The 71,560-nt window shown below is 46.7% G+C and overlaps 1 protein-coding gene across 8 annotated transcripts; it reads right to left on the bottom strand.

The window, feature by feature from the left end:
• Positions 1-3,449: 3,449 nt before the first annotated feature.
• Positions 3,450-59,245, bottom strand: FGFR3 (fibroblast growth factor receptor 3). 8 transcript variants are annotated; one of them, XM_075092065.1, is made up of 18 exons: positions 59,039-59,245; positions 58,629-58,854; positions 36,556-36,819; positions 32,071-32,124; positions 25,844-26,013; positions 21,203-21,326; positions 20,585-20,775; positions 16,710-16,860; positions 12,564-12,751; positions 11,506-11,651; positions 11,293-11,414; positions 9,960-10,070; positions 9,613-9,803; positions 8,076-8,198; positions 6,431-6,501; positions 4,861-4,998; positions 4,301-4,406; positions 3,450-4,214 (listed from the first exon to the last, which is right to left on the bottom strand). In XM_075092065.1, the coding sequence occupies exons 2-18, from the start codon at positions 58,804-58,806 to the stop codon at positions 4,050-4,052; spliced, it is 2,493 nt and encodes an 830-aa protein (XP_074948166.1). In that variant the 5' UTR covers positions 58,807-58,854; positions 59,039-59,245; the 3' UTR covers positions 3,450-4,049. The 8 variants fall into 8 exon arrangements, with proteins under 8 accessions (XP_074948166.1, XP_074948164.1, XP_074948163.1 ...); XM_075092063.1 differs by having other exon boundaries at positions 11,506-11,654; XM_075092062.1 differs by having other exon boundaries at positions 11,506-11,650; positions 12,557-12,751.
• Between the last annotated feature and the right edge of the window lie 12,315 nt (positions 59,246-71,560).

Raw genomic sequence — 71,560 nt, forward strand, 5'->3', positions numbered from 1 at the left:
AAACAGAACCAGAGAATCACAGAATGGTAGGGGCTGGAAGGGACCTCTGGAGATCATCTTGTCCAACCCCCCTGCTTGAGCGGGGACACCCAGAGCAGGGGCACAGGACCACATCCAGGCAGGTTTTGGAAGTTTGCAGGGAAAAGAAGGTGTTTTTTTTCAAATGCTACTAGGCTGTAACAGTGGTGGTGCCAGTCCCAGCACCGCAGATGTAACCTGCTCAAGTGCATACACTCCCATGCCCAGCTACTTAAAACTACAAATGCCTGCTACTGTAGGCACACTATACGTAAGTAGATAAACTTGCATGCAAAAATTGAGGTGTCTGGGACGCAGTTCAACAGGATCACTTGTAGGAATCCATTAGTATTATATGGAGATGCTGGTAGAATTGGCCCGATGTTTCCCAAGCTGAAACATCCCCCTGCATTGTCTGCTACCAGCAAAGCAAGGATTTACTAAGCTCCCTTGCTCAACCCCGCCAAAGCAAAGCCGAACTTGGGCTTCCCTTGCTCCTTCAGAGCCAGGCAGAATCCAGACCCTTGTGCCCACCCCACCAGGCACTGGCTGCCGGCTTCGGATGCATCTACCTTCCCCCTTTCCCAGCGATGGGCTGCTCTTGTGGAGCTTGCACCGCCTCCAGCAGCTGCAGAGCTGAACGCAAGGCCATGAGCACCTCCACGATCACGCTGGGAGACATCCTGGTCTGGATGAAAGCCGTAACACAGGTTTAATGAGCAATCCCTGCCCTTGGGCTACTGCGATATGCTTAATCCTGTAGAACAGTGGGGGTTAAATACCCCCATACCTGCATGCACACAATGGCTTGTGTGGATATAAATATACCCACTAACAAAGAAGTAATACTGCCCTTGATCCAAAATGGTTACACTTTTATTATGAATATAAAACCTGTGCTGGCCAGGACTCACAAAGCAGCACTATAAAAAATAAACCCTCCTGGCACTACAAGTCCCAGAGCCTCGAAGACCTGGATTTGCAAAGGACCCTCACAACTGGGAATAAAACCCAAAATTAAACAACTTGTTTATTTTTTTTCTTTTTAAAAGTAAGTTTGCCATGTTAACAAAAGCAGAATAGTTTTATTTAGTGTTCATCTCACACCTTCGACAGCTGCAGCTGTCAGGCACAGAAATACAGTATTAAAATAAACTGAACAGAGTTGCTCATTGAAAAAATCACGCTATGCAAACCTGTGGATTGTAACATCAACAGTATAAAATGTAACAAAATTGGAATTTTTAATTTTTTTAAGCTTTTAAAGATAATAGTCCAGGCTATAAAACTATATAAGCATTGAATAAGAAATGTTAAAGTCAACAAGTCTACAACAGATACATCTTGTAAAAACTCAATAAATTATATATATATTTATAATATCTAGTAACATTTGAAATCATGCACAGTTTTGTACATTTTCTTTTTTTCAGTACAGGAAAACTCAACGCTTCGAGTACTTGGAATGTACACAATTAGCAGACATTTGTAAGAAAATACCAAAAAATTCTTTTTTTATTCCAACAAAACAGAACAAAAATCTATAGAAATCTACCTTCTCAAACTTCCATTGAAATAACCTCAAACTATAAATTATTTTAGGATAAGGATTTTGTGGCTCTAAGAAAAAGAAAAAATATCTTAAAATGAGATGCTGTCATCCTGTTATTCTGAAACATCGATATGTAATATGCACCAGAGAAAAATGGAAAGAAAGAATTCAGGCTGCAATTTGCCTTGCCTCTTTGTGGTAGGAGATAAATGTCTTCTGGACAAAAAAAAAAAACCCCAGCCCATAAAAATCCCCCAGCCTGACTCTCCCCTTGTCAGCTTGATCCACGCTGAAATTCCCCAGTTCACTTCTGTGCTTTTAAACGGCTATCCGACATCGAGGAACAAAACAGCACAGCATTTCAAACACAGAAAATCAGGCATCACTGGCATTTTCCAGTGAGTTAAACGCAAAACAAATACGCAGCTGTTGCACCTTTCCTGCAAACAGTGTCACTCTTCTTGCTATTTCGCTCATTTGGCATTTCTGAAGCCCAAAATACAACGGTGCTGGCAAAGGGGAAAAAAAAATTACCCCGCATCATCCAAAGTCAACATTTCGCTTTGCTGCATGCTTGTTATTAAATCGACCACAAAGAATACCTTCATTTGAAAATAGAAAAATAAACACCCACGCCCCCTTAATGCACAGTGGTTAAACTGATGGAAGAATTCTTGGCCCTGTTTTTCTGAAATATGTAAAAATCATCTCTCTGCTGCTATTTGTTTGGCTTTAACCACTGGTGATGTAGTGAAAAATAAACTTACTTTTGCTCACTGCAATCCAGGATAAACTAATATTTTTTTAATGAATACATATATATATATATATTTATAACATTAAATGTAATTTGTTAAAGGACTGTACACCTATACATTCTTTCAATATTTCCCATAAACACAAAAGAAAAACTTGATTAATATATTTTTTCTCCATTTTTAATAAGTTAAAAAAAAAAAAACCACCCATAAACTCGGTGAAATTTGAAGTTTACAGTAACACTACACTATTTAAACCGATGAACAGATATGTTAATGTCTATAAATAACTTTACAAATATACATGTTAAGGTACAATTTTTAAAACAAAACTGTGAAGATATAAAATAAACAAACAAACAATCTTTTCTTTCGCCCAGATCAGTGTATCCTAGATTGCAATGCTCAGATTTTGAGACTCTCTCTCAGTACTGCTTTCTGTTGCATTAGTTTTATACATTCTTTCTTTTAATATATTTATTTATATATATACAGGATATATTTATAGATATATACACAGATTCTCTGGAATAAACCTTTTTGATATAAGTTAAAGGCTCTTGCCTACAGGTACCCGTAACTTCTTTTTCCAAGTCACTGCACGTAGATGGAGCCAAACCGCTGGCATCAAGGGGTGGATGGAGGAGCTGCTCCTCTCCCCCTCACCCTTGGCAAGCAAAACCATGCAAACCCCCAAAAGCAAGACTCTTCCCCCCCCCCCCCCCCCCCCCCAACAGCTGTTCCCAAAGGTCGGATACAGCCTGAGACGCGTGTGGGCACCACACGCCGGGTCCCCCGGCGCTCTCGGATGGGCGATGCTCTCCTCCCCGGGCACACCCACGGCCACCGGCGGGTCTCTGCCCGTCCCTGGGGTCTGCGCCCGCCTTGGCACGGCCCCGTCGCTCCCAGCCCAGCGCAAGGGCCACCAGCCGCCGAGCCTGGCCAAAGCGCCGGCATTTCAGATGACTTGACTGTCTCTTTTTATCTTTTTTTTTTTCTTTTTCCTTTCTCCATGATGATTTGCATTTTACTTTTTTTTTCTTCTTCCAAAAAGGATTCCTTCTATGTAGCTGGGTAATACGCTCATGAAGCTATAAAAACGACGACAACAAAAATATAGATATTTTTATAAATATATGAATCCCTGCAGGCAACGTGGCTTTTCAGCTCCACCAAAAAGGTTCATGTACAGATTGCATAAGCAAAGAACTTCTACATTCTTTACACTTTGTTTGTTTGTTTTTAAAAGGAAAGGTTTTTTTCTTCCTCTTCTTCGTATTGCAGGCACAGAACGGCTACTCTGGCACTCAAAATGCAAGCATGGAGGCTGGGAGGTCTGCGCCCCCCCCAGGTTCAACATTCTCCTTAGTATTAAAAAAAAACCAACCATCCAAAACTTAAAAATAAACAAAAAATATCATATATGATAGGTCATCTTGGCAATAGATTAGTTCCTTGAGGCCAAACAGTGCTTCTTGACTTTTTATACAGCAAATGGGGGAAAAAAAAAACCAAACCAAAAAAAAACCCAAAACCCCCAAGAAAGTTAAATATTTTTTTTCACCCTGAACAGCTCAACACCACCACAAATCTCCAGGCACCACCACGCAGTTCCACTGGAAGATCCTTCACTACGGTTTCGTCCTTGGCGCCCCACCCTCGTGCCTCCGTGGGCACCCTGCCCACCTGTCCACCTGTCCGTCCATCTGCCCAGGGTGCCCTCACGTCCGGATGACGCCATTGCAGGGAGGGTGCTTGGGCAGGCAGGGCTCGTCGGGCAGCAGGTCATGTGCAAAGACCGAGTCATCCCCCGAGGAGCAGGTGCTGTGGGTGTCCTGGCCAGCCGGTGAGTACTGTTCGAAGGGCACCGAGAGGTCCAGGTACTCCTGCCAGGGTGACAGACCCATCAACGCTGCGTGCCCCCCACTGAGGCCCGAGCCACCCCTCCCCATGCCCACCCTACCACACTCACATCGGTGGACGTCACGGTGAGGACCCTGTCCAGGTCTTCCACCAGCTGCTTGAAGGTGGGCCGCTGCGAGGGGACGGCGTGCCAGCACTCCCGCATGATCATGTACCTGTGTGAGATGGCAGAGGAGACCATCACCCATGGTGGGGCTAAGCGGTGCCCACCTGCCCAGCCACTCACCCCCAAATTGCCTGAGAAAACAGCTATGGCCAACGTAACCTCAGCAATGGTGGCCCTGGCATATGGCCAGCTTGGGGGCGGAGGAGGAGGGGTCTGTGGAGCCATGCTCCTCACTATCGATCTCCTCATGTGTGTCTGTGCTCTTGACGCAGGAGGAGGAACCATCTTAAAGACGACACACCAGACCTGCACCCCCAACTGCGACCTGCCAAACGAGTCACGGGGCTGAGCCGAAATATGTTGGGGTGGGTAAACCCACCCGCTGCCAGCTCCACAGCCTCACGGTGGGGATGTCCCTCTGCCTGAACCATGGCCTGGGGTGGCATTTGGCGCAGAGGGAAGGGGGAGTGGGGCGAGGAGGTCACGCCCCACCACACACTCACAAATCATGGGTGCAGTTTGCGGGTTTGTCCATCCGATGGCCTTCCTTCAGGAGTTTGAAGAGTTCCTCAACAGGAATTCCCGGATATGGAGACCCTCCCAAAGTGAAGATCTCCCATAGTAGCACTCCAAAAGACCAGCTGGAAACCAAAGAAAGATCTTTAAAATTCAATGAGGTTTTTTTCCAAGTCCCCCCCATATCCCCTCCCCCCCCCGCTTGGCTTTATTTCTGTGCAGCCATGCATAGCTAACAAAGTCATCAATAGCATGACTAATTGCCTAGGCCATTTTTACTAGTTACTTGGAGATCTCTGCTGATCCAACTCAATAGCAAAGAAATCCCAGGCACCAAGTCTGAAATTGAAATGAGCATTTAATCAGATAGGTGACAGCCCATCTATTACCCCCAGCTCTTTGTTAGGTCTTCCACCAGCTCCAGTGAATGGAACAAATCAAATTATTCATGCACAGCTTCACTGAATTGCAGGCTTGGAACCACAGGCCACTAATTGTGCAAGCTGATACCAAAACTTGCTTGTTACAACACTCATTTCACTGGCCAAGCTGGGAGAAAAATACCCCAACAAAAATCAGCGGAGCACTAATGTTACACACTCCACTCTTGCAGCTGTGCTCTGGTTACAAGTCCTCGTTTTCAAAAATATCTTTTGCCTTCTTCATTTTCTTTTTAAAAACAGGGATTATCTGTCTGTTTCGCTTCCATACATGCTTGCTCTCCCATTCTCTAGCTTTGATTTATCTGTCATGCCCGCTGCTGCATTACCTAAGCATGGAAACTATGATTTAAGATCAATAAAAGCCAAAGTATGTGAAAAATACAGAAATAGAAAGATTCATTTGTCCAACTGCAAGCAGTGAGCCTTGAGGAACAGGCAGGCTGGCTGCTGAATTACTGTACAAATGCCATTATTGACCAAATATTGAAATAAAAAAGCCACGTACATGCTGAGCTACTTCAGTCCTTGCAAAGTTTAGATGTGATACCGATTTACATGTAAGGCAGGCTCTGCTGTTTGCTTACCGTACAGAGGCACCAGAACAGACAAGACAGGATTAAGAAAAATAAAGGCAAATAAATGAAGTGGCAAAATTAATCTGAGAATATATTTGTTGAATATTCTCTGTTCAACACTACTAACAGCAGACAGAGTATTTCAAGCTCATCCATGTACTCAAGCATAACTGTCTGGGGCAAAGTGTGGAGGAAGCTGAGGGTAATTTTTTTTGCACAGTTGTTTTTTGCACAAATTAGTTTGACTGCAGGCTGAATCTCCTCATCTATAAACTGGACAAGAAATACCTGCCTGCCTTCCAATAGTTTTCCAGCAGCTCACTACACATCCTTGGATGAAAGCAACTAGATAAGGGCAAAATAAAACCATGTGTGCAAAGCTGCAACTTGGAATCAATTCATTTGCTTTTGCATCCCCAGACTCCCCAGCAGTGAACGAGCCCTGCTGGTGCTCAGCAGCACGTTTGTCTCTAAAATACTATAGGTGTTGATTCCCCTGTCTTTTTATATATTTTTTTTAGAAGTGTGGGTATGCTTACACATCACTCTGGTGAGTATAGACCCGGTCAAACAGGGCTTCTGGAGCCATCCATTTCACAGGCAGCCGACCCTGTAATTAGGAAGACAATGGGAACATCCCATCAGCATATTCCCCCAGCCACAATGGCACCATCTGAATCTTCTTTTCTAATCCAGTTTGAAACATTTTCATTAACAACCGCATCTGCCTTCTCAGTCACTGGGCAAAGCAGTAGAGGCCACATACAAACAGATTAGAGCATCTGATCCCTGGATCTTCGCTGACAATCTTTGCAGTAAATGCTCTCTGTAGAGGACTGTATTTCACTGCCAAGGCAGGTTTAACAGATCAGAGCATCTAAATCTTTGCACGGGAACAGCATCCATTGCTCATAAATGCAGTGAGCTCTGCAGCGGAGCATGGGACAACACTTTCCATCTCTTTGGTTGGAAGAAGCAGTTTGACTCCAAGTTAGGCTGAACTTGAAGGGAAACTTCCAAGAATGAAGGCAAGGGCCAGATCCTCTAAGAATGAAATCCTAATCCCACTGGAGGCTGAAGGAGGAGGACTGATCCCAGGTTCCCAGGGGAACAGCCTACATCAGGGTCATAAACATGGTCTGTCACATGTAAGAAGACTAGATTAATTATAATTATTCTGGGCTTTCCTTGACCCCTGGAGGGAGTCAGAAAGGACTGTGTCATGTCTGAGGCATAATTTGGCTATGGGAGGGCTTTGTCCTCTTCTGACCCACTGTCTCACTGGGGGAGACAACTAGACATGGGACATAGGCAGGATGCACAAATGGGATTATGCTCTCAGCTCTCCAACAGAACTCAAACAGGGAAAATCCATCTGATCTAGGACCAAAATTCCTAAGAATTTTTATTAATGTATGATTAAGAAATACCAGCAATTAAGAAAGATTTCGGATATGACATTGGAAAGGATCAGTGGGCTTCATAGGACTGCTGGACATTTAGACCCCTTGCAGTTGCAAAGCCCTCAGGTTCTGCAGTAACCTCAACCTCTCCCACTGCCCTCTCTGCACTCTGTCGTAGTTGCAGTTTTTGGTCAGAGCTGAACATCTGCTGCAGGGCTCTGAACCAAGGCACAGGTCTTCTCTCCAGCCCTTCATTCATAAATTCATCTCTACAGAAAATACAAATGACCCTGGGACTCAGCCCTTGTCTGGGACCATCTTCTCTCTCAGCCTTGACAGTGGAGCCAAGGAGCTCAGCTGTAAAAAGGAGAGAGAAATGCATGAAAGCCAGGTAGCTCCAGGTATACAAAAAGTGACATTGCTCTGTCAAGGGCTCTGGTGGGACAGAAGTTGGCTCCTTGGGACCTTTATGAACAGTAGTGGAGCAGACTGGAAAGGGCTTAATTCCCCTTTGGTAAAAACCTTGGTTTCTCTTAGTCTAGAGCCTCCCGGCCAGAGCCAAGACCCCTCAACTGGATGCTAGCACCAGCAGTATCTGTCAGGAAGAAAATGGATGGTAAGTGGACTTCTGCAGCCATCCTATCTACAGCCCCTCCCATGGGTTGAGGTCACCAGCAGATTTCTTCCTCCTAAGCCTCTCTAGAAAGGGCCACTTGCTGCAGGGATGGCCAAATTCCCTGCCAGAAGGCGAACTGCACGTGTTTGGCAGCTCTGTACTTACATTGGTGGTTTTCTTGTAATAGTCGATGTTGTGAACGTCTCTAGCAAGGCCAAAATCAGCTATTTTCATCACATTGTCTTCAGTGACTAACACGTTCCTGGCTGCCAAGTCGCGATGAATGCACTGTGAAAGGTGAGCAAGTCAATAAATAAGGGCTTGTTAGCTGCCTGCGCCTGGAACCAACAGCACCGTGTGGTTTCTAAGCTGGTGTTTCATTGACTCCCAAGCTCATAAAGCTGTGGGCACTGCTTAACTCCTCGCTTTATGTGTCACTGCCCTATCATGCATACTTGGTGGGAGCCACCTCTTAGCAACACCTAATCGGCAGCCTCAGCGCTGACACAGCCACGTGTCTTTTCTCTCCAAAGGGGATGCTGAGATGAGAAAGCCAACCCTCCTCTTCTGTGGGTGCCTACTGGGACATGAAGCTTTATTTCTTCCCTGCTCTTCCTCCAGAAAGAGGAGTGAGGGCTGATGTTTGAAGGAAAAAAATCCTCAAATTACGATATCCCCAATACATCCAAAATACATAGAATCGTAGAATGGTTTGTGTTGGAAGGGACTTTTAAAGGTCATTTAGTCCAACCCCAACATCATAGTTGTTAGCTGAGGAAGACAACAAATTAGCCTGCACTGTGCAGAAAGGGAATTTAAAGCCACCATGAACCATCCACCCTGAACTGCAGTCACAGGACGAACACATCTGACAGCTGAAGCTGAACTTGCTCCTGCTGTAGTGCTCCCTGCCCACAAAAAGAGGTCGCGCCAGCTGGTGCACAGCTTCCTGAACCCAAAGCCTGATTCTCCACTTGCTGATGGCAGGGTAAAGCAGGACTAATCCCAGGCTATGATGCAAGCAAATGCAGCAACAGGCTCAACACGCAAAGTGCTCCTCAGGGAGCATCCTGGGCATGGCCATGCATCCAGCCAAATCCACCGCCAGCTCCGCGCCTCACCAAGCTGGTGACAGCCACAAACATTCAAGCTACACCCAGGACCTCAGCTTCCTTGTAGGTGCTCTGCATCTTTAGCAATCTCAGAAAGGACGTGAGGGGGACAGGGAAGCATGCAGCTCCTGACTGTTGTCTGAAGTACTGTATTCTGCACTTCTACAGCGGAAACTCACAACTTGGTGTGACGCTCACCCTGACCACTGCTGCCCGAGCCTCAGGATCACATCTGAAAGCCAGTCACCTCTCTGAGTGGTAGAGGTTGAATTGCTGAGGAACTGCACCAAGGTCTGGATGGCTTGTGCTTTTGTAGGTGTTTTGGGGATGCTAACAGGCCTGCAGGTGACAGCGAGGGCTGTGCAGCTGCATGGCTCATGGATGCAGCTGGCATGTGGGAACTTCTGCATATGGGGTGAAGCCTTCTGCAAAAAACCCAAGATACTTTATACTGAAAAATCTGGTCTCTAAAGGGAAAAGCCTGTAATGCTTTGCCTGAGCTGCCTTACACATGGACACACAGATCACTGCATGCCTTTGAACACACGGGACTGACCAACACTCCTACCAAATGAGGTTTCTCAACTCACTTTCTGAGATGCCAAGTACTCCATGCCACGGGCCACCTGGTAGGCGCAGGAAACCAGGTCTTTAAATGTCAGCTGCTCCTCCGGCAGCTTGCAGGTGTCGAAGGAATAGTCCATGCCAGGTGGGCGACGTGCCCTGAGGTATTCCCGCAAGTTCCCCTTCGACGCGTATTCTACCAACACGTAGAGTGGCCCTGCAAGCAAGAGCACATCAGCATCCAGCGGAGGAACAGCTAACCACCGAAATTTTATCTGGGACCTTCTGGGCAGCCACTGAGCAATTACACAGAAGGGATGTCAAACCTAAGCCTCCCACGGCCCTGCGAGCACCGGGCTGCTTTGCTACGTACCGTCCTGCGTGCAGGCACCGAGGAGGTTAATAATGTTTTTGTGCTTCCCAATCATCTTCATCATTTCCATTTCAGAGACCAGGTCAGACAGGTCCTTGTCTGTGGCATCGTCTGGAGAAAGCAAGAGACGAAAGCAAAAGAATGTCAGGAAGAAAATAAGTGTTTTGTGAAGTAGTTAATGCAACTGCTGTGTAGCCATGCGGGGCTTTGATAGGGAAACGGTACTCAAAATATGGCAGTGTTTGTTTTTATTCTACTTTGGGAAGCAGAATCAAAACAAAAAAATACTATCTCAAAAAAAGGAGAATATTTGCTCAAGAGAAAAAACAAACAGATCAAGAGAAATCTTCGTATGGAAATCGATAAAACCTTTCCTCTTCTGTTTCATCCTGCTACGTATTAAAGAAAAAAATCAGTTTTGGTACCTGGCACCAGTTTCCTTTTCTAATTGTCTCCCTCCCTTATCTCCAGGGGCCAAGACTGAAGGGTGGGGGACAGTCAGAGCTGGGAGAGGGACTAGCAAAAGAACATATTTTTTACATGGAAAGCTGTAATTTTTCTACTAAAGTAGAAAAATGGGGGAAAACCTCCCCAAATCAATGCTTTGGTTTGGAAAGATGGAAATGTTCCTGCTTCCAAAAACAACTTCAGAACGGACTGAAGGAAATATAAATTAAAAGAATCCCTTTCTGATAAGAAATACTATTTTGTTAAAGATGTCATCCCATGTAACTGCAAACCCGTGCTGCTCGCTGTTGGGAGCATCCACTCTGCTTGCTCCAGCTGAACTCCTCAGGGTGATTTTGTCTGTGTTGTCTGTGGTTACTCTGTGTGTGGGAACGATGGGAAACAGACTCATCCGAAGGTGCCCAGTGACTCCCCCATTTTTGGCCTCCCTTTAACCTCTCAGCAGTTTGGTATCAAGTTTCTTCAATGAAGAAACTCCTCAAGAAGGAGTTTGTCAACCGAATTTCTGCAAACTCCACCTGAGCTTGTTGCATAAGCTTTTGCTAGAACAGACAGTGCTGGTTACAGGAGTAAGGAGTGGGCTGATTTATGAAGCTGGCTAGAAGTGAAGGGGGTTCCCCCTTCTTCACAGGGATGCTATTTCCCCTTGGCAGAGAACTGGGTTAATTCCCATTCCCTCTTCCTGATGGGATTTGCACTTTTACATACTATCCAAGGAGAGAACCCTTGCCCCCAGGCTATGTGGGTGAAGGGAAAGAAAGGCTGTTCTTGCTTTCTTCTGTTGTATCTGTTTGTATCAAAGACTCTTTTGAGAAGGAACAAGAGGAAAACCCAGTGCAATCTGCCCTTTGTAGACTCCCCATACCTTTTAACATCTTGACAGCAACTGTGATGGCCTTGTTTGGCTTGTCCTTATCAATGCCAATCGCTTCTGCCATCACCACTTGGCCAAAACACCCCTCGCCGAGCGGCTTCCCCAAGGTCAGGCTGGAGGGAGGAACAAGCAGGTGCGTCAGTGGGTACCGGGGTGGTGACACTCCCGGGAGGCAAGGGGACCCTGACCCGTGGGTTGACTGACCGGGAGCGTGCCAATTCCCACTTGGGATCAGGAGGCAGTTCCAGCTCAGATACATTGGCTAGCATCGGCCCGTCACTGGAGGAGAGGCGTGTGATCCGGACCAGGGGCGTGTTGGAATTCATGGAAGAGTTGGACTCCAACGACACCTGCTTGGGTAGAGCAAATGAAGTGTTATTGCCAACTGTATTCCTAGGGAAAGCAGTGCCTGAGATGGGTCACTGAGGGGGTTTGAGCCATCTTTGGCCACTGTCACCTTTCTGGTCATTTCTAAATGGGAAATCCCCCCACGCTCTACTTCTCCCCTCACCCTTGCAGAAATGCACTGACGTAGGCACTTGTGGTCAGGTTTTTAGCTGGTGGAAAGGAGAGACAGGTCAGCGAGTGCCCTCCAGCAGGCAGGAGGTATAATCTGTTCCGTTACTCTGTTTGCATCCCTTTAGCACATACAGGCTATGGCGGGATTTCTCCTGTTCTGGCTCTGTAAATGTCCACCACGAGCTTGCACCCAGAGCTGTGAAATCTGTAGCCTTCACTATGTGGTTTTACATAGTGCCTTTTGCTCCTGCCCCTCTGCAGTTACACAGGGCAGAGCGTCTCTAACTGCATGGAGAGAGAGGACCCCCTCCCACCTCCATGAGAATTGGTTCAAGTCACCAGTGACCTCTGTGAAAGCAGAACTGAGCACAATTAAACATGCTCTTACTCCCCAAATCCCCACTCCACCAGGGTGCCTAGACTAAACTGTTTCCCTGCAAGGTGTGCTATCTGTGGCACCCACAGCTGCACTGCCAGCCTCTCTTGCACAAGGGCGACAGAAACGCAGCTGCTTGAGGGCTGCTCATGAACCAGAGTCATCTGCCACCAGCTACTGCTCCGCCGGGACAAATCACTAAAAGGGGTTTAACTCCTAGACTGCAGCCAACTTATGTCCCTCTTGAGCAATGTTTTTCTGGCAGAGCTTCTCACCTAGAGAGAAAATTTCAAGGAGGGGAAGAAAAAAATAAAAAAGAGGGATGACCATAGCGGGGAATAGGAATCTTGTATCTACTTTCTGTTACCTGTCTCTTGAGTGGAAATTTGGAGACTTTCTGTACAGTGGGGGTGTTCATGGCTTTTTTGTTTGGCATTTTCATCCTGCAGATAATCACAATGACCAGCACGAGGATGAAGAGAACAAAGCCAGTGCCATAACTGAGAATGCCAGCGTACACTGAGCCTGAATCATCCATTTCCATGAGCTCCTCTGCTGCGGGGTGACAAGAGATGGTGGTCAGGACGGGGCGGGCAGCTGGCCGCATGCAACTACACACATGCAGCAAAAGGAATTTGGGAAGGACTTGCTCATCAGCCCCAATTTTCTGAGTGACTTCAGTGAGGGGACTCTCCTAGGCCAGTGGTTTTCCACCTGTGGCTGTAGCTAAAACACTAGTTCAGTTTGCCTTTTTTGCGGTTACTTTACTGCTCTTTGCTGCAACCCTGGGATTCTAAGAACCTTCAGCCCACAGGTTGAAAAGCACTGCTCTAGGCTGAACACCTCTTCACATGTCTGTGCTGTCCCTCTGACCCAGATCTTGCTTTCCCACATATCCACGTCACATAGCTGGATGCCTTGGATGTGCAAAGGCTGTAGGACTGGGGTTTGCTGCACTTTGCTCATTCAGCTTCTCCAGCAAAGATTTCCACCTGACCAGTGCCTGCCCTGAGGGACCAAGGGACTTGAAGGGCACCCAAGGATAAGGTATCACACAGGGAAAAGCCTCACAAGACCAACCTGCATCATTATTTCATAAAAACTTAGTTCTGCTGGGAAGAGGCTGGAAGGTCTGGCCCAGAGAGGTGGCTGAGCCAGGAGGGTGATGGCATGAGCCCATCAGCAGTGGTTACCTGCTAGCAAGACTTTTTTGGGACCAGCAAAGCTCAGCTATTGTTTCTCTCCTTGTTCCTTTCAGGACAGGCACATAGACCAGAGGAAGGAGCCACGGTGGGACTAGTTTTCTATCCCCCAAGGGCGTGCTGGAATCAGAGGAACAGTCAGCAGTAAGAAACTTTATAATGAAGTCATGGCGATGGGGTTAGCTCGCTAACGGCTTGCATACATCACTGCTGCTCCAAAGCAGCACCTTCGGCAAGCAGCGGGAGCCTTGCCCCTGGCAGCAGCAGGCTCCGAATCAGGTCTTCGGTGGCTGTGTCCAGGGGACATGGAAAAAGGGCTGTCAGTGACATTGCGGGCTGTGCCAGCCTGCGTGTCAGCTGTGCAAGGCCTAATGGTATCAAGCGGCCATCTCCTCCTGCGGGGAAGGGTTACCAGATCTCCCACGATCAGGCACTACGGCCGGTGCCACAGCTCGGCTGCCTTGGCTCACACCATCCCACCCTCTGCTCCACGTCTCCCTTCTCCCTTAGTGTGGACAGGGGTTTACAAGCAGAGGTTCCCCAGACGGGCTGTGTCCTCCACCTTCTCCGCGGGTAGTGCTTCGGGGCCTGCTGCTGCATGGACGGCTGCCCTTCACTGTGTCTGACTTCAGTATAAAGTTCCACTTCAGGTTTTTTGTGGGTTTTCTCCCGATTATTCTTTGCTTAAGTAAGAGGTGTGAGTTTATACATTGTAAAAACAGTGTAACAGTTGGATGAGACAGTATCAGGAGATTCTCAAAATAACAGAGACATTAGTCTTCTAAACAAAGGAAATGATTTCTCATCCAGCGGATGGCAGAAGCAGAAACAAGATCAGATCAGCTATTTTAGAGCTGGCAAATAAACAGAGAAAAGACCAGCAGATCCCTCCGGCAGCAGGGTTGGGCATGAAGGAAACCCTCTTGAGACCCAGTAAAAGTGGTAACATCCAAATCACTGCACAGATAAAGTGAGGATTAGAAATGCCTAAGTTTCCAGTTCCTAAGCACATCCTGAGATGGATGTGTTGCAAGATGGACCCAAGTGTGGTCTATGACTGGGTGAGCCAAAGTGGGGTGTATAGGATTTTGGGTGCCCTTTCAGTAAGGGTCTATTGAACATACTCCAGGTCTGTTCTTGCACTATCTGCAAGGCACAGCACCTACGAGATTCAATATGAATAGTGCTGGTGCTTTCTTGGACCATGCTCGTGCCTCCCCCATAGCTGAAGGGAGATTCTGCAGGTGAAGGGACAGCACAGCCTTGTCCCTTTCTCTGGGAGAGCAGATCCTTCTGTTGCATATTCTGTGCTGGCTTCATTGTCAATGAGAGCTTTGCACATGAAAAGCCCACAAAACTGAGGTCATTCTGGCCTCGGGTTTCAAGCCCACTGCAGCTTTCATCGGTCCCAGCTGGAGCAGGCAGCATGCAATGCCCCTGGGAGCCAGGACTCCTGGTCTCTCTCTGCAGATGACTCTCCTCGACCTTCTGTTTGAGATAGCTGTCTTGGTCTGTTCATCCGTGAAGCGGAAATAATGCTACAGGGAGGGAAGGGTGTACTCACACCAACCACTTATGCATCTAATTTTAGGTTAAGATATGAGGTTAGACAGAAAGGTTCCTTCGTAAGATGATCCACAGTCCATGTCCAATTTAGGTGCCCTGGATCATCTGACGGGGAGGTTTCCTCCTCCCACTGGCAGCGTAAGAAGACAAAGCTCCTAATTTTGGCACTTAACAGTCTCCTAACAAAGAGGCTGTGAATGCTTCTCCTTGTTATCCAGGTCAAAAAAAGATACTGGACATTTTGCATCATTACTGCAAACATAATTTAGATCTTGAGACGCAATGCAAAAAGTGTCAGCTGTGAATATGCAACAGAGGTCTTCTGCTGTGCGGATTTACCACCCGCACAGCAAATCCCAGAGGAGAGCCCTCCCTGGATAACGTGCCCTCTTCCAAGCAAGGGGCGGTCTGCAGGAACTTGGCATTTCTAAAGCAAAACATTAAGGCACCCTGGAGAGGGAAAGAGAGGCCAGCACAGAAGGAAATACCTGGTAGCACCGTCAGCCAAGCAGAGTGATGTGAGAACCCAATAGAATTCCCTGCGAGACAAGTATATTCCCCAGCATCCTCAAAAGTAACATTTCGCAAGTACAGAATCTCTAGCTCCTTATCCGTTGTGTTAACACCTGCCGTCTATGGGGAAAAAAAACACACACATATAGAAAGAGGGAAAACAGAGAACAAGCCACATTCCCAGCAAGTGTGAGGACACCACAGGCAAATTTTAAAAGCAGATTAAGGTGGGTTGGTTTTTTTTTTTTTCCAATGGCCCATCTTCCACATTTATTTATTCATTCCCCTCTGCAACCTGTAGTCAAAAGCAAAAAAAAAAGTTCCCTTCACCAGGTTCTTACTCTGTCCCACTAAAGAAGCATGCAAGCAAAAGCATCCAAATGAAAAATTGCCCCCACAATATGACTGACTTTGAGTTAGTAGGGTAAGTATGGGGGGGAGGGGGGAAGAAAGATGGTAAAATAGAGAGGAAAGACAGAAAGAAAGGACAAAGGAGGGGAGATGTAGTGGGGAAGACTCAAGTGCTGATCAGAGGAACATACATTTTGATTCATCAGTTCACTGGAAAATAACAGAATTTTACAATTTTTTAGATTTTGTTTCAGAGTGGGCATCTCACAGCCATACATTCATCACACAGCCCTTGATGCTGTAATATAACTCAGGTTGATTACAAGAAGGTGCTTGTAAGGAAATTTCCTGCAGTGGCACTGAGCAACACAGCAAGCCAAACCCTCCAGGCCAGAGTCAAACCCAGAGCCCATGGAGATTGCTGCTTCTCTCTGCTAACGTGTTTGCTTGCACGAGCCACCATTGATATTTATTTCTCCATTACTTCTCCAAGGGACAGAAATCTGTGTACTGATTAGATCAGTTTTACGGGTGAAAATCTGGAAACGGCTTGGTTTTCCAGAGCTTTGAACATCACATGTCATTAACATGCAATTCTGTTATCAGCACTCAACTGTAAGAAGGGAAAGGAATAAAAGCGTGAAGAGTTGATAGCAAAATTTGACAGTCATTTTATTGTGGGAATTTTTCCATGGCAATTGCTGTATAGGCGTAACATTCTTGTAAAAAAAAAAATTAGCAAGAAAACAAGATAAAGCCATTCAGCGTCAGTTGACAGGGTATAATACAAAATGAATAGTAATTTTAATCACTAGCTTCTTTAAAATGTTATAGCTCATTCTTGCAGTTGCCACGGCCTTGGGACAGAGTCTGTGGTTTACCTGGTTTTGGTTTGCGAATGTGGAGCCAAAATGGTTTTTCGGCTATGCCTACGAAATTGTTGGCTCTACACAGATATTCTCCTTCATCTTGTTCTGTCACATTGAACAGATTTAGGTTAGCATCGGCTTCAGCGTTTTTACTGATCCAAGACTGCAGGAATAGACAGAAACCTGAACTTCAGTAAACCAAACAATACCTCCATCGCACCTACATTAGCTAGGATTGACTGTTCACGGCTATTTTTTTTGGCTGTGGCAACATCCCCGGCTCACCCCGTGGTGAGAGACCTAACCCAGGACTTGGGTGAAGAAGAGAAGTTGCGTTTGGCCCCCAAACCACGTGCAAGTGAACTCCCTTCCCTTCACTAGCGGCATACATGTGATTTCTTTTTTTAAAACAGACCAATTTCCCACTTCTCCATCTGACAGCAGTCAAAGGCCCTACAGTTTCTTAATAGCTCTGCAGACAGGAGCACCAGAGAAAGGGCTTAAGTAGAGATTTGTGTTTGCAACCCAGCTCAGGCAAATACTGTTTCAATTATCAGATTCCAAAATAGAATTTGGAAACAAAATATAAGCAGTGGCGGTCTGAAACTCGCTGCTGACTTTGCCTTTCAGAAATTAGCTGTAATTTTTTCCACTGCTTATAGGAGCCTCTTCTTTACTAAATAAAGTGGTGCATATAAATCAAACAAACTTCAGACTCTTAAGCAAGGGTTTTATTTTTCTTCTTTCACGCTGCCACAACAGCACATCAGACTTTTCCCTAAACAGTTGTTTTTATTTTGGTTGAAAATGCACAACTGTTTTGGGAGGCCTCAGAAGCAGCCTAGGGAAAGTCTAGGAAAAAATATCAGCTTCAATTCTGGAAATTAAAATAAAACAACTGATCTTCTCATTTTTGGTCTTACGCTCCCTAGCCCAGTCTCAGTGCCTTTGATTTCAAGGCCTGATCCTGCCAATATGACTTGCAGCCCATTAAAATCAATAGGACTGCCAGATCTGATACGTTATTAGGGACTGAACCCAGAGGTAGCATCAGAGAGGGGCCCCCATGTCCATGTCTGATGACAAACATCACTGTTTTTGACCTGCTGTCATCTATAAAGCTTATGTGCTGGTAAGTTTGTCTGTCCTGACCAGTGGGGAAACGTGCCTGCCTGCTGTTGCTGCCTTGTTTATAATTAAACCGGGCATGTTTCAATGCAGAACATACAATTTAGCCTTTGACAAAGCTTGGGCACAGTGTTGCCAGCCCCCCCTCTGTCACTGGAATGCATTTAGTGCTCTTCTGCGAAGAAAAAGGGGTTTCCTTTGATCACAGATTAGCCCAGGCTTTCAGGAACTGACGCAGGTGATGGCTTGGTTTTGTCAGGCTGTTTGAAAAATAGGTTGAAAGTACAGCATTCTATTTATCCATCAGGACTGGGGAGGGTTTTGACACCCCACCCCACCCCACCCCACCCCCACCCCCACCCCCACCCCATTTAGATGTGAAGGGAGAATTTAATGTGCTGGGCACCTCTCCTTCCCCCTCACTCCAATGGAGACCGCAGCACTCCCCACATACAAACTGCCCCATAGCAGCTCCTACACTCCACAAAATCTCCTGAAGGCAGGAGGGAAGGGCAGGCTGATAAAAAGCCTTATCTCCCTGCAGGCATCACAGCACCAGGCAGGAGGGAGCCCCTTCTAAAGCAGCTGTGGGCAGGAAAGGGCTGTTAGCAGCATCCTGCTCCAGCAGCATGGCCAGGGTGCTGGGTGAGAGCAACAGCACTGTGTGGCATGAGGGGAATGAGCCCATAGAGCCAACTGACTGGCCCCAAGATGACAGTGAGATAGTTTTATCAGATCTTTATTTTTAAAAAACAGGCACACAACACTTTAAAAAAAAAAACAACCCTGCAAAGCTGGGCCTGATACAGCTCCACGGAGGCCCAGTACTGGCGCACAAAAGATGCATCCCAAAATGGAAATGCTCCGTGCCCCAGCGCTGATGCCGGCATTAATACAATTCAAAGCATTCCTGATTAACCAGAAGTAGTAAATAGACGTGTGCTGGTCCTATTCAGCAAAAAAATAAAACCAAACAAAACTTGTGCTTTCAAACGCCTGCCTGTGCTCCCCTTCGAGGAATGCAGAGCCTTTGCTGTCCACAGAAGAGAAGGTATTTGGCAATTCTAATTACCTAGCCACCCCGGTGCCGCTCCAACTTAATTTTAAAACACTATTTATACGGACTATTTATATATTCTTTGCCACAGCAAAATGGGAGCTTGTGCTTGTGACACAAGGCACTGTTCGCAGCAGCTCTGCAAACTTCCAAAAGGTAGCACTTTATCCCAAGGGGACCACACACGGAGCTCGGAGACTATACTAGATGGCATGTGACACAGCCAGCTATTCAGAGCTTGGTACCGGGCTGTGAAACCAGGGAGAAATTCAAATATGCATAATTCAAACACATTTGGAGAGACAGCAAGAAAATAAAACGTTTTATCAACTCGCGAGAAGCGCATGTTGCCAATCCTGAAGAACTGTCTCCAGCCATTTCTTCCAACCAATCTGTTATTTCAATCTGTGTAATTATTTCCAGGGTCTCTGGCTTTTATTATCATGTATCTGGCTGAGTTACAGTTTTGTAGATGCTGTCTGATAAGTGTTTTTTTTAAAAAAAAAAAAAACAAAAAACAAACTTCATACAAAGAGAAGGGTGCGTGCAGCAGGATGTGCATGGGGAACATCCATGCACAGGACAACCTCGGCTTGAAACTGCAGGGACAAAATCTGCTTTCAGCTGTAACTGCAGAGCCAGACAAAACGCATTTGGCCCTATATATTTTAATAAATACCAACACAGGATGCCTTTAACTATTAAAAGAAAAAAAATGGGGTTTAAAAAGTCCAATGTGCTTTTCACTCTCTACTTCTTATATCTGCATAGGCTGAGGAGAACCAGACCCGCTGATTCTGGATATAATCTGGAAGTTCCCTTTCAAGAAAGCATTTTACCAAGTAGTGTCTTACTAAGGGAGTTTTTGCTCAATAAAAAACAAGGCTTTCCTGAGCATGGATAATAGCAATGCTCACAAATGTTAGTGGCTGGAACAAGACTATCTTGGCTCCCAGGTGCTGGTAGTTCAGTATTATTTAGTATGTGCACGCTGCAGTGTGTTTACTTGGAAAAGGAAAGAATGTGTTTTAGTTGGGAGCCTTCTATTTTAATAAGCCCTGAAAATACCTCTATTGAAGCTGTAAAAAAAGGTTATTTTTACAATTTTATGTCAAATGCAATCTGTCAGCTTCTCTTTTACTATGCTGCATTTCTCACAGTTGCCTCAGCTCTTACAACTACTTTGCTTATCTGTGCCACTACAGTAGTTGTGTTATCTCTGGCAAACAGAGGAGTCTGGAAGACTGACTTTAGAACATTTTTGCTGTACCCCCTCCAAAAAGCAGAGTATTCCACTGTGCAGGCCTAAAGGAAAGAACAATCCCAACAGCTGCTCTTGGGTTATTCTCATTATATTTTCTTAGATATGAAACAATTACAGAAAATGAGACCTTGAGTTCCCAAAAATCTGATTTAAATAATTATTATCCTTCTAGGAACTGTGGCATTGAACATATTCTGTTGGGAGTTTCTGGTTTGCATTGCACTGTAAGTCTAAGGCTTATTTATAAACAAGTAAATAAAGTTTATGGTTTCCATTGATGGCAAGCACCTTTTACTCAGTGCTGGTCTCTCTTGCCATGAGTATGGCAGTGGGTTACTTTGAAGAGCATCCCCACAACGTAGCTACCATCTCTCTAACACAGAGACGAAGGGAGAGGAAGGCCTGCCCTGAGGGTGAGAAGAAGGAGCGTGTACCAACCTTCAGCACCGTGACATAGGGTGTCCCATCAGGTCCATATTTGCTACCATTGACTTCCACGTGTTTCAGCCACTGAATGTGAGGCTGGGCATCGCTGTAGACCTTGCAGTGAAACTCTACATTGCTCCCTACCACCACAGTCTGGTTGGCAGGGAGCCCTGCTTGTAGGATTGGTCGGTGGGGTGACCTTTCTGAAAAAAAGAGAAAAGAGGGAAATCCTCATTTGCCCATCCTTCCTCCGGGAAGGATTTTCCTCTGAACCCTTCATCTCCTGGCTTTTCAGCAGAAAGGCTGCAGACTGGGATTGTCTTCCCTAGGTGTCCTGGGCAGCGCTCTACCCAGTACTTCTCAAGCCAAACAGGGAAGAACCACCTGGGAATGTAGGAGGCATCTCAGCCCTGCCATTCCTTCTGACCCTTCAGCAGACCAGCTAAGTAATTTATTGATCACAGATCTGAGGCTGAATTGTTGGCCAAAAGTAAGCTTGATGTTGGTTTCAGAAGATGGGTTTCAGCCCTTTGGGAAAGAAACCAAGCTTCTGCTTCCCATATCCCATCATGCACCTGTTTAACAAACATCACCACACATCAGCTGTTGAGGGAAAACAGGGAATCTCACCTAATACATCAAGCTGGTACGTGTGCCTAATATTGCCGTATTTGTTCTCCACAACACAGGTGTAATTTCCTCGGTCTGACGGCACAACACTCTCCATCACCAAGCTCCACTGCTGGTGTCGCAACTAGAAGAAATCAAACCATCAAGCCTGTGGTCAAGTGCCATCGTCACCAGACCATTCAAACCAGCAAACAATCAGTAAACTTCTACACACTTGGCCAGCATAAACGGACCCCAGAGTAGGCCTGAACATCACAAGGACCCATTTCAAGGGTCGTTGAAGGCTTAATGTAATAGGGAACTATTACCAATGCATGAACAATGCAACACAATGTAACATGCTGAGATTGCAACAGGGACTTGTAGATGCTTCCACAATGATAACAACAATGAAACAGCTGACAGCTGAATGTGGCACCTCTCATCAGAATCATGACTTCAGAAGGCATCAGCTAAGATAACTCTGATCTGCTGGTCCCCTCTACCAGACTACTCTCTCCCAGAGACTCTGTCAGCTCAAAATATCATACTCCTGTCTGCAGACCTTTACCACCTGCTACATATAGGTGAGATGTCTAGAAACAATAAAGATCATACTTCTTTCCCCCATCTATAACGTATTTTAAAGATATGTACTATGGAGGCAACAGGGCATGGCATCTGTCTGAGCAGAAATGGGTGTCTAAAAGTTAGTCCCCTGAATTCCCTGTAAAAAACATAAGAAAACATGCCCAACCTCAAGTCTGGTCCCTAGGATGCCTGGTCATCCCTTCTCTTTTGGCACCGAGTTTTATACTAGCTGGTTTTCTGGGTGTGGCTGATGTCCATAGTTGTTGGTTGTTCAGTAGCAGAACAGAAAGCACAACCCATGTCTCCACCCTGACCTGCTGCCCTGTGCTCCCAGCTAGAATGTTTGTTTCTAATGAGTATGAAGGAAATTATGGATATGGAAAGCAAATCTTGAATTAATACAGAAAGCAACCAGCACTAATAAAGATGACTTCACGATGCATAGCGTACGAAAGCTCTCCAAATCTCTGTATATTAATTTGATGCCTTCTGCCGCCCAGAGCAGAACATTTAACTTTATTAAACATTTTGAAGGTGACTCCAAGGACACAGAAGCAGGAGATTACAATAACGCTACACTACAGAACGTCAAGGCTGATGGAAAAAACAAGGGCATAACTGCTCCTGGAGGTTTCTTGCTGCAGCAGGTGAACTCAAATATGAAGTCATTTAACCTCTTCTGCTACACATAAATTGCATCCACATGCTTTCCTTTAAAGGGCCAAGTTGCAATTAAAGCCAGAATTTTGCAAAGAGAGTGTTTAAAGCCATAGGACTAGACAGCTTAGTTGCAAGATAAGCAAGCAAAAGCCATTTTAACAAAGCCCCTTGCTTTGTAGACCTCTGCGTCCCTGGGAACAGCACTGTTGAGCACCCCACTTTCCAGAGGCCACTGAATACAGCATTTCCTTTCATTTCAGGTTATAGGTAACAGGAGGCTGTGGCTAAGCAGTCTGTACAGAAATCTCAGTTGTTGCAGATGTCTGGTCAGGTCTGACGGCACCCTCTGCCCACCCAGCACAGCGCAGATGCAGAACCAACACTACACCTTTTGTAAAGCAACATCCCACTCAGCGCACCTCTGTAACAGCGTAGCAATTACAGGGTAAGAGATGCTGTGAGAACAGAGAGCTTGGACCCTGAGCTCACAGCTGAACACACCAGACTGGCAAGGAAGTTTCCATGCAAATTTGTGGCTGCTCAGTGGCTCATTTCCATACTGGCTTGTCTCACAGTTGTGTATAAAGACTTCATTTAATCCACTTTTCAGCATTGCAAAGCACTTTCTTCCAGAACCCCTAGGAGCTACTCCAAGGAAATGGGGCTCCAGTTATATGGATGACTCCCTAGTCAGACCTGCATTATAAAATCAGGTCCAAATTAGGACTTAGCATGTACTTTCAAAGATGCTTTCATGACACTTTCAAAGAACTCTTCATCAGGTTTGTGATGGGGACTTTGGACTCCGAATGGAGAGGAGAACCTGGGGGGCACAGCCTCATGGGGCAGAGCTTGTTTGGAAACTCTTCTAGAAGCAATAATAATTTTTTTTTAAGGTTGAGACTGGTGTCTAGATTTAAAGGATAATAAAAAGGGAAGTTCCCAAGTTAGGATAGTTGCCATACTTGATAAAACACTAGAAACATGAAGTGACTTAGTGCAGGCATTAATCAAGTGGGTGAGATACTGGAAATCCCTCTGGTTTATTTGGTGTTGTCATTCTTGGCTCCTTGTGAAACAAACATTTGCAGACACACCTGGAACCTCAGTCCATGTTTGCCAGACTGGTATGCAAGTCAGTGCAATGGTCTGGGGAAGGGATAATCCTCTATCTCCCCTCCCCCTCCATCTTCCCTTCTAGGGTCATTTAACACACACAGGCTTACAATATTAGAGATTCCAACAAGGATTTAACCATTAATGCTCTTTGGGAAATTTCATATGATAAGTCATATGAATTTCTTTTCTTTACTAGTTAAGGATGAACTGTAACAAAACTAGGTTAGCCTGGACTTCATGTTTTCAACACTCACCCTTCCCTCTTGCAGACTTAACACCAGGCAATCACAGGATCTAAATGCTGTTTGCAAGAGGCAGAAGTGGAAGAGTGGTCAGCTTTCATCTGCTGACCACAGACCTTTCACAATCAACGTTTAAACTCTTCCACACGCTGAAAACAAATGAGAACATTCCCAGCTTAAGGATTTCTGGGTTAAGACCAGATCTCGAGATGAAGTAAGCCAACCAAACTCTGCCAGATCTGGATCTTGCCCATTCTTTTCAAGCTGCCTAATCCTGTTACGAAGCTAAGTTGTAACAGGGAATTTAAATCTTAAATACATGAGATACTGAGCAGGTTTTCAATCTCTTTTTCTGGTTCAAATCTCAGCTGATATCTATCAGTATATTTATACTGGATGAGATTTACATTAGACTACTTATATCTAACCGCAGCTCAAGAGCAAAAGCAAGCAAATAAGGGAAGGAAAATTACAGAAAGAAAGATGTCTTTATATCGAGAAAGGGACAAAGAACTACACCTAGACAGACAGAGAGCTTAAACCAATCTTGCTGTAATTGGCCTGACATTGCCTTCAATAGCTCTTTAAGCATTGGCTTGTTGCTGGAAGGTGCCCCTAGAGAAACAAAGCACAGCGATGCCAAAGACTCACTACCATGTTGCAGAGGATGAAACGTGTCAATTTAAACTCAAGGGTAGATTAAAACCACTGGGAAGTGGGATGGGGAATTGCTTTCAGCTTTAGATTTTATTCTGCAAGCATAATTTAGTGCAGCTGATGTCACATAGTTTTGTAAAAAGCCACTCGAACGGCGCACGCAAGCCTGGAAATACTTCATGATGATCCTTACAGCCTGCAATTAGTAAAATATGCTTGTGCTTTGTGAATGTTATCTCCCGAAAGGCTGTTTACCCACAGGAGTTGCTTCCCCACTTCTTTTTCCTCCTTAAGTTTTCAGTAGATCCAAACCTGAGCGTGTTCTCAGCCTCGTCCAGGCTGGAGCAGGGACAGGGCAGAGGAGGGAGCTTCAAAGGCTTCACTGGAGCAATCACAAAAGGCTCTTTCAGGAATGGGTCTGAGCTAACAGGAAAGCAACAGCCCAAAACTGCAGGGAGGAAAGACTTTTTTGAATCCTTTGCTGGTTTTCTGGAGCCCGGCACACTTTGCATGCCTGGCCCTGCTTTCAAAATGCTAGAGATGGGGTAGGCATCAGCACACTGCTATGCACAGTACTGATGAAAGTGCCTTCCTAAAAATCACCTTCTCTCCTTAGCAGTAGCCCAGGGATATGCTGGGGCTGGCAGACTGCAGGCAAAAATTGTTACTCAGGAGTCCTTCCTGCTATGCTGATTTTGTTATAATCAGCTGCTGCCAGTTTTATTCTCCCCAAGTAAAAGCCGAAAGGAGTCTGACTGTGACCTCAAGGGGACAATGGAATAACAACAACAACATCAGAGAAGAGCCGATTTTCCTGTTAAAATCCTGCCATAATTCGTAATACACAGTAGCTCCGAAGCTTCTGGCTAATTAAACCATTTTAGTGTAGTCCCTTAGCTCTATCTGTAAACACAAGCCAGAGCATTTTCCAGAACACCTTATGGTAAAAACGAAGGAGGGAGAAGAAACCAGCCAAGGAGCAGATGCTACTACTCTGGCTACAAGGGAATCCAACACTTGACCGAGGGTCAGTGATTTATACCACAAGAATGTTAATGACCACCAGCATGACGGTCCAGCTCTTTGGTGAGGTCCTTTCTATACCTTCAAAGGATGCAGAAGTGGTTTTCCTTGAAAGCTAGGAGTAGCTATGGCTTGGTCTAACACATCTCAACACACTGGGCTGATCTCCAGAAATCAGGACAGAAATTTCTGCTCCTGCTTTCCATCGCTGTCCACAATGCAACCATAAACCCCGCCTCATTTTTACGTAGTCCCTGAGTGACTACTATAGACAAACTCTGAGGGAATTAGCCCTCATTCCCAAGGGACAGCAGCCCTCTTTAACACTTTGGAAAAGTGATCAAAAGAGAGATTCAAACCAAGGCTGTACCTTGATGCCCCCAATTCTATGTTCTCCTTTGAACTCCTTGCCATTTTTCAGCCAGTAGATGGAAGGAGTTGGGTTTCCACCCGCTGGACATCGGAAGCGAACGGTGTTGGCGGCGGGAACTGCCAGCAGCTTCTTCTCCATCTTATCTGGCCGGGTCCAGAAGGGGACACCTGAGAAAGGAAAAAGCAAGTTGAGCAGGCCCATTTCTGCCGCAGAGGATATCAGCTGGTGAGCAGATGCATTTGAGGAGGCTTTGACGTGTGCGGAGTGACAGTTAAATTGCTACCTGCTGCAGTTAAGATAAATGACACAGAAATGCTTTCCAGCTAAATGACTCTCATAGACATAGACAGCATGTTTGCATTTTAGGTTTGTGATGAAAGGTTCATGACCAGGTTCTTGTCTCGGTAATGCCAGTATCAATCTAGAGTAGCTGCTTTTAAATCAACAGGGAGAGTTATCCCAGATCGGGATGAGAATCTGATGTCAGCATGTAAAAAGATACAGATGTACCTTCGGGACAATAGTAGCCAAGAAACATGAAAAGCAGAAAGATGTTGGAACTGTAAAAAAATGTTCATGGGCCAGAAAGGGAGCAGAGAGAAAGTGTTAGCTGAGTGTACTGGAAAATTTTGCTTCTCGGTGAGCACAAATGTAGTGTAGCGTCCTTAAGGGAAGGGAAAAAAAACCAACAGTGCCAAACTGGTTTATCATGTTTATGTTCTTTAAGTGCAAGTCATTTTAGTTTTAAAGATTCCTGTTACCTTTGAACAGGGATAAGTTTTAAAACACCAGTGTTAGCATGAGATACTTTTTATAATCTGCCTCAACTATAGCGATGTTTCTTGGCTGTGTTACAAACATTACATATTAACTCCAAATTAAGGCAGCAGCAGCACCAAACTCGTTATACTGGGAATAAAGAAAGTTTTTTTTTAAAAAGCCTCCCAAGCTTTCATTTCTGCTTAAGGAAACACTGCAGAGCTGCACGTGGGGTGTTTCCCCTGCCATGCTGGGGGCCATATCCAGCCCCCCAGCTCCATGCTCCACACCAAGGCCAAAGGGAGATGGGGGCAGACAGTGTTTGGGCTGCAAAATAGCAAAGAGGAGTCCAAGGAGTGTAACGGGCATCTTCTCCAGATGGGAAGGAAGCATCCACAAGACACAGAGTACCCAAACCCAGCGGTCGCAGGCACCTGTGTGCTTCCAGCCAAGACAAATTGATGGTGCTGGTCCTTCAAGCATTACCTTGGAGAACATGATGGCCACCAAAGCACCACTGCTGGCCTCTCCCACAGCAGTGACAATGCTCAGAAACACCACCCAGCATCACAGTCCCACCTCAGTGCTACTCTGAAGTCTCTGTAAGCCACTTCCCCTTAATGACAAGGGTGTACAAAGTTTTCCCTCTTGTTGCATCCCTCTGAGATGTACCAGAGCTGCTTCCTTTCTCCAGCACTCCCCGATGTACTTAGCCCTGACATGTTTGGCTCCACAAGGCCCATCCCATTGCAATTCCAGGTAAGTCAGTGATGACCCCACCTTGGTCTAAGCTGCCAGTATCCCCCATATAGGCTCCCTGCTGCATTTCAACTCCAGGGATTTTGCAGGCAAGGTCATATAGCTCAGCCAAGGCACTCCATGCACCCACCAATCTTTAGCACCTGCTAACGCACTCCACATGGTCCCCGCTTCCCAGGACTCCCTGCAAAGCCCACCTGGCCACAAGGAACTGGATGTCAGGAGCTGAATACAGGAAGCCCTCCATTTGCTGGAGACGGCCCCACTGGGTGCATCACTCCCACATCTCACCTGCTTTCACACCTCTGCAGCTGGACAGCTAGACACAGGTGCCTCAGAAATGCTGCTCCAGGTTGAAATCCAGTATTGAGGGCTACCATCTGTCCTCAGACTGCCTTGCACAACACGCCGTGATGCCTATCAGAGTCAGCTCCACATATCAGAGGGATCTGGTGTTCACCCATGCCAATATGCCTCATTTTTTTAAACAACGTAACTGCTTAAGGCCCTTTTCTTGCCAGGATGGCACCAGAGCAGGAGTACCACCAGCACAAACAAAAGCAAAAGGAGGAATCCCTGCAATTCCCGTGCTCCTGCAAAATCCCGGCTACAGGACACTTCACTGTGAACACACAGCACATCCAGAAAAGGCCTCACATGCTACACAGTAACATGGGCTAAAGCGGGGCACTATGTAACTTCTACCTTCTGCTTCTACCACGTAACAATCCACCTTCCAACGTCTAAGCTTAGAAAAATGGTGAAGAACTGCACAAAAAGGGGGGAATATTCCAGAAAATGTTAGAAGAGCAGGTCTTGATGGTAAAGGAAGATGCTGCTAATGCATGCATTGGGAAGGGCAGGGACCAAGCAAAGGCTGGGCAAAAGCCCAGGCAGCAGCAGGGGCGTGAATTTGGAGGAGGACAGTTGGGGTGGTGTTGGGAAGACTGAAGATGAAGGAGCTGCAGAAAACATGTTGGGAGACACCTGGTCCTTGGTTTCTAAAGCAAAGGCTATTTTCTGGCCAAACACTTCCTTTTGGCAAAGCACCCAGGTTTCCCAGGGACTTTACTGGAGGGTAAGGGGGCTGTAGGGGAGAGTTCAGGAAAAGGCCAGGCATGGATAGAAAAGTCCCCCTTTGCCACAGCTATGAAGGGCAGCCAAATAACCTGCTGGTTTTGTGTGATTAACGTATCTGCCTACAATAAACCCCATTTTACAGCATCGGTGACACTCACCCAGGCACGGGGGTGTAACTAGATTGCTTGGGCACCCTGCCAGCACTGGGCTCCTCCTTGGGCTGTGCTTTTGGGGTGCATTCCCCCTTCCACACTAGCTGTGTGGGCTGCGAGGCGATGTTTCACGTTTTCTCACTCAAAAGACAAGTTTGAATTTCATAGGAGACCCATCAATCCACTGGCTGCAAATTTTGCCACTGAAGCCAAGGGGGATTTTGCCATTGGACATCAGAGAGGCGCAAGATGGGGCCCAGGAAAGTTTCCACCCAGGGATAATCTCCACATGGAGCAAAGGCAGGATCCGCTCCTCTCTCCTGCAATTAGTCACAGCTTCTTCTCTGAGAGCCTCCCCTCTGTTTGGATGTTCTTCCGTGCAATTTGGGGTTTTTCAGGCCTGGGCACCCCTGGATCAATGTGCCAAAATTCGAACAACCAGAGCATCGCTCTCAAGTCGAACTGGAACTAAAGAAAGTGTCTACACATTGAAAACGGTGCCTTTGTTCTCACTCACAGGAACAGCAAACAAAACATCACTGCTTTCAGTTTGCTGTGCCCCCAGAGTCCTTTCATTGCTGCTTTTTAAGGGGGAGAAAATGTTGCTAACTCTTCTTTTCAAGCAAAGCTGCAAAGCTCCAGAGAGTTTCAGGAGTGAAGAAGGAGGAAGGATGAAAGACAGGAAAAATTTCTAGACCCGTTCTCTCTAAATTAATTACGAGCAATGATTTTGCATGTGCAGGTGTGAAAAAAAAGGGACCCGCAAACATTATCACCGGCCCTTTCCCATCATCAAACACTAAACCCGACTGCCCGTTTTTGTTCGTTAAAGACACCGGCCACCCATCCGACTTGAATGACCAATTAAAAAAAAAACCGAGAGCGATACTTGGAATAATTAATACAGCCGAGCGCTCATTTAGCAATTAGGAGCTGCCACAAAATTCTGCGGCAGGCAGAATCAACCCTAATTGTGTAATTTCCCCAGCTGACGCCTCTGAGTACACAGCCAGATTTAATTGGAGATTATAGGGGCTCTTTGAAGGTGCTGGGGCTACACAGCAGGGGCTCCAAACAAACAGATACAGAGGGGTAGGGAGCACTGGGGCAGAAGAGCCGTGTGTGAAAAGGGAGTTTTGTTTTTGTTTCAGGGCCAGGAAAAACAGCTGTAGAGAACAGCGGTATTGGAAAGCCTCTTTTTGCAAAGGCAGATCTTGGTTTGTGACAAGGCTGCAACAAACGGGCTGATGATTTGAAGCTGCTGAAGTTCTTTCTTCTTTTCTGCTGCCCATCCCTAAAGGATGCCCCATTTCTGTACTGTCCTTTGGAAAGGATGCTTAAAGGAGGGTGAGCAGAGCATGGCACTCTATGTGGAGGATCTGTCTCCGTGCTCTCCAAAGGTTTTTGCATGATATATTAATTTATTTTAGAACAGCTTTGCTCTTGTTCTCTTCCTTTGGTATTTCCAGCTCCTGTCATTCAACAGTTTTGGGTCAAAACCCTCAAATTAACGAAACTGGCTTCAAACTCATGACACTACTAGAATCAGCTCTCCAAGCTCTTCTCTATAAACATGAGGATAAGAAAGTCTTGAACACAAGTAAGCCAGAAAATTAGCTTATCATCACAAGGGGCCAGGAGGCAGTGGTTTTATTCAGTGATGTGCAATATAGCAACACGCAATGAGCCAGTCCTGCATGGATTACCTCCCCCTAAATGTGAGTAACTATCAGTTATTTTGCATGAAAGCGTGTTTATTGCCTTCACTCCTCTAACTACTGACCATGGCTACGTCTGATAGCCAAGCAGGGGCTCATACACCTCATTAGCACGGTATCTTATGGTCTCATGAGATGGAGGACACAGCTCTTTGGGCCGTCCATAGGACATGGCACTGGCTATACCCACATGTCCGCCTGCCCGGGATGGTCCTGCAGACCCTGTCCCCGGTGGGATGTCCCAGCAGTGGTGGTGCCAGGGTTAACAACATGGCTCCCCAGACTCAAGAGAAGATCTGTGAAGGTTAAATGGAAGGTCTGATGTCAAAGTAACATAAAGCACATCCATGTCACGATGTGCCATGAGGTTTCACCATGCTAGCACGTCACGCTAATCAACCGTTTTTTAAAGCAGAAGAGAATCCAACTTTTTATAACGAGACCTTTAAGCAAAGCCAGTCATTACCTTTGGGTCTATAAAAAGAGACAGCCTTGAAGTCAAGAAGACCCAGAATACAGGCTATAAATACATGTGGTGAAACGCGCATTTTCCTTTTCAGTGAAGAAAAAACCATGTCTTTCTGTACCATAAACTAACTGATGTTTTGTGATACCTGTTGCTAAGAGATGTAGTGTACTACAAACCACATTTTAAAAAGTACAGAACGATTAATTGTGCTCATCAGAAGCTGCTCTGCAGCAGGAACAAATCCTGACCAAACCTGACCCTCCCTATGCCTCTACCAGGCTTCAGCAGGCATCAGGAGCCCGCAGCACCTCTGCCAAGGTGCCTGTCACCTTGCAGGATCTCGCCCTTAATTAGAAGCTATCAAAAGCCACTAACTGCTGCTGACGGGTCGCCTGGCACCGTAACTCACCATTACTGTCCACATATTGCACGATAAAGTGGTATGAATTTATTACAGTGGGAGACCTGTTTTAAAGAGTCCTGCATGTCCAATGCTATGGGCAGGAGAAATTTTCCAGTCACGTTGAACTTCTGCCAATGTACATAGCTGATTGGGAGTTCAAATGCAAGACATTTATTTATTAAAAACACATACACACAGGCAGCTCGCTTTGCAGAAATATAAAGAGCATAATAAAACACAACACTAACGCCTCTGAAGCATGTAATGATCCTGATTAATGCTATTGCCCTTAAAGAAACAAGCACTGGGATTGAAAGAGATTCAGAGTAAAAGCACTGAGAGGCTCTGGCCTGGGGCTCCCTTCCCCATGTGAGGGAAAGAAAAAGCCAGTAAAGCCAAAGAGGTTGCTCCCACTTACGGCATCAGTACATTTGGCCCTTGGCTAGGGTAAATTTTATGCCCTGACTCCAGCCAAGATGCTGGTAAGGACCAGAACCAAACCAGCTAAAAATAAAGCAGGGCAAGGGTTGCAATGGTGTATAACTGGTGTAACGTCAGTGTAGTAAAAAAAAATATATAAGTGGGTTTGTCTGGATTTACATGCAAGGAGAATTTATAACTCTAAGTCATCAAGTCAGATTCACAGAATCAAATCTCAAAAAAAAGTTATGCTACTGCTGCTCTAGGATATTATAGCAACGATACTACTCTGGCAGCTATTTCTAAATTTTCAGATAAACATCACCACAGTACTATCCTGAGGTCACTGATTTGAACACAGAGGAAGAGCTGCTGTCCGAGCAGGCAAACATCTGGATGAGCTGCTCCACTTGGGAGCATCTCTTGGAAGGAAAAGCCCTCTGTATCCCAGAAAAACAAGTTACCTGTATCTTCTGACTCATCATCATCATCTTCATCATCACCTGATGAAGGGGAATCTAGGAAAAGAAGCAGAAAGAAGTGAAGCAGAAAGAAGATGGCACATGGGGACATCACGTTGGGCAAGGCTGTTGGTGCCACAGTGGGCTCCAGCGAGGGAGGACAGCCAAGTGATGGGTCACCCTTCCCTGCAGCTCCACAAGCCTGTCCCTCCCACACTGCTGGGCCAGGGACCAGTGGCCAGGACCTTTCAGAACTGGGAGAGAAGTGTCATGAGTTTGCCAGTGCCCTGCCACCAGAGATCGGGGTCCAATGCCAAATACTATTCCCTGTGTGAAGTGCTCTTCTCCTCATAAATACAAAAGCAATTCCAAAAGGGGAAGTTTCTTTTTGCAGAACAAGCTCTCCCCCATGTTTTTCCCCTCTAGCACTCACTCTGAAGACTTTTTATTTCACTGAGTCTCAAAATGACAGGTCAGCATTTCTAATTCACTGTCCCTGCATTTTTCTTTTAACTCAATATACCCCTGCCACGTCTCCCTTCGTTAACTCCTTGCTCAACCACTCAGACCAAAGTTTTTAAAACTTCCCCTTGCAATCAAACCTCTCTCTTGATGGACATTTTGATGGCTACTCCGTGAACCAGTTCCCTTTGATTATATTCCTCCTACAGAGGCACCTCAAGGCTGTAACTGAATACAGGTTAACAGGTGGAAATTTTCCATCTGTATCTCTCCAAAACATCCTGAACAGTTTCAGTTAATATGGTCTAACACCTCACCTTCTCCAAGCTGTCCACAATGAAGTCTCAGTCCCTGTACCCCCACCAAATGTCTACTGTAAATGTAAATCCCATTATAAAATACCAGCTTAGTAGATTTAGTTTACACAATTTAATACAATTCAGTGTCTGGAAGATCTAGCATCACTGACTTCGTATAACCTCCATGAATTTCTTTTTTAAATAAAGGCAAAATGCTAACAACCCAGCAGCCTTTATATTCTGAGACAGGGGTAAAAGAACTTGGCCTTAAACACTAGAAAATATGAAACTTTATGAGTGTTCAACATGCGGCCAGAAATGTAAAGCACTGCTTTAAGTCAAGCCAGGCAGAACCTCCTTCATGTCAAGATGCACTTGAGTTTTCTGCTGTTCTCTGACCAGCTCAGTGGAAGTAAAAAGGGGGTGTAGGGGGGGTGTGGGGTGTGGTTTTTTTTTGGGGGGGGGGGGGGGGGGGGGGGAAGAGGTAAGGGAAAGGTAACAACAACTGCTACTTCTCTGCACAATTGGGAAGGACTTTCCAGATATATTCACCATCTACAGGTGCAAGTAACACAGGAATCATCTCCCTGCTTTGGACTGCAGTGGCATATCATGCTTTGCACCTTTCTCTTCGGCAAAGTCTCAAGGAAGACTTGAAGCACATATCTAGCTGCAAATCCACAGTTGAGGTCCTGCTGGCAGCAGAACTAGGGAAAAGCCACAGGGGTTGCTGAAAGTGAAGTGGATGTTTAGGTGTTTTGGCTGAACCAGTAGGTTTACTCAAGTCCTGGCGAAGGCAGAAACCGAGCCAAATCCCCACCAGCATTGACAGAGGAACCAGCACATTCTCAGCCCTGCACTCTCAGATTTGGTTACCCATATATTAGCATTTGATTATAGATTACTTCTGATTTCCAATGAACCAACCGTGACCAGAGGAGCAGAATCAATTTTTAAACCAATTCAAAAACATTTCCACAAGATTAAGGGATGAGTCTTTGACCCTGCTTGTGGTTCAGATGAGAGATACAGCTTAGGTTTTAAGACCAAACATCTCATGTTCAGAGCTGCTGTCCTATTCAGGTTACCAAAACATCACCTTTTTCAATAGGTGACTAAAAATTTGTAAGCTATTTGTTAATCATTTAGTAAAATAGTAATCCTTTTCAGAAGTTGACGAGTACTGGTGTCAGCAAGAACTGCTAGATGCTATTCTCAAAAGGGTTTTAATTATGAATGGAAAGGGGTTTAATTTTTTTAGTCACCTGTTTTGAAGAGCTTAGTCTTGGGTATTTTGAAAGCTCTTTTCACTGGTACCAGCCTGCAGTATGTGCTCACCACGGGGGTGCTGAGGCTACTAAATCCAAAGGCTGTTCTGTGCGTGAAATGGTTGCAGAAATGGAGCTTCTGCCAACAGGGCTGGAGATCAGTTTGGGCATGCAGCCTCCATTTGTGATCCTCTTCAAGTGCTCAAGCTTTAAGAGGACAGTATGTTTCTTTTTGTAAACTAGCAAAACACTCAAGCCCATTCTGTCAAAGGAGGCATTTTAAAGAGATCAAACCCTGCCATTAATCAGCCTTCGTCTCAACCCTGTAATGCCAGCATCTCCTTGCTCTACCCTCAGCATAAAGCATCTCACAGTGTACAATGACAGTCGCTGCAGAAGAGCCAATCTGACTCAAAACTCATGGCCCCACATAGAAAAATCCTGATATGCACCTGGAATCTGGAAGCGTCTCTCAAAATGGGACTTAAGTGTATATCAGCTATTCTGAATATACCTAGCCTAGTTTTGCTCATTTAAGAATACAGATCAGAGCAATTCCACTTTGTTAGCACAGATTTAAACCAATTTAACGCAAAGAACAACTCCAGCCCCAAACAACACAGATATCCACATAAACACCTGACCAGATACCCAAACTAATTGCTGACGTTACCTTTAAGAAGTGGGAACACAAACCACAAATCTCCGATAACAATCTCATCTCCGCAGTGCCACGCTGAGCAATCAATACTAATTATGAAGAAATAACTGAGCATACGAGAGGCGCCACTATTGCCACACAGAGCAGGGCTTCAAAGTTTAGAACAAGTGCTGCTGACAGCTAAAACGGAGACTCCCACATTACCCGCACTTTGGTGGTAATGACAGTGGGCTAATAGAATCAAAGACTCATAATGCTGTCAGAAAGCAGGTTCAGGTTACTCGCTTGTTCTTAAGCTGTTATTAGCTATTATTAGTGAAGAGGAAAAACACTGGGGCTTAAACTTTTTTAAAAGCAGAGGATTATCAGCCCTCCCACTATTAAAAACAATTTCTCACTTTACGAACTTTTGGGGCTGGCAGCTGTTTCATTTGAGCATGTAACCAGCTGCCCTCTTCTGCCTCCCTGCTGCCCCTTGAACTCAAAAGCATTTTAATGTCACCAAAAAAAAAAAAAAGAAAAAAAGGAGAGCAACATTTCTAACAACCAGCAGTTCCTTGGATAGTTCCAATAATCATACCTAGTTAAAGGAAGCCTTTCAAGGGCCAAATACTTCTTTAACCATTTAATTGATATGACCTTGAAGCATTCACAGCAATCTCCAGTAACATTCAATGAAAAGCAGATGTTGGTGAAGGCTTGCTGAAACGAGCTTTTATTCTCATGATGGTTTGATTCTCTCACTTACACAAAATCCTATTTCTGGCACGAGAAAGCCCTTTATGGACTGGATGTGATTTACAATCACAAACATCTCTGTGTTTGGTTTTCAGACAGAGCCCCTTACTTTTTGAGGGAACTCAACTTTTGGAGGCAAGGACCTACTGTTCAGGGATGCTTGAAAAAGCTCCAACAGCCCAAGGGCAAATGTAAGTTTTCAAAACCGTAGACCCACAAGGGGTTAATTTTCCTGAAAATTCAGGGTTTTACTCTGTGTGATCAGGAGGCTTTCTATCTGCTCGCAGAGATGGGTATCCATCTACCAATGCAGCACCCTGAAAACATGGAGATGATCTTAGTGCTAGTGGTTACCTATCTGGGAACAACGTATTTTTCTGACACTCTCTGGTTACTGATCCAGGCTTCCACAGCTTGTAGCTCTTCTGTCCTACTGTCCTAATCATGGAAAATATGGTCAAGCAAATGACAGCATGTGCTTTGCTAACACAGCACTTGTTTGCACTGTATGAATCCCAATAAGTACCTTTGATGAAGCACATATTTGAGATGTACACAGTTTACAGATAAGCTACTTCCGAAACAAACTAGTAATTTGTGATAACCAGGATGGAGGGAAGAGATTTATCAGCTGTAATAGGGAAACAGTTTTCAGGAACCTCCAGCTTTTACATGTAATTTTGCCACTGATTTGTCACATAAAGTGGAAAAAGTCACTTAACCTCCCTGAGCCACAGTTCACTCACTCACAAAAGACTTCAAAGGCACATGTAGCATTGCATCTATTTGAGTGTTAAGGGGGATTTGGGGTTTAATCTGACCAGCACTGTTTCTAAGTCTCGCTCAGTATTAACATCAAGCTTTAACATTTGGTATGGACACGCAAGAATTCTTCGACTGGTTTGTTCTGTCAGTCTAATCACTGCCAGGAGTTACCAGGGACGTAGAGACCTACTAAGTACGGATGAACACCGCAAAGCACCAGCTGTACTGAACACGTGAAGGGGCAAAAATTTAAAAAAAAAAAAAATCCCCGAGACATCTGTATTTCTGTACATACCTGTAACTCTGACTGTAAAGTTTCCCAGGACCTCGCTGGAATGCCTTGGCTTGCAACTATACAGCCCCGAGTCATCATATGACACATTGATTATCTTCAACAGTTTTTGTCCAATATGAGTTCTGTTGGTAGGTGCAATCCCGATACCATCTTTAAACCAGAAAACAGACACTGAAGAGCCTTGGGTGTTACAGGAGAGTTCAATGGTATCTCCACTTCCAAACACCAACTCTTCCAGAAAGGCGGTCTCGCTCCTCAAGTATTCTGCAAAGGGAGAAAGAAATGGAAATGAGTAAATATGAGCAAGCGTCAGAGGATGAAAGAGCTTTTTAAAAAGAAATTTATATTAGCCCCACTGATGCTTCCATGGGCCCAGAGCTCCTCCTTACCTCTGCCAGAGGTAAGCCTTGCCTGCAACCAGACAGGTAGTAATGCAGAAAGACAGCTGCGCACACTACAGTCAGGTCTCTGGCTGATCTACAAGGATGGCTTCAAACCTGTAGTGACCAAAACATGGCCATCCCACGAGGCGCATCACCACAAACAGCACAGACCTCTGTGCAGGGTCATTGCAACACCCAACGCTGCATGAAGGGCTGATCTGGCAAAAATAAGTGTGTGCTGAGAAGTTCACAGTTCAGGCTCTGGAACTCAATTTCTTTACTTCTGTGAGTCTGTCCACAACCCCTGTGAGACCCAGCAAGGAGAGGATACAAGGAGCAGAAATGGAGATAAACCCGATTTCTCAAGTGACTCTGGGTGGCCCAAAAGCAACCTCTGTGGGCTGAAGGAAACAAGGGGGAAGGCCAGACAGAAGACACAGGTTGGAATAGCTCAAATAAATGAACCCACCACTAGCTCACTGTTGGAGTTACCCCCCGCGCAACAAAGAAGTGCAGAACCAAAGACGGCATGAAAGCTGAAATCTCTACTTCTTCAGTCTATCTACCAGCTGTGGCAGTTTGTTCCATGAGTGATGACAGTGAACCCTGCCACAGGCTGGAGGTATTCGTTTTACCACAGGATAATGACACAAGGAAGGCTCAAGCTCAGAAATCTCCCCACGGAGGAATGTGGGGCATGTTGAAAGTGCGGTTCTTGGGTCTGATGGTCCTCAGGCTCATTTTAGTGACATAACCTCACTCTTGACATTGAATGCTTTATTCATCCTTTACACCAGTTTAATAAAGAAGAATTAGCCCTCTACAGCTGCCCTCAACTCAGTTAGACCAACAGCAAGACTGCCATTCTCCCCACCTTGTCTATGCTAACCAACATTTTCGCTTGGCATTGCCCCATCTCTATCTTCCGGCTTACACCAGCTCTGAGACTGTATGCTCCACCAGGCACAAGCCTGGTTATGCCCATAAGGCATAACCATCTTAGTTTGTACAATATGTATCACAGAGGATCCTATTCCACGGCGAGATGAAGATGCTTTGGTGCCATGATTACATAATTAGCGGGCAAAAAGTAATTCAAAACAGATCCATCTGACCCTAATCCTATGATCCAAACCCAGGTGGCCTGAATTGATCTCTGACAGTAATCAGACACGGACAGGTGATCCTCATTTTACAGCTTTAGCATATTCACAGATTACAATTTGACTATGAAACCAATGCAATTACAGGAGCTCTGAATACCTGAGGATGTGGCATTGGCTTCAAGCTGCTCTTTTGCCATTAAATGGAAGAGTTGGAGCGGATTATGAGAGAAAAATGTATTGCTTTTTCTCTTCTTGTCATGCAATTTTTTTTTCTTGTGGAAATGTAAAAATTAAAAATATAAAAACATTTCAGTCAACAGCCTTGCAGGGTAGCAATAAAGAATCCTCGGGTCTGAAAATGTGGTATTTCATGGGAGGTATCGTCTTGCAGGAGGCAAAGCCCACACTCATTGGGGTTACAAAGAACCTTTCCTCTGATACCCTGGCAGCACTTCCAACTCAAATATTTTAGGTTTTGGCCAGAATTTTGTGGTATTCATACAGTCAAAGATTTAGGGTGGGGGTTTTCTTCTCTTTTAATGAAAAGATTTTCCCTGGAAGTGTGTACTTTTATAAAAAGAAGACAGAGCTCCAGCATCTCTTTCCTATCAGACCAGCACCTGTTGCGACATTGAATGTTTGCCCATGGTCTCTTTCCAACTGGGATATATCCTTGGGGAAAATTCAACTGAGAAATATTCTGGTTTAAATGTTCCTTTCAGGTTTTTTTCCTCCTTCTTTGAGACTATAAGAATTTTTTCAGTGGTACCAACTCTGGCTTCTAATTAGAAGGCCCTGTAATACAGCTTTGCACTTGCACAACTGGGTACTGATCTTTGTTTGTTGACTCTGATGGAAGCTCTTGCTAATTTAATCTACTGGAAAACAAACCCCATGCAGCTGCACAATCCCTCCACACAAAATACACAGTTTTACCCAAGCTGTTTGCTAAATGATCAGGACTTGTGTATTTTGGCTTTTGCATCATAAACCTACCAAACAGGAAGAAGCCCAGACGAAGCACAACCTGAACTGTACTGCTTAGCCATTTAAAAGGAAATCACGCTTTTTTGAAAGCCGTAATAAACCTGGGTTAATGACAAAGCGACCAACTATTTTTATAAACCATAATTAGGGAATGCTGAAATGAAGAGGAAATTTGCTTTAGACTCAGAGCAGAACGACTGGGGTCTGAAGCTTCTTCTGTGGAAAGAAGCATCATCTCTTGTTTCTGACAACTTTATTTTGGCACCTCTGCCCTCCATCTCCCCAGCCAGTTACGAGCGGGTACCGCGATGCCTGTTAAATGCAAAGTTCAGCCCTAATGACTTTATTCCTACTGACAGGGAGTAGTATCTGGAAAGACAGAGTGGTGAATTAAAAGGAGAATGTTACTAATGGTTTTAATCTCACTGCTTTACACAGTTTTTCAAATTTCAGTTTATATGCTTATGGCTTAAAAAAGAAACAGTCCCCAAACTGGAGACCTCCATAAAGTACTAAAATGTGCACTTAAGTGCTTAAGCACTTTGTCCAACTGTGATCTTGGAGAACGAAATGTTATTCTTATTATTCCTAATATAGCTTTCAAATATGATGATAAATCTGAAAGTGGAGACAGTCTTGCTTCCATGTCAAGAACAGCTGGAGTTTAAAGCAGGGAACCAGAGCCCAGCACCTCCTTCCTGCCTTCCAGCTGCAAGTGCCAGGTGTTTCCAACACCTTCTCAACATGAGACACCAAGACATGAAGGTGACATGAGACTGCCCTCTCTGAGGCCAAGCATCCAGCCATCAGACTGACTAGTAGAAATCATCATCTCTAACCACGTGGCAGGAGCTGCGTGCCCTTGGGCATAGATGGGATGAGCCCTCCTGGGGACCTGGGCAAGGGTTTGGCCCCCTTCTTCATCTTGCATCTCCCACTGCTAAATAATACGGAAACCAGTACAGGGGAGCAGGCGCCAAGCTCTCCTCGCACGGTTGCATCTTGCATCTGGTCACGCACCTTTGACTGAAGCAGTCAGAAATCTTCCCACTGCAAAGCAGCACTGCAGGGAGGCAGGTTTCAGATTTACTGGAGCTACAAACACACACCTCCCGGACCTCAGAACTGGATCTTAAGAAAACCATCCTTGATGATGGCAAACAACTATCCCCATGCATCCTTTAAAACCTTCCTAAAGCATTTCTATCGCAAGTCAGGTTGCAAAGGTCCCTCCTGACTCTCCCAAAGGAAACTCCCATTTGGGATCTAACTGACATTAACAGCATCTTTTCAAAATCCCCAGCAGACATAGGTATAAATTACTGGGGAGTTAACTCATGTAGGGGTTATGGGAGCCCACTCCACCACTTGCCAGCAGAGCAGGGATTAATGAGTTTGCAGCTTTACTGGGTTCTTTGAGAGGAGGAGGCAATCTAGGTTGTGGGCTCCCAAGATATGACTAAAATTCAACCACTTATGGGTTTAGCCAAAGCAGTAATGAGTTGAGAATCACCTAGAGATGCTTCTAATGGAGATCAGCCATTTGCAGCATCATCACCGCTGCTGGTATCAAGCATGCTACAGAGAAAAGAGGCAATTTTTAAGCTGTTCAGAGGAGCAAAAAGGCAGCAACTAGCTGGGAAGCACCTTCCACAACGAGAAGCAGCTGGCCCAGCAACGCTAAAATGCTTTTGTATGTATTCACTTACAAGGGTAACACACTTCATCTCCATAGCTGCTTGGCTCATCCCAGCAATAATTCACTTTCTGTGTGGTTCGCCGCTCCAAGTGCTTAAGTGTGTCAGTATTTCCATCAGATGTCTGCTCCTCTTAGACATCAATACTTGTTCCTGGCTGAGCATGGAAATGTTTTATTTTGTTTTAACACAGGCAGCTCTCAAGAACGTCAGGAAGATATGCAGTTTTTTGTTTTTCAGGCATGAAAAGGACAATGGGGTGGAAGGTGGTGGGCTATTCCTGGGCTGCTTATGGCCCCCCAAAAACTTCAAGCCAACTTAAGAGCCTGGCTGGTGCCCTCCCCGGTGCCAGGGACTATTTCCAGGTGCCGTGGCAGAAAGCCTGGGGCTGCTCCTGGGTGGTGAAGGCCCAGGGTGCCCACGGGAGGTTCAGTGGGGTGGGAGAGCCCCTGGGCCCTGCACTGCCTCGCAGGGTGCTGGGTCCTGGCTCCAGAACACTCCATCTGGTTATTTCCCTTCACCTGTGTTTTTCTTCCTGGAATAGCTTCCCACAATTCCGCTTTTTCAAACATCAAAGGGTTTGGGAGCCTCCCAAGGGACTGCTCAGGTAGGGTACATGCCTGCCCCATCATCCTCCTCCTCCAGCGAGCATCCCACAGCTGGGACACATCCACCACACAGCCAAAACCCCACCGGGACTGCCCCCACAGAGGGCTCAAGGCACACGACCTTCAGTACCACCGGCAAAATATTCCTCACCTCACCCTGAACCCTGGCAGTCCCGGAGAGGCTTTTCAGTATTGCTTCACAGCCCGGTGGTGGAATGGACTGAGCAGCTCATTTCTAAGTGGATCATATTTTCCCCTTTTCAAGCTGGACAAGCTGTATTTGGCATATTAACAAGCTGAAAGATAGCAGCACTCCACACATTTCTCTCTTCAGGTTGATTTGAAAACATTTCTTGTTCTATGTATTATATTGCACCAAATCCACTGTGACGGGATATATTATAGGATTACAGAGCAACAACCATGCCAGAGCTTTCTCCTGTCGAGTTTGGTATCCCATTCCCAGGGGGATGATGGTCACAGCCACCGAGTCGGTGGCTAACTGCTGTAGGGATATGGAAACCTCCCCTGGCCCCAGCACTGGTGGGATGAACAAGGCCATGACGGCAAAGAGCACACAGACTATCTCCAGGCTCAGACCAGCGCCGAGTCCTGTATATAAGTGTTCCACCTGCGTTTATAGGGGCCCATGGTATTATTCAACACCCACAACAGTGTTTTTCTCTAATACCTGTGTCACTGCTCATGGGACGGGGCCGTTTCCCCACCTCACCTCAGGACTTCTGCGCCAGGAAGAGCAAACCCCATTGCCCAGAAGGGAAGCAAGACACTTTTCTTGCCAAACACTGTTCATCTGGGACTTGCCTTCATTTAAAAAGCAGCCAGGAGGGGTGACACGGGCTGACAAGCAGCCGCAGTGCCACCTCCCTGTGAGCGCCCTGCGATGTCCCTGTTCCCTCCATCTCCCCAGAGAGGCAGACAGGCCCCGGGGGAACACTGAAAACCACCAAACCAGGCGCAGGCGGCCGCACAGAGCAGCAGTCCCTGTGAGAGGCGGGCATGGGCACGGTAAGACCCTGTGATTGCCTCTTTCCCCAAGCACCTGCCTTCTCAGGGCAGATAAGATCAAGGGAGCGCCCCCGCAGCAAAGCGAGCTCACCTAAAGTCACCGCATACCCTCACAGCACCCCAGAGAGCTGATGGGGTATTTTTTATGTATGTTTTTTTGGCAGTGCTTCCTCTCCTTTCTGCCACAGCCAGGACGGTGCCAGTGGCAGAGCGTCCTGGCCTGGCCATGGCCGTGCCACCTCAAAGGGCACATCAACAGCCCAGCACAGCAAAATATAATAAAGAAAATCAAAGCTTTGTATGTTTTATATGTATAATATTAAATATATGTCTATATATAACTATATAAACATATATGTACATACATACAATTTATACCATTTTATGTATATGATATAGAAAATATATAAAAGTATTATACAAAATATATATCCTGTTTTATCTCTTCCCCTCTTTTCTCCCTCTCCAAGGTCAAGACCCCTCTTGGAGCACGCTTCCCAGTGACAGGCTGTAGCCATCCCGGGAAGAAGGGGCTCCGGCAATCACAGCAGCACTGGATGCTTTGCCGAAGCAACATCATTTCCCGAGGTGGTGTTCAGCTGGGCCATGTCCCCTGCGCAATGGGGCTCACACCTCAGCAAAAATAAAAAAATCTGGTTGCTTCTGTAAAAGCCTATACCATGATCCAGAAATGTGCCTTTAGGAAACCATGTCCAAAAAGGGTTTGACTCCATCATTTGAAGGTGCCACTTTATCTTTCACCTATTGAATGTGTTTGCTTGCAGGGGTAGTTCTCCTAGAAAAGCTTAAAATAGCTTTCCTAATAATAATGCAAGGCTGACTGTTTATACTGTATTACCACCAGAGTGGCCTAGGAAATTGTTACCAGACAATGTTTCTTCCAAAGATGTTAACAAGTGTGCTGCACTGTATTACCACCCAGTGGTTTTTTTGGGGTTTTTTTGAGATCTGTGTTAGGAGGAAAGCCATCTTTTTTCCTAGAGAATTAGCAGAACGATAACCAGGTTTAGTTCTGTCATATGCAGCTTTCTTCATAAACAAGAGATTATGGAAAGAAAAAAAATCTCTAGTGTTTAACTTGGCTATCCCCAACAGCGACTTTGGAAGAGCTTCTCAAATGGAAAAGCAGATGTTGCAAATCTGCCTTATCTACGGAGCAACTGTTGACTCTGTTGTGCAAATCCTAATTTACATCTGCATGAAAGGTTTCAGAGATTAAATGGCATTCAAGGAGGAATATTAGCTTTTCTCCCTCCCTCCAGCCCTCCTTTGAATGGATTTACTACTGGCAATTAGCTTTCTGTTCCACCGGCCAAGTAGAAAACAGGATTCATCAGGACTCTACAGTATCCTCCTTTTAATGGACTGTTTTCTCAAATCACCCAATTCAGATGCTGAGAGTCAGAAAAAGAAGTAAATCGTCACAAAGCTAAAATAGTTACAAAAACACTTTGGCCAGGAGGATTTCCCTGTGACACTTGGAAAGCCCTGAGGAGGGAAGAAAAAAAAAAAAAAAACAACAGAGAACAAATCAAAGGGGTCTCCTGGCTACACCTAACAAAAATGGGGATGCAAGACCCAAGAGACACAAAGCTTTGGTTGCTGCTGAGAGCCCAGAGCCTGTCCCAAGGGCAGCCTTCCGCTGGGGCTTTGCTGGCTTAAAGGAACAGGCAGTGATGGGGAGTTGTCCTTAAAATTTGGCCAGACTGTGTAATCACTACCCATATCCAGCTATCTCACAGTTCTGTGCTCCTTGATTTTTCTTTTTAACAGAAATGAAAGAACCGGTACAAAATGTCCCCCACTTCTTCATCCATAGTCCCTAAGGACAGGGAATGGTGGAGTGGAGACACGGCAGTGTGGGGATGCTGAGGTCCCCAGGCTGTGCTGCTCCATGTGTCCTAAGTGAGCTGCTACCTCGTGCTGAAGCACCTCAAGGATGCCCATGCAGATGGTTCCTGCTCTCCCATGTGCTGAAGCCTTTGTGGTTTGAAGCCTTTGTGCTTTACTCAAGGGGAGAGCAGCAATGAGCTGCACCAGATCTCAGCAGCCCATGCTTGTGGTGGGGATGACACCAGTCCCAGCCCAGCAGGTGGGTGAGTGCGTCCTTACGGCTGCTTTGCCCACATGTCACACAGCCCACCTCACCCAACCACAGTGGCCAAACGTGGTCAACCCAGACTGCTCCCTACTCAAGACAGAGTGACAGGACACCAGTTGGGCTGATCCTACGTGGAGCACAAGAGACTGCTGATGGGTCGTCGTCCTTTTGGTGTCTGCCTCTTGTTGCCTCTGAAGAATGGTGGCCAGCTTGGCCCTAGCTTTTGCACAGCACAACAGGTGCATTCCGGCTTGATCTCTACAGACAGATCCCACCACAAAATGGCTCATGTTTTTGCATTCCTGCTTCTCATGCCTGAGGAAGGCCAAAAAAACCTCACCGTGGCAGCAAGCAAGCAACCGCCACAACACCTTTCCAAAGCCAGTGGAGGCAGCTAGGGAAACTGAGGCACAGACTGAGGCTTCCCAGTGCCCCCGTGGACCAGGCAAAGCTTGTCCCCAGCCTCCATCGCAGCAGGAATGGGTCCTGCCAAAGTGTGGAGGCCCTGAGCAAACCTATGCTCTCCAGCATCAGTGCTCCATGCCATCCCTCTTGCTTCGCTGGACCAGTACCTGGCGGGGTTTTATAGGTGACACACACCAAGCAACTAGTGAAGTTTGCAACAAGAGCTACAGATTACACAAATGAGTGCTCCACAAAGCATAAATAAAGGAGAGAAAATCAGTCTTTGGAGGTCTTATTAAACTCTCTTATTAAATCCTTAAAAGAATAAGTATGCATTGCTGAATAATTTCTTAGAGTAATTTTTCCTGGGTTCCTCCTCTACACCCTCATTTCCTTCCTAAAATCCTTCAAAACTTCATTACTTTTGGAGTTTTGACCTCCAGGGTGGGTTTTCAGCTATTCAGCAAATTCTAGCAAAATGTTCACCACCTCTTCACCACCTCAAGTGCTCTTGCAGATGAATTTTTAAGCAATACACGAGTTCACCAGGCCCAAAAGTTTAGGTTTACCTCAGAGGAACTTTTTAGGGATGCAAAGACTCACGGTCCTTTACACTTCCCAGGCAGGCCTGGCCCTGGCAGTTACATGGTGCTTTTCAGAAGTGGGCTTTGAGATCACATGGCATCAGAAAAAAATTGCCATAAAGCCCCAAACTTTCCCCTTCGGTTCACAGCTATGCAGCTCCCAAATCCCAGCTCCTCTGCATTTCCCTTGCACTTTTAATGTGTGCTCCTCTAATCTTCGTTTAATGCAGGCAGCTGGCTGCAAATACTCCAGAACAATGACTTTAATCCCAAGTATCCTGAAGCCCCCCCTTCTTCCCCGCATCAAAACTGAAGAAAAAAAATAAAAAGAACAGCGTCATGACAGCAAGATGGAGAAATCCAAGCTATCCACTGGGCCAAAGGAGCAGAAAGACACAATGAGCTAAATTTTGCCTGGTTTGCTAATTAAAAACGGAAGCTACCCCACTCCGGAGCCAAGGCGGGGAGGTGGGGGGAGTTTTCATGCTATTCAGAAAATCGGCTTCCAACTGGGACCATATTCACTCCACATTAATTGTCATTCCAACTACGAGTGTCCTAGTTTCAAAATGAAAACTACTCTCCAGTGTAGCTAGTGAAAACTAACACCAGTTTCGAGGCATTAAACAAAATTTATTGATCGCATTTTCCCACCCACTAAAACTTTAATAAGCATTAAACCTCAAACTCCTGGCCCCGTTTCCTCCCTCTACCCTCTCTCTCCATAAAAAGGGTCAGGCTCCTCTATATGGAGATTAGGACTTAATGTTTGGTATTTGTTTATGAGCCTATCAATTGCCTCTATTTCAGGGAGGGGAAAAAGCACATCTAAAAAAAAACCCTCTTGTACATGGATTAAGAGAGGGCAAAGGTTTAGGGTAGTTTGGGTGGGTTTTTTTCCAACTAATTGTGGGTTTTAGATATATGACGGATCATGTTCACGTGAATGAAAGTAGATCAGTATTCCCCTTTTTGCAAGTTTCCCTTGAGTTACATAAAATGGTATTTTTCAAAGATCCCTATTTCTCCGTAATAAGGTGCAGAACTTCAAGTCTTCTCTGCTAGCTCTTTTCAGCTGTGTAAAAGGAAAAATAATAATTTGGGGGCCGCACTGTCTGCATACTTAGTAAAGAAAACAAAGGCCAAACATTTGAAATGCAAAGGTCAGTGATTAAGCCCAGAAATCCATATCTAGGCATCAAAATGAATAGCCAGATTCTAAGAGTGCTTAAGCGATTTAAATGCAGAGCCTGACCTGGCTCAGCATCTTTCAAAACCAAGCCTGTTATTTCAGTGCCTCAAGCGAGATTTAGGTGCCAGGTACCCGAGTTGGAGAAGTTTAACAGTAATCTCCTTTTGGGAAGTCTGATCCACTTTAATCTGAAGTCACGAATGACAAACGAAGATTTTGTTATTTAGAAAGCACATCTAACTAAAGCTGCAACACTTTGTCCTTGCGCTAAACTCAACTTTTATCCTTCAGCATTATTAGAAAGAGTCAGGAGAGATGGCAAAAGAAAAGTGGATGTCAAAAATTCTTTTATTTCTCCTCTTTAAAGAAGGCTGCTAAAGGGATTAGGCAGCTTTGAGTTCACTGCTCTGTTAAATCAACCTTACAGTATTTTTTCAGCTTGTTTGACTTGCTGTTTCTGTATACATTTGTGTTTTCACCTTTCTGCATTCAAATCCTGCGCTTAGCGTTTGTTCTGTGCTTCTCACAGGAAACTTGGTCCGTTCTTTATTTGTATTAAGTCTACAGAGTTATAGAAAACAGACTTGGAAAACAATCCCTAAATTAGCAGGACTTACCGGCCTCCATGCATACGCGCGCGCACACAGGGCATCGCATACCATCCGACCCAAACGCGGTTTATCATTTCCAGCAGCAACAGCAGGGCATCAGGTTCACCAGAACGGGCCTTTTAATGGTCTCCTGCAACCGTATCTATTACAGCAGGGTTCGGACTGCACGTAATAAATTAAGAGAGAGTTCAAGGAAGTCATGCATGTCTTGGTTCCCACTCCCTTCAAACAGTTTTAACGCTCCCAAATAATCATCTACAAACTGTACTACTTCAGGCTCCAATAATGCCAGAAGCAGCTTAGACACCTCTATACACAACTATTTTAATGCTTCTGTAAGGAAATGCACCACCTGTAGAGGGTCTTTTCCAGTGTCCTGCAGCAGGACATGGCAGGACCTTCCGCAGGCACTTTCAGACACCTGCCCTGTCCTCTACGGTATAATCTTCCCAGCTTTTCCCTTCCTTCCCCACCAGAAACACTTCTAAAACCTCTTTCTCTTTGCAAATGAGCACTCGAGTGCCCGAGTGAGATGGACACTGTTGCTACAGCAGGAATGGTCATTGCAACGGGCACGCAGAGGGAGAAAGAAAACAGACATTTGTCTTCTGCGGACAGAAAACATGGATGGTAAAAACTGAGCCCAGCAGCCACCCAAGGGCTGGATTTGTCTGAAACTCAGGCACCGAAGCTAAGCTTCAGCCACGCTCCCTTGGTTAGGTGAGGTGCATAAACCACCACCTTGTAGCACTCACTAGTGAAGGCATGAAGTTGGACAACCTCCCCATGCATTTATACCCATTTATCCACATTGATGTATATACCCGTAAGTGGAGCAATAGCTGCCCAAAGCAGTCTGGTCCCTCCACACCTTTTCCAAGGGTGGGTGACTAATTCAGGGTCGTCTCCCCTCCCTCCCTGCCCCAGGACACCATGTGTTGCCCCTCCAACTGCTCCTTCTCATTCCCAGAATGACCAGACTTGAGCACCAGGTGAAGTTATTCTTGCAAAGACTGCACTGCTTGTCCAGACCTCATTTGCTATGCACTGGGAGGAGGGGGGCAGAGTGGGGAGAAAAACTTCACTTCAAACATTTACATGTATTTTGGAAGCACCCGAGGAGGTTTCAGGCCCTTTTTGCCAGGACTAACACATTCTACCCACAAGATGACCTTGTTCAGAGTGTGCAGATGGCTCCTCGCAGGAAGGATTTATGTTGTGTGGGGTCAACGGATGCAGCACAGGCGGGCAGTGACCCACTGTCAAAACCAGAGCAGTGGGTTCAAATCTGCCCCCTTTTTGCTCCTACGCTGAGGAAGATGGTGCAAAGGTGAACCCCTGTTGTGCCCCCCACCCCCTTCTGTGGTTCTCATCCCTCCATGAAGACTTTCCGAATGGAGAAGCCCACTGCTTTCACAAGTCCCAAAGTGCCAGCACACCTACACATAAAAACGAGGCAGAGGTCTCATTCCTTCACTAAATAATACACAGGCTGGAGTCCCAATACAACTCAATAAACACTTTCTAGGAGTTATTTTCCTTTTTGTCTGGGCAGATCTCAAAGCATTTCTGCGGCACCAGGTTTGGGTTTCCTTTGCCTCCTTGTCCAAATAGTGGCAAAACTAATGAACCACTGGCCAAAAGGAAATTAAGTGTGACCCTTTCATCCATACTCTGGGGGTTCCCGTTTGCTCCTGCAGCTCTCTCTGCTCTACCTGAAACGAGGGCAAGAGAAGGTGCTGCTGTCAAGGTGCCCCCCCGAGATACCCAAGGCTGAAAGAAAGGTGGAGTAGTATCTACACTGTATTTAAATTCCACAGTATTTACTGTGTTTATATTGTAACCCAGCTAGGATGGGAGCTGGGGGTGCAGGAAGGTGGCTTTACCTAGAATCTTCAAGACTGATGTCAGCACCCCCCAAAAGCCACTTATAACCTTGTTCCCAAGCCAGGCAAATCAGGAGCCTGGAAAGTCTGAAACTTATTTTTATGCTTCATTACAGACTTCAAGTGCCTGACACCAGGCCCTCACTCATTATGCTTTTGACACTGATGCCTTTGCCGAGCTGGAACAAACGCTTTGCACTTGCTCATCACTCACTACATTCATGAGTGTTTTAACTCAGAAGAAAGTGGGTGATGGATTTGTAGCAACTCCGGGCAGGGATGCAGAAAGGACACCATCTGCCGTTTCTTACTTCTTTTTTTCCTTTCTTTCTGTAACTAATCAGTTCGCAAATTGGGAGGCAGAGTTCCCTCGCAGCCTCCTCTTCACGTCACCCCTGCGAAGCAAAGGCTAAGGACACGTCAGGGCGGCTGCAAGGTCTACGTGTTGCTCGTGGAGTGTGAAGCAGCATTAGGGCTGGTCAGTGGGAGCGCTGGGCTCCCAGCCCTGCGGCTCATCCCACCCAGGGGCCTCATCACCACACACTGCAAGAAAGAGGCTTTCTGAGTTTTCCCTGGAAAAAACAAAATGCTTTCACAGAAAGCTGCGAAATCATGCATAACACACCGGCTGTAAAAATGAATGTATTTTTTTTTTCCAACTGCATTGACTCACAGCTCATCTCTTACGCAGTAAATACCAGCTAATTTATGCACCTCCGTTTACCAGCCCCCCACTTCTGCATGAATCCCCAGCCTATTAACACAGCTATTTAAACTGGACATGTTTTCTTAAACATTCTTCTCCTTTCATAAACTGCCAAGTGACAGTTGTTTACTGTCAACAAGCCTGGGTACTCTACGACAGGGAGAAATACACCCTTTCAAAAGGCAGACATATCGGCTACCAAAGAAAGATTAAAATCTGGTGTTTTTTCTCTTCTCCCTCCCCAAAAATGCTTTATTCATACACATACACATGATACAGATCAGGAGAGATGGTACTATGCCCAATTCCAATCATTCTTTTAATTAAAGACAGGCTCATGGAGGATTTATCTTTGGTTGCAGATGCTAGTTGTCAAGGCACACTCTTCACTCCCTAATCTTCCCACTGCAACTGGTTTTTCTTCTTCACTTTTAGCTCTGATACCCCCATCTCCCAGAGCACATCTCAGGGAATCAGCATGCTCATCTTGCACAGATCCTGCTACCGGCTAGAAACAAAATGCTTGCCTGGGGGAATCTTTATAGAGAAGGTAAAAAATTCCAAACAAAAACCGAATCACCAGTTAGTACAAGACCTACAGTCTCCAAACAAGCTGCTGAAATATTTTGCTGGGAAGGAATTTCTTGTGCTTGAGTCTTGCACATGAAAGGGGGATATGAAAAAAAAACCCAAACCTCTGAGAAAGCTCTTTTTCCCTCGCTCTGCCTGTCCATGAAGGCCAGGAAAGCTCCTCTGTCAGCTCCTGTCCCCGTGCAAGTGGCCCCGGTGGCCCCATCCTACCCGTGGGCAGGGCCGAGCTCGGCCCCAGCTCGCCTGCGGACCCCCGCGGGGGATTATTAACACTTTCCCCAGTGCGCTGTGCGCTCGCAGACCACGGCGCTGGGGGCTAATGCCAGCCGACACTGATACGATGGCAATGAGGACGGGCATGAGGAGATGGCGGCCGGTGCTGCAGCTTGGCTCCGCGCAGGCCTCGCACCGTAGTCACGGGGGCCCCGGGCGGTGGCTGTCACCATCGCCTTCAGCACTCACATTTGGGCCGCGATGCTGCCGCTGGCTTGCATCAAAGTTATAAAAATCAGGATGGGAAGCGAAGGTCTGCGTTACAGCAAGTTGAAAGGAACGGGAGGTCACAGAGAGCTGGCGCCAGGGATCACCCCCATGAAGCAGCACCAGGCATCTCCCACCCCCAAACCAGGGAGCCCTTTTACCCGCTCAGTTTCCTCTGCTTGTTAAAATGTTTGGGTCATTAGAAAACTTTCCAAACAATCCCTGCTTATGCTAAATAGCTGCTCCCACCACGATCTGTGAAGGGCTTCAGCCTACTGCCTTGGAAATCAATGGGGGCTTTTTTGCTTAGGATTCAATAGGCACAAGATCAGGACCTTGTTATTTTTACAGGACTACAAGCAGCAGAGAACAGTGAAATGCCCAAACAAAGCAACAACCCTCCAAACTGGGAGCCAAATTTGCCCTGAAGGGTCTTTACAAGCTCTGCCAAGCATCAAAGTAAAATTAAAAATCCAATTCTTGGGACCTTTTCATTTTTTTTACAGGAAAAGCATAAGGGCTGGTCTCATCATTTGGATCCAGGAACACCTCCCATAGCTCCCTCTTCCTCAATAGAAAAGCCTTCATAGATGTGTATTTTGGTTTCCCCGGGGGGTAAGTAAGAAGGGATGAGTTGTCAGTCCAGGGTGATGCACATTACGCTGTGGTACCCCATGGAGACCAAACACCTTCAGGGCTTCCCCTGCTCTCCCCTGCCCCATGCCATGATGAAACCCCCCAGTAAGCCTCTGCAGAGCCACCAACACCACCACAGGGGACCAGACAGCTCCTGGGGTGTGAGTCCTGCCTCGGGGACCACACCTGTACCCCATCTCCGCAGAGGCCAGGTGTCACCTGCATTTTGTGAGAGCAGCCTCAGAGATGCTCTCATCCTTAGCACCCTCCTCAGAGCTCTAAGTCAAGTTCTCCACTTGGCTGTTACTTTCATTGCTCCTCTTTCCTGGCACCAGCGAGAGCTTGCCTACCTACCACATAACCACCACAAGGTCTGGCCCCTAAGCAATACCCAGATGTTTTGCTGACTCCCCTACACCCAACTCGCCCCACATCAACTCCAAAATGCTTCAAGTGCATTTTACTCCCTTACTGCTGGGTACTAGCCCAATCCTTATAAACCTACCAGTGATCTGGTCTCCAAAGCCTTATTGATTTAACTACATTAGCTGAAAGACTTTAGTGAGATTCCTTGTGAACAGCACATGGCAGTTCAGTGCAGTAAAGGCACAGCCGTGAAAAACTCCACTTTTGGGGGCAAAAGCGTTAAATGAAGATAAGCGAACAAATACTTGCATCAGCTATCAAAGAGCAGGAGCTGGGAGGCCACCCTCATGCGTCTCTGGCACGCCATGGTGCACCATGATTGCCTGTTACTTCCTTTTCCTAAAAAACTTATACTCAAACTAAGGGATGTAGCAATGGCTTGGCTCCTTGGGTAAAAGTAGAAGAGGGAAGAAAATCTCAAACCAACATGCTGCCATGTGTCAGCTTGACATTTTCAGGTAGTTCAACAGCTCACAGTACAACCCCTGGGTGCGAACACGACGCTGGGGTCCTCCTGCTGCCCATTCCCAGGGAAGCGTGCCTTCAGCACACACCGCAGCCTGCAGAGCTTCGCTTGCTTCCAGAGAGCGATCCTAGACTGCGTCCTTTCCTCACCCGAAAACTTGGAACCCTTTTCACTTCTGAGTCATTAATACTTTTAACCCCCTCACAACCTGCAGAAATGGCACAGCCCCAAAATCTCACAGATGCTAAACGTGTAAGCACATGGTAATTGTTTTGCATACAGTTCTGCGTGATAAAGAAATCTCCTTCCAAGTTTTAATATAAACTTTTTATTTAACCAACTCTTTACCTTCCCCTGCTTTCTGGATTTGAGAAAGCAAGGCCAGCACCCAAGACGTACCCGCCCCCCTGCAATAAATACCACACCTTTTTTAGACTAATATGTCTGAAACTGAAGCAGTTACCGGAGAAATGCTTTCTTACTTGACTGTGCTGCTATTCTTCAAAAAAAAAAAAAGCCTCCCTACGTTGTGTAACCTGAGTGTCACAGGAAAAAAAAAAAAAAAACCACCAAAAAAATCACACCTGATTTAACTACCTGGCTAGTCCCTGTCCACCTGAATGCGACAACCCCCCAGATAGCCTATCAGAATAATAGGGCAGGTTTACGTCTGATTACCTTTCACATTTTAACTACTAAGTTTACCAAAGGTTTTACTCAGCTCGAATCTCACAGTTCTTGTTTGCTTTTGATATTTCAGAAACTTCCTGGTCATTCAAGCCAAGGAGCAGATACTCTAGGGGTAAGCACACCAGGAATACCACATTCACCACAGGAATAAAAGCCCTTCTTCATACATCCAGGGTTCCAAATCAGATCTATGGCACTTGGCAACCTGAGCTGTGAGCATATCGGAAAGTGGGCACCTGGACAGTCAGCTCTACTTCAGAGAAAAAGTACCTTTTTTTAAAAAAAAAAAAAAAAAGATTACCAGGTAAACAGCCAAAAGAAGGGCAAACAGTAAACTGATAAGCTATGGAGGAGGCCAAGAAAAAAAAGTCAGGGCATAACAAGGTATTTTAAGGCACTTTCGGCATCATACGTGTCTTCAGACATGGTTTTAGCCCAGCGCTTGCATAGGGGGTGCTATCGGATTTACTCCTCCTAGCAGCCCAGACTGCCCGCTTTCACATACCACGAATGGCTTTGCTGAAGCGCAGTCCTGTCTCCTGCAAAAAAAGGAGGCACGGTGAATTTTTACCAAGCCACCATCCTCTCTGGCATCCAGCCTGGTACGTGGAGAAGAATAAATTTTATTAACTAACCAGTATTAAAAGAGATGAAACGACAAACACTGAAACAGCTCCATCAAACCACGCTATCGAATGGCATGGAGGGTGCTGAGACAGCAGGCAGTTTCAAGCTGTTGGGTTTGGGGGTTTTCTGGGTTTTGGTTTGTTTTGTTTTAAGGGTCAGAAAAAAGAAGAAACAAGTATGTAGAGCCAGACAAACCCCCAGGACATCGGAAAAGTTACAAGCACATAGCACACTAGGAAGAAAAGTCTATTCAAACAGGGAAACAGAATAAAGTTGGTTTAATTGGTCAGCTGTATATCAGGTCCAGCCAGCTGGGAAACAGTCACCCAATGATGAGGAAATTTCACATGTATTTTTAGGAGAAATATCTGAATTTGTAACATTCCTGCTCGCTGTACTCCACATATACTAAAAATCGCCAAAAGCTAAACTACAAGAACATAGACCCTTCTCCACCTGTTCTGAAGCCTCAGGGCTCACGCCCAGGCTCCTGCACACTCCAGTGACCAGCCAGAAAAACCTACCAGCAGGCATGCCCTAACCTTAGCTGAAATTAAGGTTCAGCTAATGTTTTCAGTCACAGTTCTGTGTGCCAGCTGACAGATCAATGTCAGGAATGCCTTGGTCAAATGCTTTTGTAGACTGGAAATTTTATTACCTGCTCAGAAATTGGGGTGATTCCCTATATTTTAGGGTCTCTAACTGAAACAGCAGATGTACGCAGTAGGTTTTCAGGGAGGTCAGCTTTCTAAGCATGTAGTTGGATATCAAAGGACACTTTTATTGACCATACTTCAAGAGAAAAAAATTTTTCCAGCCTTATTGAGGGGAAAAAAGTCCTCTCAAAACTTCACTTGAAGTTTCAGCTTTGTCCAGGCAGCAGATTGGGTGCCGCTGGATGGAAATGGTCCAGATGTAACTGGGACGCAGCAATCAAGACTTCTTTAGTGTTTGCCTAACTTCAAAAACCACGCTCAAGCAGTCTTCGGGACAGGTACGCTTTCCCAAACAGTGCTGAAGATTTGTTGGAGTGAGTTGTAAAAGTTAACATGCTGGTCAGAGTGGCTTACTTTAATTGCATGATTTAATTACCAGATCAACGCTTCACTATACAATTTTCAAATTTACTTTCATCACATTCCCTACTCAGTGGTTGTTAATAAAGTCTTAATTAAAAGAAAAAAAACCCTCAGATTTAATTGGAGTGGCCCTTGTCAATACATGTAGAAGACATGATGTTATACAGCCAGTACCAAATACATTAATGAGTCCATCTCTGCATTGGAACAGACTTTCTAGTTCGCTATTTGCTAGAGAAAAAATAGACTTTTAAAAAAAGTTCCCATATTTCATCAACCTCATATTTTATTGCTCAGTAAAATATGCTAGTCTCAACATTAAAGCCCTAATTAGCTTTTTTAGCTGCTGTTGTTAATGAGAACAAATGGATCAACTTTTAATCCCAAAACTGTATTACTCAGAGCTGCCCGCTGAATCTAAAGGGTTTTGCATCTCAGGCACAAAGTAGTAAGCACCATCAATATATAAGAGACACTTTTTAGAGCGTTTTAACATGTAAACCCCGAGGTCGGCTCCAGGAATGTTCGGTGCCATTTGGCACTGACTTCAATACCCTTATAATTTCAGGGTGAACTTTGAAACACTCAGGCACACAAAGCAAAGCGACGTGGATCGCTGTACCCTGCACCTTGGACCCTCCGCTGGGCGCACACTGGAGGGCTACGAGAGCCCAGGTTGCCATCAGCTGCATGAAGAAAAACATCACAACCAGTGCATCACCAGTTCTTCCCAAGCAGAAAAGGCACAGGAATTGGTACATGCCCTGCCATTCAACTTAAACAAAATCCCAAAATGGCGCTTTTTCCATTCTTTGGCTTGAAAATAGCCTGTGCAGTGACTCTGGGCGACAATTTGACTACAGGGCTGCACAAGGAAACTTTGGTTCTTGCTCCTGACGGACTGCGAGAGCTGTCCCCTTCCCGCACAAACCTGCTCCAACATTAGCAGCTCTCTGTAAAACTCTTCCAATGCAGAGACAGATTTAGCAGCTAACTAGTGCAATACAAATCCTAAGAAGTCCAGAAATTCCCTTTTTCATGCATACCGTATGCAGACAGACATATACAAACCAGCGACAGGAGACAAACCGGTTATCAGAAGTTTTTAAAAGCAAAACGCTGCCATTTCAGTTGGTCTGCTCTCCAAGAGCAGCCAGCGTTACTTGACATTCACAAATCGTACGAAGTAATATCTTTATCTGAATACCAATGCAAATTGGACGGGCTTTTTTATATTGATGTCTATTCTGTGGCTGCTGAATAGAGTGACCGCATGCTCAAGGCTGCAAAGGAGTTCACTGACCTCCCTAATCATCTCTGTCATAGCCCCTGAATGACATACACATTCAATCCTGCCTCGCCTCTCTACTTTCATTCATAAAAAAAAAGGGGGGGGGGGGGAGGAAATTTGACATTGTTCTTCCTGCAGCAGCCCCGAGAAAGGGAGAGAAGAGAAACTCAGCCCAGATGAGGCCCCTGGTGTTTTTAGTTTAGCTTCTATTCAGCAAGAGCCCCGCCATCTGCCTCCTTCCTGCCAACAGCCGAACACCTCCCTGCGGAGATGTTAAAACCTGCACCCCCTCCACCTCCGCTAATAGCGAGTATTCATATTAGCAAACATACACATACCTCGAGAATGCCTCCCTTCAATGTGTGTTTTATGTAGCTGAGTATAGGCACAAAGCAGTAGCTGTTATAGCCTTCACAGCCCCGTGTGGAGAATTAGATCACTGGGGAAAAATCCTTCCAAGCCCCTTTATGGAAAATAAGGCCTTAGACTGTAAATGCAAAGCCCAGCGAACAACAACCCTCAGTAATGAGCCAATACCCCATGGCCCATTTGACTAGGAGAAAGAATTTGCTTTTTACCATTCAATTCAAAAACACTGAAAAAGTAAAATGTGTTTTTACTTGGCTCTGAAGGTTTATATTCTTTACAGTTTCTTTTGCACAACCTTTTCCCCCCCAGGTCGGACGGGCAGCGGGTGCCCCCGTGCTCGCGGGGCCGCCGGCTTCGGCGCGGAGCTGAGCGAGCAGCGCCGGCTTCACGCTTCCCCACGCACGTGGTCAGAGGTGCGAGAGCTGCCGCCATCGCGGCGCTCCCCCTGCCCTCGCAGCCCCCCGCCCAGGGGAGCCTCCAGCAGCTCATGGTGATGGGGCAACCCTCGGAGACAGCGCTGGGTGTTGGGGTTAACGGGAGCCCTCTGCTCGGGGCCGAATCCTGCTCCCAGGGTGCACGGGGGGTTTGACAGCGACACCTTTGCTTTGGAGGAAGCTGCTGGAGCAGTGAGGGAGCTTGTCCTGAGGATTTCTGCCGGAGCCCCTGGAAATCCCAACCCATCACTCAGTGTACAGACATCACCAGAGGGACGCTTCCCTCAGCGCAACCTCCGGGTACGCCACTTGTTAGGATGCAAACAGCATCCCAAAGCCTTCACGTGCAAAGGTGCCTCAGAGCACGGGAAGGGTTTGGCGCCACTCGAACACGGCATCAACCCCAAGCTATGGGCTGGAGATGCAGGGAGAAGTCCAGGGGACCGCCGAGGCAGCTGCCGAGGTTGCTCCCCACCCCCGTGGGTTCAGCCGTGCCCGAAGGGACAGCGTCAATACGTACTTCAGCCTAAAATGGGGAGAACTGGGGACACTTCGTTTCTGCCACTTCCCACCCCTGGGCCCAGCCCAGGCTGCTCGCTTCTTCCTGCACACCGACCTCATCTGCTCTGACCAAGTCCCTGAGATGTTGCCCCATAAATCAATTCTTTTGGCTGTGAAAAATGAGCCAAACGAGTTACACTAAGAATCTGGTGTTTTATTGGGACTTTCTTGAAAACAAAACCAACCCCCGGTGTGATTTATAGCTTTAACCAAAAGGGGTATGAAAGTAATGCCCCCACCCCCCAGCCTCCACGAAGCCCATTTATTCCCCTGTCACTTTTTTGGCAAACAGGCTTCAAACCCTTTCCTGAACAATGGAAACTTTCTGCCGGGTACATGCAATCCCGAAGACGGGGGGCTGCGAGGGGGCTCCCTTCCATTAAAGAGCTTTGAAAAATAAACAGGGACTCAGGTAGCAGCTGAGGCGTATCAGCGAGACACGACATTTCCAAAGGAAAAAAAAAAAAACAATAACCAACAGCTTTTGTCCGACGTGTGAACTTTTTTTGCACTCACAACTGCAGCGCTGCCACTCGAGGGGAGATCTTTTAGTGTCTTCCCCGAAATGCTGTTCCCTTCTCAGCACAGCCGCAGTTACCAAGCTGTGATCCAGCGTGTGCGCACCCGGAGCTGTCGCAACTCCGCTTGTGGCCCCAAGATGTGGGTATAAAGGACTCTCCTCATTTTTCCCACCCGGACACAGGCAGCCAGAGCATTTCTGATGTGCGCCGAAGATGCGCGCTACACGTGCACGGAGGCATCTTTCCTTCCCCAGCGCAGACACGGGTAAAACCCCGGGTGCTGCATGTACCGCCACGGCTGGGAGAGGGCTCCTGGGGGACAGCAATCGTTTCAAAAGCAGTTTTTTCCTCCTCGGCACCTCTGCGGCTCGGCCGAGCCGCGGTGAGAGCGGGATCACCCCGGCCCGGCGCCACCTCCCCGGCCCGGCGCCTCCGTAACTCCCGCTCCGCGGGCGGCTCCGGCGGTCCCGCCCGCCCGGCTCCTCTCTCCGAGAGGGGCTGGTAAACCCGGCCTAACCGCGTCCCCCGCCGCCCCCCGTCCCCCCGCCCCGGCGCGGAGCACATGTGCGCGGCCGCGCAGCCTTACCTGCCGGCTGCCCGCCGCTCCTCTCCGCCGCCGCGCCGCCGCCCCGCCGCGCCGCCGGCATCCCGCCGACGGCCGCCGCCAGCCACAGGCACCAGACGGAGCCCCAGGCCGCCCGCATGCCTCCGGCACGGCGCCGGGGCAGCGCGGCCGCCGCCGCCGCACCGCCCGCCTCAGACATCCCCCGGCCGCATGCTGCCGCCGCTCACCGCTCCGCTCCGCCGCCGCGCTGCCGGGAGAGGGAGAGAGGCGCTCAGGGGGAGGGGGAACCCCCGCCCCTGGTGCCGACACGGAGGAGAAAAAGGGAAAAAAGTAATAGTAAAAAGGAAAAATAAAAAGGGAAAGTAAAAAAAAAAAGGGGGAGGGGAGTAAAAAGCGCAAGGGGACGCGCGGAGCGGCGGCGGGGCGCCTACCTGCGCAAGCCCCGCGGCTGGCCGCGCACCGCGCATGGAGGGAGCGAGCGAGCGCCCGCCGGAGCCGGAGCCGGAGCCGGAGCAGAAGCAGAAGCAGAAGCAGGAGCAGGAGCAGGAGCCGGAGCCGGAGCCGGAGCCGGAGCCGGAGCAGGAGCCGCCGCCACCTCCCGCCCGCCCGCCCGCCGCCACCGCGGCGCTCCTGCGTCTGCTCGTCGCGGCGCGGGCGCGGAGCGGGGCGGCCGCGATGTCCCCGCCCGCCGGGCCGGGCCGCCCGCCCCGCCGCCCCGCCCCGCCCCGCCGCCGCCGCCGCCGCGGGGGGCCGCGGCCGCCGCCCGCTCCGCTCCGCGCCCGGCCCCCGGGGCTGCGCGGGAGGGGCGGGAGGACTCCGCAGGGAGGGGGAAGGGGACGGCCGGGTGCCGCTCGGGGCAGGCCGCGGATCCCGCCAAGTCCCGGGGTGAAGCAGGCGCCCTTTTCCCGTATACAGGAGATTAAAGCTGGCTCAGAACCCCCCGGCCGCCCTCCGATTGCGGCCCCAGAGGGCATCGAGCGTCGCGAAACACACCCGGGCGGTTCCTTTTTCTGGCCCTGTAACAGTGCGTTTTCTGCAAAGAGGCGGCGGGAGTGGGCTGAAGGGGCTCCGTGGGTCGGGGGCAGCTCAGAAGCCGCATGCGAAGCTTTGGCGCAGCCTCAGGACTCGCACGGCACACGGGCAGCACCCCCTCCCACGGCAGGGCTGCCACAGCGTACCCCGAGGCGAAGCCGCCAGCGTGCAGCCTGCTTCGAGCACCCTGACTTTGCCCAGTGAACACCCAGAAACGCTGTGTTTTACTGGTGGGAGTAATCGCAGCCTCCACGGACTCTGCGTGTTTGCTGCCACTAACCGGACTAGCTACTTCAATAGAATCTGATTAAATGTCACTTGTATCTAGCTGTGATTGCGATGATCTAATCGCTGTCGTAGTTATGGTTTGGGATACTGTGGTCATCTCAGAGACCCCCGGCATGGCCGAGCTGCCTCGGTGACATGCATCAGTTACCACTGACAAGCGATCCAAGCTGCTCCGCACAGAGAAGTCACAGCTCCGCTTTAATCCCCCTTGAGGTAGCAGCTCATTCACCGAAAGTAGACGCACGTATTATCAGAGCTGAAAGCGCCCTGCACAGGGGCCCCAACAAACCCGCCGGACAGTCAAGCTGAGAGGTTGTTGGGCTCAGAGAAAAAGCTGCGGCAGCGTGGCTTTCAGCGAGGGTGTACGGCGGGGATCGCTCGCGGCGGCTGTGGGGTTCGCGCTGTTGTGGCTGCGACCAGGGTCTGTCTTGACACCTTTATCAGGCACAGAGACTCTGACATCTCAATACCGTCGCATTGTGTGGGAAGCATTGAGACAGGGCTGCGGCGAGGAAATCCTACATGTCAGCGGAGACCCTCGCAAGTGACACCATCGGTTTAAATGAAAACAATGGGGGGAAAAGCAGACGTAAATAAAGTGTGGTTATTTCACCGTCACTGAGATGGCTTGGCAGCGCGTCAAACTGCACGATGTTTGCTCTCACAACTGCTGTGCTGGAGGTGCCAGAATATCGATAAAAAGAAAAACAACAGCAGCAGCATAGTTATAACGCGGCATGGGGAGTTGTCACCGTCCTTAGTTTGAAGATGACTGTTTGCAAAAGCAGGGCCAAATTCTGATCTCATGTAAAGTCAGCAGGGTAAGAGCAACACCCGTTATAGTTACTATTGTGATCCCTGTTTTCCAAGGGCAGCAAAGGAGGATCGGGAGCTTTCCTAAACCCACAGCTAAAATAGAAACTTAAGTGAGCTCAGGGCAGTTTCCCACACCGTGACTGCGTTTCAGGGGTGCCACGGTGACTGTTCCTCCATGTCAGGTGAAGGCAAATGCTTTCGTGATGCTCCTGGAGAGGGATAATAGGATGGAAACGGCCGATCCGAACCCGGGGAGTTTTAAGGTTGCTGGGAGATGTAAAGGTCTGCGTCTCGGATCAAGTCAGCTCAGCCCCTTAATGGTTTTGAACTGTTTTTCATTTGGAGGAAAACTATAACATTTGGAAGCCCTTTACAACAGGAAATCAAAGGGGTATTGAGATACTCCTGTATGAAGGACTTCAAGGTTCGCAGTTTTCCCTAGAGTGGGATATTTTTAGGTTTCCCGATTATTAACCTCTGGTGCAGCACACTCACATGGGGCTGGGGAGCACAGATCCGATTAAGCGCAGGTTTTCTGATGCTGCTTCGTCACTGCGGTGGCCACCATAACAGAGCCTGGGATGTAGTGCTGTGCAGCAAAAACTACGGCTCTGGACTCTGTCTCAGCCACTTTCTCACTATAAAAAAATCTGTGTACGTGGACTAGTAAAGCCTGCACAACACAACTGCATTTATTTTAGGACTACTATGCCATAAGCCACATACTAGCCCCAAAGCTTTCCTTCCCCCTCAAGCTAGGAGCGTGCACTCCCCTTCATACAGGGATACTTTTGCTGCCAATGTGTTTGTTCTCCTTTTACCCTTTATAAACATTCCCTTTCCAGAACTTTATATTTGTTTATCCCCTTAATATCCAGAGCTGTCAGTGATGAAAATCAAACCCCTTTCAGCAGTTCAGGGATGGTGGGCGGCTGCCCTTTTCCAAGCAAGCGGATGAAATACAACATGGTCATCGGTGTTCTTGGTGCCCAGGACTCTCACCCTCGTGCTGCCACAGCACCTCCATCTGCCCAGACCCTGCCAGGGGCTCAGCCACCGAGAGCAGCTGTCCTGGGAAGACATTGGGGGGGGGGGGGGGGGGGGCCCTTGCAGGCAAAGCCAAAACCCCTCTTTCCCTTCATGCCTCTCCGAAGCCCTGCCTAGAAGGGAGGCTGCTAATCTCTCCCTCTGAAAGTGCAACCTGTTGATAGTTTTAAGTTAAACACAGGTTGCTGTCAGCAAAATCGGCTCCAGGCGTGAATGCTTTCAGCAGACCCTTCTGCCTCTCCGTCCAGGAGATAGGGAGAGGACAGCCTGTCTGAAAGCCCTTGGGGCCCAGGCTCCTTGTGCATCACCTTTGGTGACATTGCTGGAGGAGAGCGTGCCATGCGACCAGGTGTGGTGGCACCAGCCGCTTCCCTTCCCCCTGCAGTCTCCCCCGTGCGCTGTTGCAAGCTGCTCGTCTGCACATCTGCGCTGTCATATTCAGCAAAGCAGACAGCGGAGCACTGCGACCTCTTTGAGCTGATGCAGTGCTGGGCTCAATAAGGATCTTGCAAAAATGATAGCGGGGACTAGTACCCCCATACAACCTCCTCAGTGGATCCTTGCAGAACTTGCTTCCTTAGTGGGCAGAAAGCGATTCCTGAGCTGAGCTCAGGAGCTGCTGAGCTGGAGCAAAGTATGAAGCAGGAGAAACTTCAGTGCAAGTTTTAATACTCTGGGCAAGTTTGATCAGAGATGTAGTCATGAGTCTCTGAATAGTATCAGGTTAGGTACACACAATAAATACCACCAAATATTTCTTATCAGAACTGCACGATGTTTGCTAAGTCAGTTGGCTGATTTGTGAGCCAGACTGGGTGTTGCAGCCCGGCAGCGCTGTAACGAGCTGTTCCTTCAGCCCAACAGACCGTTACGAGCTCACATGAGGCTGAATTGAAATGCTGGCTCAGAGATCAGTGTCAGCGTGCGCGGGTAGAAGCCCAAGCTGCTCACCCCTTCGCCTCCAAGGGTTAAATAGCATCAGCGGATGCAGATGCTGGGCTAAATTTTCCAGAGCTCATGTCACTATCCATTTATATCAACAAGGTGCATTGGAATGGCTAAACCGTTTTTTATTAGCTAGCCAGCCCAAAGGACTGTGATTCCAGGCAGGTTTATTGAATTTCAAGCCGATAGTCGTTGTTGCTAAGATTAAGGATCCTGATTGTCAGGGTAAACGCTGTGAGAGCTAAGCCATCCTGTGAAGGCTCCCTCTGTGTCTGCACCCTCTGTGAGCTGATTGTGACACAACCGCATCCTGTGGGGTTTGTTTCCCACCAAACAGTGTGGACAGATGAGGAATCGAGGGCTCTGCAAGGGGTGAATTTTTTGATTTGAAGTGAAATAAGAAGGAATGAGTGAGCTGGAGAGACACACCGAGTGTCTCCTGCAAGAGCTGTGTACAGGGAGGTGCTGGCAGAGGTAAAATAATTTGGCAGCCTGGAGAGCAAAGCAGATGATTGGAGGAAGCAGAGGAAAAAAAAAGAAAAAAAAACCCAAAACAACTGGAGAGAGCCTGTGGAGGGTGTGAGAAGCAAAGATTTTAAATCAGACTTTGAAATAATGCTGACTCAGCACAGCTGCCGCATGCGCAGGCCGGGGACTGCGCTGGGGACACAGGCAGCTCTCGGAGGTGACATTGACCGCCAGCGCAGGCTGGGTGTTCCCTGTCCTTAGAGTAAACCAAGACAATGCTCTGGAGCGTGGAGAGAAAAAGGCAGAGATCACTTCTGCCTGCCGGACCCATTCGTGCCATCACCACGTGGGACATTGCAAGCGAACGGCTGGAGCAGGTGTAGCAGGACACCTTACTTTGGGGGGCATTTGAAACGAAGCACAACCTGTTCAACCCCCACCCACCGTGCAGACCGATGCCTGTGAGGAGAAACCACATGCTGCCAAGATGAGCTTCTGGGATCCCGATGGCCATCCTTAAAGTCTTCTTTCCTGGATTTGACCACACCATCAAAGGGCACAGTCTGCCTGTCGCTGCGCATCCACCCCAGCTGCCCACCCGCAGCAGAGGGGGTATGGAAACACCCCTGTCTCCAGCCCTTCAGAGGTGTCTCATGTCCGGCTCTTCCACTAGTCATGGCCCTGCTCTATGGCCTGGTGCCCACATCCCTACCCCACCTTCTCCAGGGGCTTTTTCCCTGCTCTACCTCACTCCAAGGTAGGGAAAGGGGTGAGAAGTGAGCGGCATGGGAGCTTTCAGAATAAACAGCCACATCCTAAAATAAATACGAGCTGAGGGCTTTCATCTATTAGGGACAGCAGAATTTTAGTCAATATTAGCGCATTATTAATAAAACTTTTAGGCAAGCTCTTTCTCAGTGGCACGTTGTCTTACTTCAGGGGAGGGCTTGAATATGGAGACAAATCAGCTATTCTTAATTCTGCTTTAATAAAGCCTGTGTGCTCCCGCAAGACAGTGCTGACACAGTGCTGTGTCTGACTGCAGCCCAGCCACATCTAGAGCCTGATTTGTATGTCTATCTCCATGCAATTCCTGTTGTAGTTTTATTTTTCCAAAGAACATGGTGCAAGCTCCACTCTGGGTATATTCCGCTGCAGAGATAGGGTGAGTTGATCAGACACATGTCAGTGTATTAAAAGCTGCAGGACATGTTGCAGAATTGGGTGGCCTTTGAAATAAGAAGCAACATGCACATGCATTCCAGATCTGATGTGCACATCCAGCAGTTTTGCAGCGGAAAAGCAATTGAGGGTCTCAGGATACTTTATAAGCAGAGATAACTCTGTAGGGGATAGTTAAGTGTTATTATCCATGTGGTACAATCGGTCACTCCAAAGCCCAGGAAGGTGAACTGCCTTCCCAAATATCAACTCCTGGTCTGCAGCTTGTCTTGTGGGACCACATCCAGCTCTGTCATAATAAAGTGATAACTACCTCAGGGATCGTGTGCTTTTGCAGAAATGTGATTCCCCTCGTGCAGCGTGCTGGATGTCCAGATCAAACATCATGAAGAATGCAACCTGTGGTCAGGGAGGTTTGGCCTTCGCCAGCCCTGAAAGGCCTCTGCGTAATAATTGTGGCATAAATAATTTCATTCATCATTAAGAGAAAAACATTTGTGGTGTGGAAAGCAGCAGTTACATAAGAAATTGGATAGGAGGCAGGTAGATATTGACTTTAAGACGTTGCATGGAGCCAATGCCTTTAATCAACAAGGGAAATGTTTGAATGTTAATAGAACTAACAATGAAACCGGAGTCATGTTTTGACAAGCATTTCCAAACATTCCAGGAACACTGCGATGCTCTAGCAGCCTCTTTCCTAGGGAGGGAATTGATTGCTCAAGTTATAGTGCAGTTTGCAATGTGCAAACAGCCTTGCCAGTGCCTGCTGAGCTGGGATGCTGCGGTGGGCAGGGGCAGGCGGTGGTCCTGGTGGCATCAGGGGAGTTGGGTAGATGAATATTTTGAATAAATGAGAGCATTTTTTTCCTAAACTGGACAAACATCCTGCAGGCTTCTTCGAAGAGAAGTGTACTCAACTCCGGGAGCTCTTCCTGGGACAGAAATTCACTTCTTTATCATCCTTTTATATGAAGAAATTGTTCGTGATGCATTTTTCCAGAACTTGGTGACATTCCCTCTCCTCTGTTGCGTTTTGTCTCAGGTTTTTTGCATGTACTTTTAACACAGGCCAGCTCTATATGTTCTGAAAGAAAACCCCGAGTCATTTAAAATGTGACCGGAAAAGTGCTGGGGGACAGCTATATGGTTAAGAATCTTCCCTGCAAAGCCTGCATGGCTTTGCCATGCTTTTCACAGCTAATTTTGCTTTAGGTCAATAGATCAGATGAATCATTAATAAGCATTTGGAAACTCTGGATGCCAGGTACCACTGATCTTGAGCACCTTGTAAAAGATTCACTGACTGGTCAAAGGTTTTTATTTATGGAGAAGACCCAAGGTTTACCCCCAGATTTGCCATTAACTGTGTGTCTCTGAAAACTCCCCACCCGATTTGAGCACCTCCTGCCTCTGCAATGCTTTGTCACCCATGCCTGCTTAGGTTGAAAAGCCCACATAACTTCAAGTGAAGTTAGAGCACCTGACTTAGGAACCTGGTGGACCTCAGTTGTCCCTATGGTCAATGGATGCCTCCAAAATATGACTTTTTGAACTTAAACTGCTTCCGATGGTGCCTCTCTACACTAATAATGGAGGGATCCTGGATGCTCAGCTGCTGAAGGGGGGAGTTTTCACCCCATTTTAGCAGCCTGGGGTATTGTTTTCTGTGGGTGGCGCGGGCTTCAAGGCTTCACTGTGGGGGTGTAAAGAGAAACAGCATCCCCCTTGGCCCACAGGCACTGGCTGGTATTGCTGGAAGTGGTCCAAGGTGGGAGACCCATGATCGCTCAAGGCTTCATTTCTCCAAACCCCCGTCTTGCCTGAGGTCAGGGTCTGTGCCCTCCATTTCACACACAGTGCTATTTCACATCGGCGCATCACCTTTAAATCTGAAAGACAGCAATTTCTTTGCAAATCCTGCTCAAATATGTCTTCAGGACTAGTGAGAGGTAAACAGATACTTCTGAAGGCATTTTTCACAGCGTAACTCCAGTCTTCCTTAAAAAAATGCAGCCAGAATAGCCAGTGGTTTTCAGTCAGTGGTTTTCAATCTTTTTCATTTGCAGACATCCACATTTTTTCCAGCAGAGCTTCAGCCCCTTGTATAGTTAAATTGAAGCCTACTGACAATAGGCTTATTTTTCTTGTTAAGTTTTGTAGACCATTCAGAAGAAGTCAGTGTACCCCGGAGACCCACAGACTACAGTGAAACCGATTGGAAACTACTATATACTTATTCTTCTGTAACTAAATATGGGGGGTTTTTGGCCATATATTTATATAGACTGTCTACTTCAGTCTCTATAGTGTCTGGAATCTGTGGACCTGCTAGTTAGGGGGGACAGAGGTTTGCTCCAAGGCTGAATCTAAATATTATTTAGGTATTTTCAATTATTTAGTGATATCCCTATGTGGAGTGTAACTCTGACAGTAACTAGGAACTAACATTAAGGGACAAGATCCAGTTACTCCTCTTAATCATTAGTTTCCAAACTTGATGCAATGAGGGAAGAAAAGAGTTTAAATGAATCAGGAAAATAGCAATAATTGCCAAAAGGCTTTATGTAGTTTACCCAGAAATTGCTTCTTAATTGCTTCTTAATTGCTCATGGTGGGCTCATGGGAGACAGCGTGCAAACAGTGCAGATCTTACAAATCTCTCTAGTCTAGCGCTGGAGAGCAAACCTCATTTTCTGGGACAAAAAGTGTACAAAGCGGGGCACTTCAGAAACAGCAACAAGCAGGCAGCTGCAGTATCCACTCTGGTTCGTACAAGTCACTTGACTGTGACAGCAAATTTGTGTCCTTCTCCAAAATTCAGGCGTAGTATTAATCATACGCCATGGTAAGACAAAAGGGTTGCGTATTGCCAGGAATATATTAGCTCCTCTTTCAATTGAGAACACAAGTAAGAACTTGGTTGAAAAGGGCATATTTTCTCTGTGGCTGTTGATGCCTCAAACCATAGAAATATGAAAATATTTGTAATAGTTTGTATCTTACTACACAGTGGAAGGGGGATAATCCACTGTCAGGCTGATTCCTCTGCAGACAGCTGTGCAGCTAGACAACAAGGAATATCTGTACTTGTAAAAAGTACAGCAAAATCAAACGATGTGAACTTTGAAAATATATTCCTTTCTGCAGCTGACAGTGCTAAAGTTAACCTGGGAGCCAGACAGCACTCTGTCTGCAAACCAACTGAAAAATAAAACCACTGTTTGCTTCCAGCCAACTGCCTGGCTCATAGGGTAATAAGAGAGACAAGGACACTACAGAAAAGTTATCATTTTTTCTTGAAGGCCGTGTGACAAATTTCCAGTCCCTTCTTTGCCAAAATAGTTTCATAAATCCTGGAGACACTTGATTTTATCCACCCTGAATTCACAGAAATGTTGAAGCATGTTCTCACAGGTAGCCACAGTTAATCTGTGTAATCTTGAAATGGCTTCCAGCTTTTAGAAGTTTACATTAAGTAAAGATTATCCAATTATAGTTTTCTTTAAAGATAAGAAAGATAAGGTTGATGGAGAGACATGCTAGATGACTAAAGTATGCTACTTATGTTTCATACATTTTTTTTCCCGGTATGCTGCGAGGCAGTTCTAAAATTAAAACACTGATTTCGACTACGCAGAAGCGTATGACATAATGACATAACACAGTGATTGAGGCATAAACGCAACAGACGATGACAATCGTTATCCATACATATTACTGCTATCTAAAACACATTGTGGCACTATGGATTTCACCCAGTATTATATATTAGCTTTCAAAATGCCTCACTTCATGTTTTGATTTCAGCCAATAAACTACTTGTGGCCTGACTCAGCCACTTGAAAATATATGTTGGCTTTTGAGGACATGGTAAGCATTACTGGAAGGTCCGAAGTCTGACAAATGGCTGGTTATGGATCGTTTTGCAGGAGGAGTATTGTGTTCAGAGAAATTAGGGGGGCATTCATGAGTTTGGCATTAGGAAAAGGACTCATGCTAACTTTAAATTCTAGTCCTCTCAGCCTCTTACAATGTGTGAAATGTTATATTTGCTTCTACCTCACTGCGGCTTTGAGAAATGTTCCTTTTGTAAGCAGGCTTAGACAGATTTAAGAAACCTGGTGAATATTGGTCCTGATAAGGCCAAACATTAAGCTAATATCCATTTTAATTGTATCAGTAAAGCATTTCATGGAATGATTTGAAAAACAAATATTAGTGTAATGTGTCAAACTGGTAATAAACACAACTTAAAATAAGATGTTGTGGCCTATCATAATGAACCTCCCAGCTAAAAGCAAAATAAAATCTACTTGGAAGTGAAAATACAGGATATACCTAATGGAAACAGTATTTCACTTCAGGATACTTAAACACTGGAGCATCGTTTCCATCCATGGACGGTTGTCCCTGCAGCCGTGTCTGGGAGGAAAGCTGCCTGAATGCTGCCCTGAGCCCATCCTGCTCTGGGAACCTGTACGGGCAACGGCTGTAAATACATGAATTACACTAAGCAAACAGCATGGCCACATCGCCTATAGCTCATCTACTTGTAAACAGCAGCCTAGGGCCATGATTTCAGTCCAACATTGGTCTAAAGGGCAACAAATAATAATTTGCCATCTGGATTCCTTGCTCTTGCCCCTCCTTTTCTGCCAGGTTTGTGGCTTCCCTTTCCAATCAACATCGAATTGAAGCAGCTGTTTCATTTAGCGATCTCATGCTGGTGTCGCACTGTGTGTTTTGCAGGTGGTTGAAGGGTTTTCATGTTCTTTGAGAAATGGCTACCTTGTTTTTTGCATCCGGGGAGCCTCAGCGGTGGCTGGTGCCCACTGAGCAAAGCTGGGGCAATCCCACCTCCAGCTGGTCCCCGGCTGCCGGCAGATGCTGAAATGCTAACCATATGCTCGGGCCTGAGAGTGAATAAGGAAAATTCCCCAAATCAAACAGTCTCTTGCAGTGCTTTTAACATTGTGAATGTTTATTTTTTTGCTTGATGATGTTGGAAAACTTTAAAAGATCTGAGAATTTAACTGAATGGGGTCAGTGAAATTTTCAGGGCGAAATTCATACTGCAAAAAGACTGCGACACTTATTCATGGAAAAAAAAAGAGAAAGGTTTGACTTTAACTGTTTCCCTATTGAAGTTATGTGATAGAAGAAGATTGAAAAATGTTATTTTTCATTTGGTTATTGTGTGCAATAATCACTTGTCTTTATTCTGGATCCTTTTATTCTGTGGCACTCAGTCTTTTTCCCAGCCTATATTTGAAATGCTTCAACCTCACCTGGTGTGAAAAACTCCTTTCCTGTGCGGGTGCCAGAGCATTGGCACAGGCTGCCCAGAGAGGTGTGGAGTCCCTTCCCTGGAGACATTCAAACCCTGCCTGGACACGGTCCTGTGACCCCCGCTGTGCTCTGCCACCACGGGTCACCACAGGCAAATCCAAATTAGAAGACATTATGTTGGTTGGGGAAAATAATTGCTGGTGGGCATTCCCTGCCCCATGGCAGCAGCAGTGCAGGGACATCTTGAGGACTGTTACGAGAGAGGATCTGGGGTGAGAGGTGTGGGAGATCCCTGCTGAGGTCTGCAGAAGAAACAGGTGGCCTCTGAAGAGGGGAGGTCTTGCCTTGCCGAAGCTATCTGGTGTTACTTTTTAGGTACTTGCTTTGGTACTTGCTCTTTTCTGTGTTTCCCACCTTGGTCTGTATTATAATTTTTACTTCCTGAGCATGCTAAAGCATTAAAGGAAAAGCCTGAGGACTGCATCTCTGTGAATAAGCAATGAAAGCGAACCCTTCTCATCCTCAAAGCTATGTGTATGGCCCTTTCACTTAGGCAGAAAATCCAAGTGAGCTCCAGGCAATTTGGGCCAGAACTGGTGGAAAGTTAGCTTTCACTTCTCACCTCTTCATATTCACAATGAGTTTAGAAATTGCCTGCACCAACTCTATTTTTAACTCCAGATGAAAGTCATTGCAGAAGGAGTAACTGAGCGGAGGGTGAGTTTTTCAGAAATGAGAGAAGGTGCAAGAAAACAGGGAGAAGCTGAGTGGGCAGATGGAGTGAGGGTCTCTGCTTACATATGCCTTACAGGGGATCGTTTCCACCCACCAATGCAATGCTATACCTCGGCGGTGCAACATGCCAAGGGAGTACCAGAACTTAGGAGAAAGGCAAGGATTGTGCCCAGATCCAGTGCAAATGTGAGGAGAAAACAGCGCAGGCATCGAACTGCTGTGGTGCAACACCTCCACCCTGGGCTGGAGCCAGCATGGGTGTTTGATGCTTTGGGGTCTTGCAAAGCAGCTGGCAATCACCTCTGCAGCATCGGGTGCCCTTTGCCCACAGATCATCTTCATAAAGTGAGATGGAGGGTTCAAACACTGTCAGTCTCTGCCTCCCTGCTATGACTTTCTTGGGATGCTGTGAATTCTCCAGGCAAGGAGAGGGTTTGGTCTTGTTTGTTTGCGGTTATTTCTCTCTGCAGCCCTTCCTCAGGATTTTGTTAGCATTGCAAATTCCCATTTCACAATCAGCATTCTTCCAGCAAGACAGACAAAGGCATTTGAAACTAGCTGCATTTATCACTAATGCTTGAGCTGGATGAAAGACAGGGCTGGATCCTCCGCAGGGTGGTTACACCATAACTCCATCAACCCCAAGGGAGCCATGCTGATTTACCACAGCTGAGGATCTGCCCGGTGGAGTTTAATCTGGCGAGGCTTTGGTGATGCTCTGATCAAAGGCAGCCTTTGCAGAGGCCAAATTCAAAAGGCTGAAGGACAGAAACCCCATACTCTTGGGGCATACTCTGCTCTTCCTCAGGAGATGGCCAGAGGGTCCTGGCTCCGCCTGTTGCACAGCAATGCTGTTGCAGATAACAACCATCTGCATACTTGGCAGTCTCTCTCCAGTTGCACGTCCACCCCTGAGGCAATCGCTGTCCCTTGGATGGCCTGTTAGACCAGGTTTAGGCAGTACTGATAAAATTAAAGAGGTGAAAGAAAAGATATGGCATTTGCTCTTGAAAGCGCATTTGCTCAAGGGCCATCACGTAGAGCAGTGCTGGGGAAGCCTGTTGCTCCCAGGTCTGGCGGTGTCCACCTCAAGGGGTATGGTGAGCAGGACCAGGCAGGTTGCTCAAGCAGCTGGGAGCGTGGCTGCA

This window comes from Phalacrocorax aristotelis, chromosome 4, assembly GCF_949628215.1.
Source record: "Phalacrocorax aristotelis chromosome 4, bGulAri2.1, whole genome shotgun sequence".
In the NCBI taxonomy this organism is placed as follows: domain Eukaryota; kingdom Metazoa; phylum Chordata; class Aves; order Suliformes; family Phalacrocoracidae; genus Phalacrocorax; species Phalacrocorax aristotelis.

Coding starts and splice junctions, on each gene's coding strand:
- FGFR3 (XM_075092062.1), bottom strand. CDS start 58,806: ATGTCTGAGGCGGGCGGTGCGGCGGCGGCGGCCGCGCTGCCCCGGCGC. Junction 12,752..16,709: donor CATTCGCAAACCAAAACCAG/GTAAACCACAGA, acceptor GTCACCCCGCAG/CAGAGGAGCTCATGGAAATG. Junction 10,071..11,292: donor TGCTGTCAAGATGTTAAAAG/GTATGGGGAGTC, acceptor TGCTTTCTCCAG/ACGATGCCACAGACAAGGAC.